We start from the raw sequence: 72,089 nt of genomic DNA on the forward strand, positions 1-72,089 counted from the left end.
AGGCCGGAGGCGCCCGAGCCCCAGTTCCCGGCCCGGCCCCTCCTCCACGGAGCTCCCCGCACCGCGGAGAACCGGCTGAGGGCGAAACCACCATTTTAGGTCCGGGCAAATATGGGACGCTGTAAAGCCGGCGCCAAGCCCTCGGCGGGCCACACCCCCTGCACCGGGCCTCGGCCACTCACCCGGGCCCTCGCTGTACTCCGGCCCTGTCCGGCTGGAGTCGCTGAACACGGTTCGGCTGAAGTTCCCCAGCCGCTGGCGAACCGGATCCGGCAGCTCCATGCCTGCCTCAGTGTCCCTTGGCCCTCAGACACAGGCGGGTCTGCGGGCGCAGCCGCGCTTTCTGGTTCCCACGGCAACCGGGCGGCGCGCGGCGCGGCGGGACACGGGCGCGCGCGGGGCCGCCTTGCCCGGCCGGGTCCGGTCGGGAGCCCGCGTGCCTGGAAGGGCCCGGCGTGCTGGGAGCCTCCTGCCAGCCCCGGGAGCCGAGCGCCTCAGCCATGTTCAAAACGGCGGATCCCTTAGTCCTGCTTTGAGCCCCACCGTCTTAAAAAGCAACAAACAATGATAAATGACTTCGGTTTGGGTTGCGATACAAGGAGCCTTCACACCCTGCCAGTGGGGCTGTAAATCCGTACAACCTTTCTGGAGGGAACTGCAGAACGAATGCAGAGACTAAAGGATGTTGATGATCCAGTAGCTCCTCTCATAGGGGTGTGTGTGTAATATTGTGACCGATTCGGTTTTTTAATTAAAAAGTATATACAATGGGCAACTTGTTAAATGTAGTAGAGCACATACATACAGTGGAATACATTGCAGCAGCTTATAAAATGCCTGCAAAAATATTTGATATGAGTTTAAGTAAAATACAAAAGCAGATATAAAATTAATTTGAGCCTAATATAGCAAAATGTGTGTGTGTAAATGCGGGGGTAGGGAGGAGTGAGCATATGCACATTGGCTTAAAAAACAAGACTGGAAGGAAAAAATACAAAATGTTGACGGTAGTTATCTCTAAATAGTGGGATTGTGGGTAATTTAAACATTTTTAAAACATCTATATTTGTCAGCTTTCTGTCAAATAAGATATAATATTTTAAAAACAAAAACCTAAGCATAACATACATACAGAAAAAGGCACACTGAATACACACGTGTAACCAGCACCCGGATCAAGAAACAGAACCTTACCAGCGTCCCCAGAAGCTCCCTCTTCCCATTCCCTTTCAGGCCCTAACCCTCCCAACTGACCTTTCCTGACGTGTAATAGCATAGGATAGTTTTGTCTTTTTAAAAAAAAAACCAGAACATTTATTGTGTGATTAATCGTTGAAATTTTTAAGATGAACTGGACACTTGCATTTAGGTGTTGTTCCTTCACGGAACCATGCTTGAATCTGCAGTATACAATTTTTAGGTGCCTCATTCGACCAGTCCGGGTGGTATTTTGTCTTTTAGCCTTGGCATTCCAGTTATACTTGGGCTTGGCAGGGTAGCCATACTTGCCACAGGTGAACTTCTGCAGGTGGTAGGCCTTGGAGCCACTAGGACAACACTGTGTGTGTATTTTATTTCCACACTTTTCAAATAATGATGTTCTTTCTCTTGGCCATCTTGCTTCTCAGAATTGCCTATTTTTATGCTTTATAGAAAAGTATTCATGCAGTAAGTACTTTTTAAAATAGAAAATCTGGACTTTGTCCTCAACATTATTTTCATGAAATTCCTTCATATTGTTGAATGTAGATTCTTTTTCCTCACTATGATCATACCACAATAAGTCTATTCATTCTACTGTTGATGAGTGCGTATTTTCTAGCATGGAGCTGTTGTGAATAGTGCTGATTTGGTGAAAAGATCCCTCTTGATGAACATATGCATGCATTTGTGTTGAGTGTATACCTAGGAGTGGAACTTCTGTGTCATCGGGTACTTAAGACCCAGCTTTAGTAGAGGCTGCCAACAGTTTTCCAAAGTGGTTATACCAATTCCTACTGCCTCCAGAGATGTATGAATATTTCTGTTACCTCATATACTTCACCAGCACTTATTATGTTTCATCCTTTCCTTTTAGCCTTTCTGATGGATGTGTGGGGAACAGTATTATTTCTAAAATAAAAAGAGAAATCACTTGTATAAATGTTAAGAAGAAGATATGGGAGGAAATAGCTTCATGACTAGAATTTCAAAATAATTTAATAAATTTTTATTGCATCCCTACTACTTTCTTTGGTCATTGTACGAGGCTAATTAGGGATATGGTCCCTCTCGGGCAAGAAGCTCAGCCCAGTGACAAAGTGAGAGACATGGTAGCAAGTAAACACAAACCCTGTGATAAGTGCTCTAATAAGGGAACACTGATGAAGAAACAATTAATTCTGGTTGTGAGTGTCAGGGGAAAGCTGGCTAACTTTTGCTTCATTTCAAGGTGGAACCCAGGCTCCAGCATCTCCAAAAATGCTTCCAGGACCTTCCTGAAGTGGTTTGGGTGCCCTGCTCTGTGTTTCCCAAAGCATTTTCCTCTTGTTACTTTGGCCACAGTGCTGGTCACTTTATAATAAAATTCACAGTTTCTGTGTCCATCTCTCTTGCTAGTCCACAAGCTGTTTGACATCAGGGATGGACTTTCTTTATATCCCCAAAACTAGCAATATGCCTGGCCTAGAGTAGGAACCAGATGACTCTTGAGTGAACAAAGGGAAGAAAAGGCCTAATGACCACTCCTGCGTCTTCTTCCCATTTCTAGTTCAAGGACCTAGCCAGCCCTTGTATAAGGTTCACTCTGTACCAGTGGAGAATTGGCATATTAAAACATAGTGAATTATAACAAAACCCAAAACACTTAGCAACAAAGAATCATTTTTCATCTATTAAATGAATCAAAGTTAGTTGCAGTAAAGCAGGAGGCTTCATGCTTTGCTGATTGAATTATAATTTGGACAAACCCATTGAGACAAGTAATTGACAATATATACAGATAGCCTTAAAAATATTCCTGCCTTTAACACAATAATCCAAATTTTAAGGCTCTGTTTGGGGAAAATAATCATAGAAACAAAGTTTTATACATCAAAATGTTACTTCCAACGTTACTGATATTAGTTAAAAAAAAAAAGGGGGGGGGGGAGAGTGGGAGTGGGTATTGGAAGTGCCCAACCACAGGTTAAGCAGATTATGATATTCATGGTGAGGTGTTGGGCTGTAGAGGAAAGAATGCCCTTGGAAGCAGAGAGTGCAGGGTTCAAATCTCCTAAAATTCTCAATTTGCCACTTAGGAGCTATGTGATTGATTTCAGACCCTTGTTTTGTAAAGTCAGAATAATGATATCTTACTGTAGCCGTGAAGTAAGATGTAAAGATTATATCATTAAATAAGGCTCTCCATACATCATAGTCATCATTTATATGTCTATTAAAATGAAGTTTGTGAAGAAGAAACTCCTGCAGTGGAGTCAAATAATGCTCATGTTTAATTTTCTAAATTCAACTGTTCCTACTAGGTAATATCTCTACTGCTTTCCTAGTAAAGACAGTATAGGCAATTAACCATTAATTTTAACAACTATGCATGTTAACCAAATTTATCAAAAGCCTAAGTTAATTCTTTTAAAGATTTTTTTTTCCTAGCATTGAAAAAAGAAGTGAAACACCTTGTTCAGATTGTAATTATTTAATCAAAATCCTGGAGGAAAAAATTGGTAGAATTATGGGTATTTTTCCTTTTAATTTTATTTATTATTTAAATTTCCTGTAATGAGCATTCACTTCATAGTTAGAAAAAAATTTTATTAAAAAATAAATTGAGAAAAAGAGGCAATGAAGATGCAAGAATATATTAGAGAATTTGAGAGGAAAGAAACGTGTTTTGGAAAGAATTCTGCCATTATTGATGTCACAAATGGGCCAAAGGATCCATAAAAACTTTCCTAATATTATTTTGTTAGTTTGTGCTCACAATATTTATAGTCAATCACATTGGTGAAATACTGAAGTACAATAGGAGGGGAACTACTTTCATGAAAAATTAAGAGATTGGTATAATTGGGGTTTCCCGTATGCTAGACCTACTACTCAGGATCTAAAGAGAGAAGAATGGAGTCTCCATACTTTATGGGACTCGTCCCCAGCAAGATTAATAAATAGCCCTATCAAGTTAAACTGTTTAATTCTTATACCAGTGTTGACACTCAGAGTAATAGTTGCTTCTTCAGTAATTGTTTAATGTATTTCTTGAGGTTTAATTACATTTATGGTTTACTTTCACAAAAATTTTGAGACTATTGCAATGGTTTGTTTCTCTTTGACAAGGGACAATGTTTGGTAATAATGTATTATGTGACAAGAAACTGATTTAGGGAGTTATTTAAATTATTCCTTGGCATAACAAAAATATGAACTCTTTCCACTTGATACTAATAGGTTAGAAATAATATTTTTAAGTGAATATGTCATTCAGTTTATTGCTTTAAAAGAAACTGTGAGACATTTCCAAGAATCTAGATAAATTTAAAAGATAAATTTTATATTTGGGTATGATATCTTCAGATATGATACCCCATCAGCATCCACATTTTTAAAAATCTTACTCTAAATTACCTGAAATGTAATCTTATAATCATCAAATGGTTAATGGAAAATCAAACCTTTTGAATCCCTAGTACAATATATTCTACTCACAGCACTTTTCAAAGGTTTAAGAAAGACTCAGGCTGTGAATTACATAGAAAGTAAAATCTCATGAAAGAAATTTTTCATACTATATTAAGAGATATTTCAAGGCTGACTTTAATATTTTGTCTTCAAAGATATCCCCATTGAGAATTTTTACTAGAAAAATTTTTCCTTTTTAAAGTATTTATTTAATGGTTTTTTGGTGCTGTAGCATTTCTTTGTGTTGGTCCACCACACTGTTTAGCTGCCATAGCAAGCAGCTGCTCCATGCGTCACCTATGCGGGAGATGGGAACGTCAAGCTGAGGGAAGAAGATCAGTAAGGCAAAAACCTGCTTAAGGAAACCTCAGATCTGTCAAGTGAATTGTGATACCGATTGAAAGCAAGTGGTGGTTTGATTGAATAAGTAATATGTTCCACTTTTAGTAGGGATAGTCTTACTGTACCAAAAACATTTTATTATTATACTCTGTAAAGTATAAATTATGTTCCCTTTTCTGGAAGAAAATTAATCTTGACCTGCTATTGACTAGATTAAAATGTTGCTTTCCTATACTATATATTGATACATTGTTCCCTGTTCCTTCTAGCTTGTTTTAAATTGTGTTTCTGTGCTTTTAAGAAATAGCATACTGTGTCATCAACAGCATACTTTGCATTGCTTAGCCATGTTCAATTTTGATCTTCAATCACATCAAGGTTGTAAGATTAGAAATGTTATAGACAGACAAGTTAGTATTAAAATGAAAGGTATACACACACATACAGAGTTCAAATAAATTTGAATTATTTATTATATTTATGTAGATGAATACCAAAACTCTCCAAATTTTCCTGGAGATGTTTGCTTTGCAAAATAGAAAATTGTTGCAATTATTCCTGTATCCTATTTCCTTTCCCACTATATTTTTAGTTTATATAGAATTGTTATTTTTTTTTTTTAACATATACTGTGAAGATTAAGAGAAGTTCAAGGTGATTGGAGACAAGTATAATAGGATGTCAACAGGGATGTTCACTGGGCCCTGGCTAAGGTTCAAAGCTGTGCACATAAGGTGGTAAATACACATATTCTAAGCTGAGGGACCATCTATAGTTAGGCCTACTGAGAAATGTTGATACAGGGAAACAGTCCTACCACAACCATTCCCCAAACCACCCATCCCTACTCTCTGGAGTATAAGGAAAGGGTGGGTAGAGAGGAATTTAGCCTTTTGTGAAGTATAATGTCCATAAGGATATTCTATTCCTTCCCTTCACCCTATTCTTACTGTAAAGGAGAAGATGGAGGCTCTTCCTCCCCTCCAAGTCTAGAGAGGAGCCCTCAGTAGAATTACTCAAGAAGTTTAGAGATGCCCAACCTTCCCACTCTCCCCTCAAAGTTAGAGACTGGTGACCATTTCACCTCTGACCTCTCCTGGACCAGCAGTGTGCTCCATGCTTCCAGGACAAGGACAGGGGGCAGCAGAGAGATGGCCTAGCTGAGGAAAGAGGCACTGCCCATGTTCCTCCCTCCAGGAGAGGCTGTTAGCTGGATCCTTCAAGAGGTCAAGATGTGCCTGAAGGAGTTGGGCAGTGGGGGAGGCACCGCAAGGACTCTTGCCAATGAGAGGGCCAGTACTTGGATTCTCTCCAGTGTAGAGAACATCAGAAGTCTGACAGAGCTAACTAGAGAAGCTACAGCATGCTACAAGAAGGAAATTGCAACCTTCCTGGGGAAGCCATATAAAATATCTACTTCCCGATTACTCTTCCCTTTCAGGAGGGAAGCACCGGAAAGGAGAGGGAAGGGTGTGAAGAACAGAGCACACTGCCACTGCACCCTCACACGTGTATATTCCACACTGCTGCCAATACACTTGTCTACTTTTGGACAAGTCTAGAGGTAAAGGAGGACAGGCAAGGGAGGAAAAACATATTACTAGTTTAAATTCAGTTTGAGGCTTAATTTGAAAATGAACAGAACTGAGCCTTACATGCTAGAATGTGATGGTTGTAATAACTTGAAGAGGCTAATAAGTAAATGGAATCAAGCCAAGTTGTGACTAAAAGAGTTGACACCTAGAAAAAAAAAGAGGGTGGCATAGCATAATTGGGGAGAATTATTGGAAAATAAAAGCCACTTCATATTTATACCCCATTGAATTGGGAATCCTCAAGGAAGTAGTTACACAATCAATCAGAGTTCTGATTTTTAGAGCAGGATGGGGCGATCAATTCTGAATCACAGACTGGTGAGATTGATATAAATTCAAGCAAGAAACTAGAATGATTTTATTTTTTAAGAAAACATTCTTTCTTTTAATTGAAGTGTAACATATACACAAAAAAGTATACAAATCATAAGTGTAGAGCTCCATGGATTTGACCAAGTGAATCCACCTGTGTAACCAGTGACCAGATCAGGAAATAGAACACTACCAACACCCTAGAAGCACCTCCTGAGGTCCTTTTGGTCCTCATCCCCCTCTCCCTCCCAAAGTCACCACTATCTGGATTTCTATGTTGACGGATTAATTTTGCCTGATTTTATTTTTTTTATTTTATTTTTTTTATGGTGTCACTCTGTTGCCCAGGCTAGAGTGCTGTGGCGTCAGCCTAGCTCACAGCAACCTCAAACTCCTGGGTTCAAGTAATCCTACTGTCTTAGTCTCCCGAGTAGCTGGGACTACAGGCATGCACCACCATGCCCGGCTAATTTTTTCTATATATTTTTAGTTGTCCAGCTAATTTCTTTCTATTTTTTTAGTAGAGATGGGGTCTCACTCTTGCTCAGGCTGGTCTCGAACTCATGACCTCGAGCGATCCTCCCGCCTCAGCCTCCCAGAGTGCTAGGATTACAGGCGTGAGCCTGATTTTATTTTTATATAAATGAAGTCTTACACTATGTACCTTTTGTGTTTGCTTCTTTCACTCAACATTACCATTTGGAGATTGATCCATGTTGTTGTGTGTAGCAGTAGCCTGTTCATTACTTAGTGCTGCATAATATTCTGCTGTTTGAATATACCATGAATGTTATTCATACAAACGGTGAAGGAAAAAATTTTTTTTTCCAGATTGGGCTTTTACAAAGAGAACTGCTGGACTTGCTTGCTGATATTTTATGTAGGACTTGCACAGTTAGGTTCATGAGAGAGATGGACCTGTAAATTTGCTTTCTTGTGACATCCTTGCCAGCTCTTAATATCAGGGTTGTGCTGGTCTCATAAAAATGTTGGCAATGTTCTCTCTTTTTCTGTTCTCTGGAAGAGTTTGTGTAATACTGATGTTTTTCCTGTTGTAAAGTGTTTGGAAGAATTCACCAGAGAAGCCATCTGTGCCTGAAGCTTTCTTTGTGGAAAGGTCATGGATTCGATTTTTCTTTATAGATATAGAATTATTCAGATTTTCTATTTCCTTTTTTTTCTGTTCTGTTAAGTTGTATATTTCTAGGAGTTTGTATATTTCCTTAGCATGTATTATAATTGTTTATAATTTCCTTTTACTATTCTTAATGCTGATGGAATCTATATTGATGTCTCCCTTTCCTTCTCTTTTGTTTTTTTTTTAAAGAATATATCTGTCAGCCCCCACTTTCCTTCTTGATATTGGTTATTTGCACCTTCTTTGTTTTTTTTTTTTCCCCTTGATCAGTGTTGACAGAAGTTTATTAATTGTGTTAGTCTTTTCAAAAAACCAATATTTGGCTTATTGGTTTTCTCTATTTTATGTTTGTTTTCCATTTCATTAATTTCTTTTCTAATCTTTATTATTTCCTTATTTCTACTTTCTGTGGGTTTAATTTTTTGTTTATTTTTTGATATGACTTTTTAGATAGATAAATGGAGTCATTGGTTTTCAGACTTTCTTTTTTAAAAAATATATGTATTAAGGGTTATAAATTTTCCTTTAGGTTTGACTTTTCTATATGCTATACATTTTAAATCTATCATTTTACTACTAATTTTCTGTGTTCCACTTTTTCTAAATTCCCATTGTTCTTTTCCTGCTTTTGGATTTATTTTTAATTATTTTATACCCCCTTCTATTAGCTTAATTGTGCGTTATTTTATTTTTTTATTATTCTTTATTATTCTTTTACTCTAGAGATAAAATGCATCCTTGAATATGATACAAATTAGTATTATACCACTTCCAAGACATTGTAAGGACTTTAGGATACTCTACTTGCCTTTGTCCTGCCTTTGGTGTTAATGCTGTCACATTTTAATTCTATATACAAATGAAACTCCACAATATGTAATGATTATTGTTTTATACAGTTAATATTCATTTAGATTTACCTAGATTTTTATTCTTTCTGTTGCTCTTTATTTCTTCCTGCCCTTCTATGCTTCTGTTTGGGATTATATCCCTCTTTGTTTAAGTATCAGTTGACTAACAACAGAATCTCTCAGGGTTTTTGGTTTTTGTATTGTTTTGTTTCTTTGAATTTTTTTGGTCTGGAATATCTTTATTTTGCTTTCATTTTTGGAGGATATTTCACTGGGTATAGAATTCTAGAAGGACAATTGTTTTCTTTCACTTCTTTAAAGGGGCCATGCCGCTCCCTCTGCTTTTATTATTTCTGATGAAAAATCAGCTGTCAGTCTTATTCCTTTGAAGGTAATGTGTCTTTTTCTCTGGCTGCTTTGAAGATTTTAGGCCAGGCGTGGTGGCTCACGCCTGTAATCCTAGCACTCTGGGAGGCTGAGACGGGTGGATCGCTTGAGGTCAGGAGTTCGAGACCAGCCTGAGCAAGAGTAAGACCTCGTCTCTACTAAAAATAGAAAGAAATTATCTGGCCAACTAAAATATATACATAGAAAAAAAAATTAGGCGGGAATGGTGGCGCACGCCTGTAGTCCCAGCTACTCAGGAGGCTGAGGCAGTAGGATCGCTTAAACCCAGGAGTTTGAGGTTGCTGTGAGCTAAGCTGATGCCACGGCACTCACTCTAGCCAGGGCAACACCATGAGACTCTGTCTCAAAAAAAAAAAAAAAAGATTTTACTTTGTCTTTGGTTTTAAGTGTTTGACTATGATATGTCTAGATGTGTGTTTTTAATTTTTTTAATGCAAATTTCTTGAAGTACATAGCACTTCTTGTGGCTTGATATTGGATTTTTGAAAAAATCTTGGCCATTATCTATTCAAATATTGCTTCTTACCCCATATTCTCTCTTTTTCTTTCTCTTCAATTCTGGAACTCCAGGTAATCTAAAATTAGGCCTTTTTTTTTTTTTACATTTTATATTCTTTACATTTGCATTACGATGTTTCTTATGCTTTTAAAATGCATTTTCTATCTTTTTTTTCTTCCTATGCTTTGGTCTATAATTATATTTAGAATCAAAGTTAGTGATTATTCGGCAGAGTGTGTTTATTATGAACAAATTATGTCATTCTAACCTCACTTTCTTGTTTGCCAAAATTAGCAGCTTAGTGGGACCTGTCACATCAGCCACAGTGCCTATCATTCCCAGTGTTTCTTTCTAGTTGAAAATGTCTCACCCACAGCCCTCCGCTCAGGGAAGCAGAGTTGAGCTAACCTTTGCACAACAGTGGCCAATCAGATTAGCTCTCTCTGTGATTTGGAGTAGGACAATGTAGAAGGGACTGGTCTGTCAGTAACAAAAGGAGAGCAAAGTAAATCCTGAAACAAAAGCAGGTACCTGAGGGAGCCACCATGCAGGCAATAAGACAGAGATAAAAAGTAGACTTTCTCCAGAACTGCCTTGGCTCCTGGAAGCTATTTAGTTCTAGGTACAGTATGTGTAATCTTACCAAAGAAACCCGTTTGTTAAGGTAACCTGAATGAGTTTCCCTTCCTTGTGATCCAAAGGGACTAATCTTTTAGGGAAATGTAACTGAATGTGTATTTGAGCTTAAGCAAAGTATTTCATTAAGACATGTAATACCTTATGGACAAGATTGAGAAATTTTCACTCAATGTTAATGTAAATCAGTGAATTAGAAACTTACTAAGTGAGCATACTCAAAGAATACTAGTTAATGAATTGCTTCATCCTGGAGGGAGGGTTTTTATTGTTGTTGTTGTTCCTTTTATTTTTTTAAATGTAAGGTTTTCCCCTTGACCCTATTCTACTTAACACTTTTAAGATCACTTTTGTTGATGGCATGCTTATCAAATTCATTGATGAAAAAAATATTTTTTAACAGGAGCCTACAAGCTGAAACAATGGCTAAGTCTAACAAGATAACATGTAAAAAACAATTTTGATTACAAAAATAATATATTCTTATTGCCAAATATTTAGAAAATTCTTTTTTACAGTCTATTTTTTGTGAAAAATATAATTATGATCATTATTTAATGCTATTTTCTAAATCATTAAATATTATTTCACAATATTGTTTTAATAGACCATAATTTATTTAACCAATCTCAGGATCATACTGTAATGCTATTTTCTAAATTTTTTTTTGCTTAAAAATCATAAACATTTTTCCAAATCATTAAATATTATTCTCTCAATTGTATGACTGTACCATTATTTATCGAAACAATATGCTATGCATAGGTAATTAGAATGCTACCCTCTACTTTATTTTTTCTTCTTTTAAGATTACCATTAACATTCTTATGGAAAAATTTTATAGTTATTTCTTTCTGATAAACTCCTGGCATGTATGAGAATCATGGCCCATTTCCCTGTCACTTGACCATTGGATATTATGATTTTCAAAATCCGGCCAATTTTATAGACATAAATTAGAATCTTGCTTTATCTTGCTTTTCTTTAAATACTAGTGGAGCTGAACATTTTTTCATATGCATATTGACTATTTGCATTTCTCATTTTGGAGCATCTCTGTTCATGTCTTTTGTTTATTTTTCAAGAAGGGTGTGTATCTGAATGTTTCTTAAGAGCTTTTATGTGTCAAGCACATTAACATTTTCTGAAATACATATTACAAATATTTCTTTCAAGTTTGTCATTTGCCTTTTGGTTTTGGACTTTATTTTTTTGATACATAGGAGATTTTCATTTTTAAGAAGTTAAATATATCAATCACTTTATTATTTTTGCCTTTAATGTCATACTCAGAAAGATATCTTCAAATTATATATTAAATGTCTACTTATACATTTTATCTTATAATATTTAATATAAATAGACTAAAAACCAGCTCTTAGATTCAGAATACCAATTAGATAACCTCTACGTGGGGGAAGCTTTGAAGTTGCCAGCATCGGTGTGCTTTGGTTGCCAAAAAACTACTTGGATCTTGGGCTTTGCTAATAAAGGTTAGGATCCAGAACCAGGGAAGCTACAGTCCTATACCACTGTCAAAGAGATCAAGCTTCACAGTGTATTCGATTTAGATATGCTTGAGATTGTTTATTTTATTGGCTACTATTTGAACAGTTTTTGGGCAGACAGCCTGTACAATAAAATTACCCTCTCATCCTGAAGATAAGGCAGAAAAATTTTCATAGTGAAGCGAAGTACATAAAAAGTACAGCTTCAACAGTTTGTTTTTATTTAGACTCCTAAGTTAGCTTGAGGTTGTCTGATACAAATATCACAGATATTAAAGTTAAACATTTCTCAGAAAACCTCTATGCTTCTTATAACTGTTAATACATCTCCATTTCCAGTGGTCACAGCACAAGTTTAGCTGAAATTTGCTTGACATGGAATAGGGCTTGCTGATACACAATTCAATGTTAGAAGCTTTACTTTTAAAATCAAGAAGACAAGGATATCCACTACTGCTCCTCCTCAGCACTGAACTAGGCCAGGAAAGAAAAAGAAATAAAAGGCATAAAGATTGGAAATGAAGAAATAAAACTGCCATTATCCAGAATTGGAATTTCATATGCTTTTAACTTCTTAGTCCCCACCTGGGCTATTTTATTAGCTTTGTGTATCACATTTACTCCATGTTGTGTGGAAATAAACTAAAAGAGATTTGTAGGGGAATAATGATGGTGGTGACAAGAGGAGTTGGAAAACATGGCATATGAAAGGAAGATTTGGGAATATGTCACCCACGGAAAAAATACTCACAGGAGGGGAAAAAGAGCCAAATTAGTTTGTTTTAAACTATTTAAAAGAACATTTGTTATTTGAAACAGGGATTATTTCCCTCCCCTCTTCCCCAAGGCCCAAGGAAGTATAACCAGGGCAAGAGGAAGAGAAGGATAAACTCTGGCAGAAATTTTAAGCAGCAGAGTGATTCAAAATTGTGATAGGGATTCCTTAAGAGGTAGAAATTCTTTGTCATCAGAGGTTTCCAACCAAAGGCTGAGTGACTGTGTGGTGGGAATGCTGTAAGATTCTCTAAGGCTGGAGGAACTAAAGAGCTCATATTTCTTGAGCACCCACTATGAGCATGCACTGAGCCATGCACTATCTCATTTAATCATAGCAACCCAATGAGGGACATTCTGTTTCATCCCCATTGATCAAATGCAACAGAAGGTTAGAGAGACTAAAAGGCTTGCCTTGTATCACATAGGTGGTAAGTATGAAAACGAGTTCAGGACCATGGAGTCTGTTTCTAGAGCTCTGACTCTTAACGAATGCAATAAATTATTTGTAATGAATGGCTGGTTTCAATAACCTTTAAGATTTCTTTAAACTCTGAGATTGGATTAATATAATTGTATGAAGAAAAAAGACATGCCTAAAGGGGCAAATATTAAAGATAAATTTTGTTGGCAGTGATGTGAGTTGGTTCTTGTTTCAGTATCTAATCTTTAAATTATGAATAAAATAAAAGTTACTGAAAATCCACCCATTGTTTCTAAATTAGAAAACTATCAGATATTAGCACATCTACCAAGGTAAAACTAAGTTGGTAGACAATGGTTGGGATCCCAAGTAGGTGCTCTTGGGGCTCTGGCAATAAGACTAAAACTATAAATACCAGATGTAGTATGTCTTACGAAACCAAATATCAGCAGTTTTGAGGCATCATGGATTTGGTTTTTTTCTTCTAAGCAGAATCAGCAATTGATCTTGGGCTATTTTTACATCATCTCTAAATTAAATTGTTTTATTTGGTGATTTTGAATGTTATATCATGGAGTTATAGGTTATATCATACCAGTCACACAATGCTGTTTAAAATTTGCAGCTGGGTCCATTCTTCAATATATATATCTCTCCTTCAAATATAAAAACTAGATCAAATATCCATAGAAGTAATGTGTGTGCAAGAGATAAGTATAGAGATTAGCCATTTGCCATTGTTATTAGGAAGAAAGGCACGCACACTGAGAGTTTTAACAAATTACAAATGCCAGGAAGAAAATAATATGGCTATGTTTGAAAAGATCATGCTATTTACTTGACAGACTCTGCCAGGGCAAAGTTACAGCTGTGGCCCTGCTTTGCAGATCATTTAAACAGGCTTTTCTTTATGTCACTGGCACTTTGGTCACATCCACAGAGCTTTGCCATCAGTAAATAATAATTATTATGTGTGAGAAAGATAGCCGACAAGCAGCTCCAGTGTTAACACCACCATAAATGAATCAACAGAAACACACATTAGTTTAAATGGTTTTGTTTAGTTTTCAATTTGACACCATCAGAGTTGTTAGAGGAAAAATAGAAGAAAAGACTATAGATTATAAGTCTGAAAAATTATAAAGAATGGCGTATATATATGTGTGTGTGTATGTATATGTGTGTATATAATCTAAAAATCAGGACAGTCTTTTATATGAGTTTTATCTGATTCTCTTTTTAATCTTTCTATATTATTTATATTTGAGTATTTCTTACATTAACATTCCTTATGTCCTATTATCTTTGCATTCATCTACCTAGGGAAAGGTGGGGTGGTGAGGAGTTAGACGGTCTGGTTTTAAGCATCACTACTTCCTAGTTGGGTCACTTCAATTTTCTGAGACTCAAGTCTTCATCTACAATAAAATCTACTCAACAAATGAAAGGAAATCATGAACACAAAGATATTCTGTAAACTCTCAAGCATCACACCAAAGTCAGGTCCAAAGGTCCAATTTTCTAATTTGGTCTTTGATGGAGACTCAAAAAATCTATAAACCATCTTTCAAGTAACCAATGATGGAAATAAGCATGGGTCTGAATCATGGTAGGGCTCAAGGGAGACATATTTTATTGAACTCTTTTCTATTTTTTCTTATTTTAGCTCTTATGGTGAATTGTGAAGGCTACTGATCATGTTTATTCTAGTGAAAATTCCTGTGGTTGTTATTGTAGTTGTTGTTCTAGTAACATGAGAAACACTAGAAGCAAATTATGGTCAACTAAAAGCAGGGGGCCGGGCGTGGTGACTCATGCCTGTAATCCTAGCACTCTGGGAGGCCAAGGCGGGCTGATCATTTGAGCTCAGGAGTTCGAGACCAGCCTGAGCAAGAGAGAGACCCGGTCTCTACTAAAAATAGAATGAAATTATATGGACAACTAAAAATATATATAGAAAAAATTAGCCGGGCATGGCGGCGCATGCCTGTAGTTCCTGCTACTCGGGAGGCTGAGGCAGAAGGATTGCTTGAGCCCAGGAGTTAGAGGTTGCTGTGAGCTAGCCTGATGCCACGGCGCTCTAGCCTGGGCAACAGAGTGAGACTCTGTCTCAAAAAAAATAAAATAAAAAATAAAAAAAAGAAGGGGACAACCTATGTAAGTGTGATTTGGATTAAATATTAATTAACATGTGAATGTACCCAACATCCCCATCTTATGGTAATCTTTAGAAATTTAAGGGAGTGAGAAATAGCTTGGCAATTGTTTTGAGGCTCCATTTCTCAGAGCTTATTTGGCCCTATAGGAATAGGCAGGGAAGCAAAACCCAGATTGAATTTCTGAAGCATTCTACTGCCTGAAGCCTTCCAGAAAGTCACACAAGGCATTATTAGGGGGGTCCTGCGGAAAAATGATCCTTTGACTTTTTTCAGGATGTGACTAGAATTTCAAATTGCTTTGTTTATAACAAGATAAGTTGGGTTTTCCCTTCTTTCTTTTGTACTAAACAAAAGGAATGCTGATCCTTTAAAAGCTTTTGGGAGGCACAAACTTTTTTATTTAACAGTCTGTCACTGAGATGGAAGGCTGGTTCAGATTCAAATGGTACAATGCTGTTTTGTGCTCTCATAGGTGTCTGTCAGAATTTTTCAAGCCTGAAAACTCCAAGGCAAGAGATGTCATTCCCAAGTGGCAGACAGTGATAGCTATAAAATGCCAGGGAGGCAGACAGTGAGTAATGGATAGAGAGGAGGGGTCAAGGGAGGAGGCTGGAGGAAGAACGGCTCGTTTCCCAGTCATGGGATGGATTGTTCTCTTGTGTTACTCTCCTGTGATGACCAAAATGCTTTAACTCAGCAAGAAGGCTGTGATTTTTAAGGAAAAGAAATGCTTCCAATTCTAACCACACGGACTTGTATGAGGAAAGCATTAGTACCGTTTGGTTTGTTTGTCTTTGTGTATATTATTCAGGTTTGGATTACGATAATTCCTCCCATTTGTATAAGATTTTGCAGTTTTTAAAGCACTTTATGCTCTAAATCTTCACAACAAACACTAGTAAGAGGATACAGATGGCTCCTCACTCACACCGGCTTCCATTTAGACCCCTGCTTTCATGACCTTTATGATTGCAAATATGACCCTCCTAGTATTGGCTACATTGACTACATGGTGACTGCCTATGACTCTCATCATAGGTGACAGGAAAAATGAACCTGCTCTTATGTTGATTGGTGATAAGAGTAAAGTAGAAAAACTTTTGCTTTTTATGGATGCAGGTAGCAATGAATTAAATCCATTCCTACTTAGTTAGGCAACACTCTTGCAAAGGCCTTGTCCATCTGTATTGAAAAAGAGCTGCCCCAAGACATCAAAGGAAGAAGATTTATCACAAGCAAAATCTGGTTGGATCACTTTTAGGAGATAGCTGGCAAAACATTAGCTGCTCAGGGAAGAAACCACAAGAACTAATAGAGTAGCACCAAACAATTTGCCCACAAAGTCTGCTAAAGATGAAAGCTACTGTCTGCTATGGGTATTTAACGATAATAAAATCAGGAGCAGAGATAGGAAGAAGACGAGTAGTGGGAAAAGGAGAAAAGGAAGACAACATAGCAATATGGAAAACTTTGACATTCAGAGAAATTTCTACCCACTGAAGCTATAATGATAGTTTTTAGACAGATGGCCCTAATTTTGATCACAGTTTGAAAGTCCTTAGAGCAGTGAAGCATTTACTTGCTCCAGGGAGATTTATCAGAAAAATAAAATATCTTTAGTTAGAGCTTCTTTGGATTAGTATTTTTAAAAGCCTCAGACAGTTGATAAAGAAGAATCCTCCAAGAGGATCCTTTCAACATTGACCTTTTCTTTACAAACTTAGAAAATCATTGTAAAAGCATGTATTTGGTTTTTTCATGATTGATTTTGGTATTTTATAATATGAAATGGGTCTCCAGGAAAATAAAGGTTTAATTTATGGAAACTTAGCTTGTGACCAATATCCAGGAATAAACTAGATCCTAAGTACCTATTATATCAGTCCCAGTTTATAAATGAGAAACAGATCACAAAGAAGTAAAATGACTTGTGACTTCCCTTTAAAAAGGCAGGTGAGGTCACATAGTTACTACTCTGCTAGACTGAAATCTAATGATGTTTTCCTTTCTTTCCCTTACTTGAGGAACATGTTTTTCACAGCCCATCAAGCAAATACCCCTGTTACACCTGAAGGACTCTAACATTAATACTATGGCAGTATTGAGTACATTAGTTGATGTATGTATTATATTTGTTATCAAGTATTATCAATGTTTAAATGCATTTAAAGTCTAACAGATAAAGGCAATTTAGTACAATTTAGCAGTTATGCTTTGGAATTATCCACCTATCTCATCTTTGATGATAGGCAAGTAACCACTTTATTGTTTCAATGGAAGACAAGTCCCTTCTTCAGACCCAATCTAATCTATCTACCTGGAATCCATTCCTTCCTGTCCTTTTCAGGAACTCATTATCTTTATTATTCCTCACTCTTTTCTACCTTCAACCTCTTTCTCTGCCTAGCTGATTATGAGCCTAAACAGTTAGAACAGGCTCAAGCCATTCCCATTTTCTCTCTCTCTCTCTCTCTCTCTCTCTCTCTCACACACACACACACACACACACACACACACACACACACACGCTCTGTCTCTCTCTAACTTTATTCAAACAACTATCTCATCTTTCTTTTACCCCTTAAAACCAACTTCCTGAAAGAGTTCCCCACATTCACTCTTCATGTTCTCTCTTCCCACTAAACACTCAACTCACAGTAAGCTAGCTTTTGCTACATCATTCTTTCAGAGTCCTTTTCTCACCAAGTCACAATTGACCTCTAAGTGCTACATTTGATGGCTGCTTCTACTTTTTTTTTTTAACTTCTCAGTAACATTTGACCTTACCAACCATTCTCTTCCTTCCTTCTTTTCTTCCTTTCTCTCTCAATTTCCCTCTCCCTCTCTTTTTCATTTTAAGTATCTTTTACTGGCTGAAAAACAATTTCTTTCTTCTTTTTTTTTTTTGAGACAGAGTCTCACTCTGTTGCCTGGGCTAGAGTGCTGTGGCGTAAGCCTAGCTCACAGCAACCTCAAACTCCTGGACTCAAGCGATCCTCCTGCCTCAGCCTCCTCAGTAGCTGGGACTACAGGCATGCACCACTATGCCTGGCTAATTTTTTTTTTCTATATATGTTTTTAAATGTCCAGTTAATTTCTTTCTATTTTTTGTTAGTAGAGACGGGGTCTCACTCTTTCTTAGGCTGGTCTCAAACTCCTGAGCTCAAACGATCCACCCGCCTTGGCCTCCCAGAGTGCTAGGATTACAGGCCTGAGCCACCACGCCTGGCCCAATTTATTTCTTTTCAAGAAGAAAAGCCTAAACAGAAATATTTACTGGGATACTGTAAAGGGTCAATAACAGTAAAATTACTTGCCTCCCACACATCAGAGAAACGTCAATCATCCTTCCACACTCCTCCAGAACTTTCCTGTGGAAATCACCCGCCCCCCTCTGAGTGTCTTCAACCTTCTAACAATTTCCTGCTGAACTAGCTGCCACTCCTGTTTCTCTTTCCTGATCTCTGGAAAAGGACCCAGGCCACCCAGGTTTCAGGGAGAGCTTGCGCTTGACTGAGGAGAAAGAATGCATTGCCATCAACTTGTAAGTCCTCTTTTTGAAAGGTCGGTGACACCAATCCGCTTTGCATTGGAGTTTTTAGCTGGGCTGAGACTAAAGGGGCTGGAGGTGACATAGGAAGAAATCTGGGCATTAAAGGCCGGTGGGAGCAGTCTTGGGGGAAAGGGAGCCCACTTGACAGCAGGGAGAGGATTTGAATAGGAGACTCGGTGGCCAAACTTGGGGCTGGGGAATTGGAGCAAGGGATGGCTGGCGGGAAGAGGAAGGCTGCCAGGGTAGGGCATGGGCAGCGTACTCAGGGTGATGCCCCTCCACTCTCAGGAAAGGGGGTGTCCCAGGTCTGGGAGACACTAAGACCAAAACCAGGATGGAGCTGTAAGGGATGAAGGACCCTTGTGGCCCCAAAGACTGGTGGAGAGGGGAGGAGGCATAGCTGCCTCAGCTATTCCAAGCCCTTGGAGTCTCTGCCTGAGATGCTGTGGATGTCATCACTGCTGCTGCCGCCTCCAGTCACATCCCCTGGGCTCCACCAGGATCTAGCCTCCCTGCACCGGTGGAGGCCGTGGACCACCAAGGGACTCCTCAGCTGCAGGATCTGGGAACCAGCTGTTTCCAGTGCTGCTCAGAGACAGACACTCACCACTAGGATGGATCCGCTCTCTCTTTCTTGAAACTTCCTCTTCCCCGGGCTTCCATGTCTGCAGTCTCTCTTTGCTTTTCTCCTACCTCTCTGGTTGTTTCTTTCTCAGTCTCCTTGTCCATTCTTCCATGTGAAATGCTCCCTTCCTCAAGGTCCCTCATAGCCCCTTTCTCCTCTCACTGGATGATTTCATCTATTTCTGTGTTTTCAGCCCCTGTTAGGAAGAAGATGCAAATTTGTGTTTCTACCCCAAATCTCTTTTCCTGAAGGTCTCACTTGGATCTTCACTTTGAAGTTCTGCAGACACTTATTTTAATTTGGATTATGCTCATTCTCAAATAGAGCCTAAGACAAGAGCTCAGATGAATGAAGTTTATTTGGGAAGGTAATTCCAGGAAGCAGGAGTAAAGGAACAGGATTAGGAAGACAGAGAAGGAGGAAAAGCTAATAAATGCTGAGCTGATAATCACTACCTGTGGAACTTACAATGGTCTTTCTGAAGGACAGGAGGCTGGGGCATATCCGCCAAGCCCAGTACCCATTGGTTGAGCATTTCCACCAAGAAATGGTAACTCGAGGCACTTCTGGGCTGTACCTTTGTCAGGTTGCATGGATTTCCCAACTCCAGAGAAAGCCATGAGGCAGAAAAGCAGAAGTGAGATATGTCAGAGTGCAGGACCTGTCTCCCACAGCTGCACTGAAAGCAGAGCAGAGGGGAGCCGACAGGGTGGAAGGCAGGGCACAGAAAGCACTGCTGCACAACATTCCAAACTGAGCTCCCTCCCCAGTGTCTGGTTCTCTTTTTGCGTCCCTATCTCAGGGGCTGGCACCAACACTGGAAACTCTCCAATGGCTGTCCTTTCCACTAGAACACCCAGCTTCTGAATGTGGCCTTCTGACCCCTGCTCACTACCCTGTCCTCATCTTTCGACATTCCCCACTCTGTTGTCTCTGTTCCAGCCTTGTTGATCTTTCAGTTCTGTGGGTACACTGTGCTTTCTTTTATATCTAGGTTTTTACACATGTTATCCATCCTGGAACACTTTCTCTCTCCAGCTCCCTTTCCACTGTTAATTCTTACTCATTGCTTGGTGTCTGATGAGCTATCCCTGCTTGGGGATCCTCTGTATCAGGATTAGGTGCCCTCCCTGTCTGTTCTTATATCATCTTATGCTTTTCCTATCGGAGCACTTACATGACATTATATCAGCCTGTTTACTCATCTGGATCCTCCTCTGCACTACAAGCCCTGTAAGGGAAAGATCTATTTACGCTTTGTTCACCATTTTATACCCAATGCTTACCATAGAGTCCTTGACATAGTTGGCCTTCAATAAATATTGCTAAATGATTGAATCAATATCTAAGGTATGTTAACAGAGCATTACCTCTAAGTGTATGGCAGAGTCTTATGATACTTCTCAGAAAAATTAATTCAACTGCTTCTTAAAGGGTTGAAAAGACTTTTATAGAATAAGGAAAGATTTTCCAGGTGGATGGAATAGAAGGTGTAAAGGCCCTGAGGCAGGAGGAGCATGGCTTGTTCAGGAAACTGGGTGTAGTCTGGGTGTCTAGAACACATGGTGCTTGCGAGAGCCTGGCAGAGATAAGGCTGGTCTCTCACATTATGGCCAGATTGCACAGGGCCTTGAATGAGTTTGGATTTTATGGAGTAGACAAAGGTGGAATCATTGAGGAGGTTTTAACAGGAGAGTATCTAGTCACTTTCTAAATCATAGTTTGGGTTTTAGAAATATAACTCAAGGCAACAGGATAATTTTAGGTTACAAAAAAACAGAAGTAAGAAATTCAGTTAGGTCATAGTTACAGTAGGCAAGATCTGGAAATGAGTGACAGTTGAAATAAAGAGGAGGACTGGATTTGAGACCCTTTAGAGGTAGATTAGACAGGAACTCAGTGACCATGTGGATATAAAGGGTGAAAGGAGAAGCAAGAGAGACTGACTTTGAAGTTGGATGTTTGGGAGGATGGTGATGTCACTAACTGAGAGGGTAAATATAAGTCAGTTTTAGATAAAAATGAGTTTGAAGTACCTGGGAGATATCTAATGGGAGATGTTGAGAAATAAAATTTGAAAATTTTTGAAAACTCTGAAAATTTGAGTCTGGAGATCAAGATTGGAGGTTGTCATAGGATGAATAATGGTCTCCAGAGATATCTAGATTCTAATCCCTGACACTTATGAATGTTACCTTATATGGCAAAATAAACCTTGCAGGTTAGGGATCTTGAGATAGGGAGATTATCCTGGAGTATCCAGGTAGGCCCTAAATATAATCACAAGTGTGCTTGTAAAGGCACAGAGGGAGATTTGACTACAGAGGAGTGAGCAGTAGATGTAACAGTGGAAGCAAGAGGTTGGAGTGATGTGCCGAAAGGATCACAATCCAAGGAATGCTAGAATCCTCCAGAAGCTGGAAGAGGCAAGGAAGGTTATTCTCTCCCACGGCCTCCAGGAGAAACCATCCTGCTGATACTTTGACTGTAGCTCAGTGGAACTGATTTCAGACTTCTCGCCTTCCGAACTATAAGAAAATAAAAGTGTATTTTTTTTTTTAACCACTAGATTTGTGGTAAAGTGGTTTCAGCAGCCATGGGAAATTACAACAAAGGCATAGTTCAGGGTATAATTGGTAAAGAGCACCAAAGTAGTGGGAACAGATAAAATTGTCTAGGGGAAGAGGGCTTGGAGAATAATACGGAGAGGGGAAGACCCAGTAAGGAACCCTTGAGATCAACTTTTGGCCCTCAGGAAGAAGCAGAGGGACTTCCATTTCTGGCAATATCATAAATGAGATATTCTGAATGATATCACACTGAAAAGGACAAATAATTGAATTATATTTTTATGCTGGCAGAAGTAAGGAATACTTAGAGGAAGTGGTAATCTGGGAGATGAGCAGAAACCTGAAGAGGCTTTTGCTTTGAGAGCATTTGCCACGTGAGTGAATATGATGGTCAAGGTGTGCACAAAGTGTGGAGTCTAATTGTAGACCCCTCCACCTGGGTCCACAAAAGACTACACCCTTTGTGTAAGGATGAGCTACAAGTTTGCCTTTCTCCCACCTCCAGAGAATTGCAAGGAAAATTGCCTGCCTTGAGACTTGATTCTAAATGGCAGGAGGAAAAAAAATCTCCCCTGAGAATTCATAACACAGCCAGCACTCACGCAGTCTCGCAGCCCAAATTCACACTTTACTTTGGAGTCCAGAAAACTCAAGTCAAGAATTAAGTTTAAAGTAAACCTTAACATGTAGTTTCTAGGCAACTGGCAGAAACAAATGCAAATCTATTCTGGAGGTACCTATCTTCAATACAGACCTCAATGACTTCCCAGTGATAAAGTCTAAAGAAATACGATTTCATGGTCAAAGTCACAAAGCAAAAGCAAAACCATCTTAGCTGGTTTTGTGGTGCTGTAACAGAATACCTGAGACTAGGTAATTTATAAAGAAAAGAGGTTTATTTGGCTCATAATTCTGGTGGCTGGAAAGTCTGAGATTGAACAGCTGCATATGATGAGGGCCTCAGGCTGCTTTCACTCTCGGTGGACAGCAGAAGAGGAACAGTAGTGCGCAAGGAGATCACATGGATGGGAGGAGAGGAAGCCAGACTCTGTAACAACCTGCTGTCTCTGAAACTAATCCACTCCAGCTAGAGCAAGAACCCACTCTTCCCAGGAAGGCATTAATCTATTAACGAGCGACCCACCCCCATGACCCAAACACTCCCTACTAGGCCCCACGTCCCAACACTGCCACACTGGGGAGCAATAATGTAGCATGAACAAGGGCCAGCATAAACAAAAACAGGATCAGGCTGCAAAGCTTTAGCTATCAGAATTATCAGGCACAGAATATAAAATAAGTATTTTAAATATATTTAAAGAAATAAGAAAAAAAGATTGAAAATATACATAAAACACATCCAGAAGATCTGAAGAAGACTCAAAAGAACTACTAGAAGTTTATGATATAACACTTGGAATTGAAAACACAATGGATGGGTTAAACAGTGAAATAACCACAACTGGAGAAGAGATTACGAAGGATAGATCCAAGGAATTTCATAGAACGTAGCCCAAAGAGACGGAAAATCTGAGAGAGAGTTTATAAAACATGAAGATAGTATTGTGAGAAATGTAACAATCATCTAATTGGAGCTCCAGACAGGCAGGAGAGAAAGGAAGGTGGAAAAACAATAATTGAAGAGATAATGACTGAAAATTTTCCAGAAATGACAAACTATAGATTTTAAAAGCCCAACAACAGTCCCAATAAGGGTAAATAAAAAGAAATTTGTACTTACACACTTCATAATTGAATACATAATACCATAAACTCAACGAAAAAAATGAAAAGTGGCCAGAGAAAGAAAACAGATTCCTTACTGTACTTTCAACAGGACAATGATTACACTTCTTAACAACAACAGAAGCCAGAAAGATTTTAAATCTTCAATGTGTTGAAAGACAATTAGTTGGGTGCAGTGGCACACACCTATAGTCCCAGCTACCCAGGAGGCTGAGGCGTGAGGATTGCTTGAGCCAGGAGTTCAAGGTCAGCCTGGACAACATAAGTAAGACCTTTATCCCTAAAAAATAAAAATAAAAAAAGAAAATTACTGTCAACTAAAATTTGTATATTATCTTTCAAGAACAATGGAAAAATCAGACATCTTCAAAAAACAGAGAATTTGCCATCAATAGATCCTGACTAAAGGAAATTCTAAAGACTGCCTTTTAGTTAGGAAGAAAGGGAACAAGGGAGATCAGAGATGAATAAAATAATTAGGAGCAAAGAGAATGCTAAATATGCAGTTAATTGTAAATAAATATTGGCTATAAAGAGCAACAATAATCTCTTAAGGGGATAAAAATATAAGACAGAAATGAAATACACAACTGTCAATAGCATGTAAGTTGGGAGGGAAGAATCAGAATTAAAGTGTTTATTGTTTGGAAGGATGATAAAGATAAAATTCCTAGCATGACCACCAAAAGAGTATATAACTTCTTAACTAAAAAGGAAAAAAATAGAAGGAGAAAAATAACCAATACAAAAGTAGATGAGAATGGAAGAAAAACCAAAATACTGAAAGTTCAAGACGTAAAAAACACAAAATAAGATGGTGGAAATAAATTCAAATATATCAAGAATTAAAATAAGTAAGAGTAGATGAAATGCTTACCTTATAAGCAAAGATTTACAGGTGGTACATATTCTGTTTTAAAGAGTTCAGGTATATTCTCTTTACTTAAGTCACATTTAAAACATAAGGATTTGGAAAAATTGAGAATAAGAGCATGAAAAAAAATTACACAATGCAGACACTAGCCAAAAGAAAACTGGTATTGCTATTAGTATCAGACAAAATAATCCTTAAGGCAAAAAGCTTCGCAAGCGATAAAGAAAACATTTCATAAAGATAAAAGATTCAGTTCTCCAGGAAGATGTAAGAGTTCTCTAAACTTCTAAGTACCTAGGTCAAGTTGACAAAATCAGTAAGGAGATATAGAGGATTAGAACAACACAATTAACAGGCTGGCTCTAATTGAGTAAGTGCAGTACATAGAACACTGTACCTAACAACTACGGCATACCCATTCTTTTCAACCAACATGGAATATTTTTGAAAATTGACCACATTCTGGGTTGCAGGCAAATCTCAACAGTTTAAAAAAGGTTGAAATCATACAGACCACAGTTTTTTTGACCATAATGCAATTAAATTAGAAATCAGTAACAAAAGGATAATTAGAAAAGTCCATATGTGAGAAATTAATATATCATCTTCTAAATAACTTGTGGTTCAAAGAAGAATTTATGATGGATGTTAGAAATACTTACAATGTGTGACAACAAAGATTCTATAAATAAAAATATATTTAATGTAGATAAAGTAAGATCTAGTGGGAATTACAGCCTTAAATGCTGAAAAGATGAAAGGCTAACAATTAATGAGCTAAGAATTTTAAAAAACAATGATGAAATAAAAATAAATAAAAGAGTGGAAATGAAAAAGCAGAAATCAATAAAATAGAAAACAAAAATACAACAGAGAGGATTAACAAGGCCAAAAATTCTTTCTGTGAAAAGCCTTTATAGGTAAATATTAGAACAAAAGACAGGTCATAATACAGTTGATGTAGACATTAAATGGCTAATAAGGAGGATTATGTACTTTAGGGCTATGAATTGGAAAATTTAGAAAAATAAATTCCTAGAAAAATAGAACTTAACCAAAACTTTCTCAAGAGGAAATAGAAAATAATAATCCAAAACACATTACAAAACTCAATCTATTTAAAGTTGTCCCACAAAGTAAATACCAAGACCAGATAGATTTTTTGTTATGGTGGTTTTCCTTTTAAAAATTTTGTATTGTGAAAATGTTCAATCATACACAAAAATAGAGAAAATTATAAAATGAACTTCTATGTACCTACCATTCAGCTCCAATGATTATCAGCACTTGCCTTTCCTTTCCTTTTCATTCATCCTCCCCTACCACCTTAAAAAAAACTTTTCACTTTGAAATAATTTTAGTCTTACAGAAAAGTTCCAAAAATAGTATCAAGAGTTCACATACACCTTTCATCCAGCTTCCCTTATTGTTAACATTTTATATGCCCATAGTACAACTAATCAAAACTAAGAAATCAACTTTAGTACAATAGGATTATCTAATCTTCATACTGTATTAGGATTTCCCTAGTTTTCCCACAAATGCCCTTTTCCTCGTTTGGGATCCAGCCAGGAGACTTCAGATTTCCTTGGTCTCTTCCAATCTATGAAGTTCATCAAGACTATATAGTTTTACTGGAGAGCTAAAATGAACTTTCAGGGGACAGATAATCCTAATCCTTCAGAAGCTATTCCAAAAAAAAGACAAAAAAGAGGGAACACTCCCTAGCTCATTTTATGAAGTTAGCATGTAACTGATAATTGAGGCCAACTTATGAACATGGATGCAGAAGGTCTAAACAAAATATTAGCAAACCAAATGCTGAGGTGCATGGAAAAGTTAATAAATCATGACCAGGGTGGATTTATTTCAGGAATGCAAAATTGATTAAAATTAGAAAATCAATTAATGAAATAAATTAAGATAATTTAATAATATATTAAAGGGGAAAAATAATATCTCAGAAGTACAAAAAATGATCAAATTCAGTGTACTTTATTGATAACAATTCTTAAACTTGAAGGGATTTTTCTTAATCTGTTAAAGGATGCCTACTATAACATACAGCAAACATCATACTCGATGGTGAAATATTAAAAATGTTCCCTATAAAATTAGGAAAAAGACAAGGGTGTCTATTATTACCCTTCTATTCCATATTGTACTGGAGAACCTACCTAGCTTAATAAAGCAGAAATAAGAGAAATGAAAGTCTACGCCTGGATAGAAAGGTACAAAACTCTCATCATTCACAGGTTACATATGACCATCTATACAAAATCCCAGAAATGTATAAATTATGAAAATTAATGAGAAATTTTAGCCAGATTGCTCCTTAAAAAAATCAAGATACAAAAATAAAATTGCCGTTTATCCACTAGCAACAACTTAGTTTGAAAATATAAAATTGAAAATATGCCATTTAAACCTAACCAACAATATCAAGCACCCAGAATGAATCTAGAAAAACAAGAACAAAACCTTTATGGAAAAGAGTAGAAAATTTTGTTAAAAGACATTAAAGAAGACTTATGTGAAGAGATAAACCATTTTTCAAGGATTGGAAGACAATACCATAAAGATTTTTGTTTTCTCCTAATTGATCCATTGATTCAATGAAGAAGTAAGAATATACACAATTTTATTTTATTTTTATGAAGTTAGCATGAAAAACCAAAGTCTTTTTTTTTTTTTTTTTTTTTTAAAGAACATGAGTATATGTGGGCAAAAAGGAAATCTTTAGGATCTGTGTATCTCTGAGTGTGGAGGGAGAAATGTGGGGTCAGGGAGGGGCTTACAGGAAGGAAATGTTTATTTTCTTAGACTGGGTAGTAGGTACTTGCTGTACCTCCCCCAGCCTGTAGGTTCTGGGCCTTGTCCTGGGCCCCACGCTTTGGAATGACTTCCTTGGAATTTTCTAAGTCATTCTCAGGTGCATGAGACCAGCTGAGGTGTGCAGTGAGGTCCTGCACTTGAGCACACACCTGGTCCTGTGTGGGTCCCAGTTGTCAGAAGTGCTCTCCTCAAAAGTTTTCAAGTCCTTTTCCAGTGAGTAGGACTATCGCGCGACTGGGAGTGCTGTTCAGGTGATGTACCCAAGACCCAGAACCCAGCCTGGGACTCACTGGGGCACATTTCTCCTTGGGCGCACTCTCCACCAACTGTACCTGCCCCGCCCCAGGGTTGACCGGAAGCCCAGAGGAGCTCTGAGTCTCGCCTTGTTAAGGTGGGTCCTGGGTCCCTGGGCCGGAGGCTACAGGTGCAGGAGAGTGGCCTGGTGAGCAGATGGCTCCCATGGACCAGTGAGATATTTCCTTTGTGGGATCGCTGAGGCACTGGAAAGGTGCAGATGTGTTGATTTGGAGCAATCCTCGTTTGCACTGAACTAAGGATAGGTTGGGCCTTTGGGTTACCCATGGTCCCTCGTTGACTTGGGCTGGAGCCTCGTGCACGTTAGGCGTCCGCTCACGTGTCTGCTGCATTCCTATCAGGGTGCCACTTCCAGCAAACAGTACGTGAGGGCGGAGGGGTGGCGGGAAACTTGCTAAGGGAACAGAAGAGTGCTGTGTCTCTTCTTATTTTATTTGGGAACGGACGGACACTGAGAGGAATGGTGTGAAAAATCATCGTATCATTTTCATTATTGATTTTCTCCCTCCCATTGGTTTTTTTCTTTGTTTTGCCAAAAACAAAGATGTGTAGTTGAATTTGCATAAGTTAAATGTTCATGTACACTATAGCACCGCATGCAAATAACCCTTCTATCTCTGTCTGCAGCCTGGTCTCGCTTCTGAGATCAGGCCCACATCCTGGAGATCCTTTTATAGGCTCATCATGCCTGCATATTGACACTCAGACTGAATTCATCATTTTCCCCTTCCTTCACCCCCGAAACTATTCCCCTTCTCCAGTCCTGCCTGGAAGAATAATATCTTTGTTCCATCACCCAAGCCAAATATCTGAGAATCATCTCTGGATCTTCTTTCTGTCAGCATTCACATTCCATCAATAGCCAAGTCATGTTCATTCTGCTGTCTTAAAAATGCTCAAATCCATCTCTTTCTCTACTTCTCCATCCCACTTCTAGTGCCTTACTTCACACTCTTGCCATCTTTCCCTAGAATTATTACAATGGCTTTCAACTGGTTTTCCTGCTTTTTGTCTTATTCTCACTACATTTCACAGTTAAGAAAAAGTATATAATACTTGGAAATGAGACCAAGACCATGCAGTTGGTCCTTTCAATGTGATGGTGAAGCATGGTTTATTAAGTCTACTCAATAATTATTTAATTGGTGAACGTACCACCAGTAGACTTTATTATTGCTGTTATTATTGGCATTTATAGATTAAGGGCTCACATTCTGTGCAGTTACAATGTAACTTGTAGATTTTTGCCTGGTAGAGATGCAGTTTTGTCAGATAGAAGAGGTGATCTCAATGTTTCAGTGCTCTAACAATAACCAGATCATCACTAACTTAAAAAAATAGAAAGCTCATTTGGACACCTCTCTTGATGGTCTATATAAACACCCATTCCTTAAAGTCTCTTGGAACAAGTTTAATAAAATTACTTGTTTCTGCATTATTTAATGAATTAAATAAAATCTTTGACCATTGTCTATTCTTTTTTTAAGTTTTTATTCTTAATTGATTAATAAGATTGTATATATTTATGGGACACAATGTGATGTTTCAATAGGTGTATACGTTGTGGAATAATGAAATCAGGCCAATTAACATATCCGTCACCTCAAATACTTAACATTTCTTTGTCATGAGTACATTTAAAATCCACTCTTTTAGCTATTTTGAAATATACAATAAATTACTTTTAACTACAGTCACCAGGTCGTGCAATAGATCACTAGAACCTATTCTTCTGTCTAACCAAACCTGATATCCTTTGAACAAAGTCTCCCCTTTCCCCATCAACCCTTGCTCACCCCCACCTCCAGCCTCTGCTCTCTGCTTCTGAGTTCAGCTGTTTTAGCTTTCACATATAAGTGAAATCAAACTGTATTTTTCTCTATGTGCCTGGTTTATTTCACTTAGCATAATGTCCTCTAGATTCATGAATGTTGTCACAAATGACAGAATTGCCTGCTTTTTAAAGGCTGAATAGTATCCCATTGTGTATACATACCACATTTTCATCTGTTCATCTGTCACTTTCCTTTTTTTGAAGATACTTTGAAACTTTAATGTTCTTCACATATTCAACATAAAATATTGACAATAGATAAACAATAGGAAAAGACTCTTAAGCAAAGATCTCCTGGAACTCACAATATCACCCAAGTCAAACACTATAAAGAAAACAGTCAAGTGAACAAAGGATAAGGGAGTTTAACAGTGATTTTTAGTTTGACAGCATAATTAAAAAACAAAGAACAAAACAACCAACCTTCTCTTAACCTACTGAAAGGAGAGTAAAAGTGAATCATGGAAATACATCTTTTGTGTGAAGCAGCTTAAAAAGGGGGAGGGCGGACAGACAAGGGAGGAACAACTGTTGTGAATGTAATGCTATAATACACAAGGTCAAGGATTCTAATAAATTCTAAAAGTCTCCAGCTATATGACTGAGAATCGTATTATTAGAAATATAAATGCATAGCAATATAAACTATATGGCATTAAAAACATACCTTGCTATATAAATGTACAGTAGGTCATTTTTATCTCTTTATGAGAATAAGAGTATAAAGAAAGATTTACAGTTTGCCCTTTTGCCTGAAACTCCTATACTCTCATAAGTGATCAGTGTTGACCTTAATCACCCAGGAGACTCCACTGCTGTCTTGAATCTAGGATCTAGCCTCAGCAACTAGAGGGCCCTACCCATCCTCCATGCTGTGTGTTCCTGTGTCTCCAGACATTATTAACTGCAAATTGCATAATTAAAGTCCACAGGCAAGTTTGAATACTGACATCTAGCTAGAAAAAGTAGCAGCAAAGATAAACTAAGCTGAAATTCGTTAGGCAAGCAACAGGAAGATTTAGAAAATGCTTCCAGCTCAAGTCAGAATTAAGGTGGCTGTTAAGTCCCACCAGCTTTGCAGAACTGCAGATGTTTTGCTGTTCTTTGAAAAAAGAAGAATCTATAATAAGCATGTTCATTCAAGAAAAATACCATGTTTAAGTTTTTGTAGCCATTCCCAAGTTACTTTAAGTTTTGTACCTTGTTCAAGGGCAGAGTATATATTGATTGGGATGTGTTCATAGATGATGCATCTCCAAAAAATTTTGTACAAGGGCTTCCAGCTTCTGAACATCTTCAATCCTGATGCCATTATATAGAGAGGCCTAGATGCCTATCACAGACCTGTGCCTTTCCAAGGCAGTCATTCTGAGTTGAAGAACTTTATCAAGAAACCCTTTTTTTTTTTTTTGAGACAGAGTGTCACTTTGTTGCCCGGGCTAGAGTGAGTGCCGTGGCATCAGCCTTGCTCACAGCAACCTCAAACTCCTGGGCTTAAGCGATCCTACTGCCTCAGCCTCCCGAGTAGCTGGGACTACAGGCATGCGCCACCATGCCCGGCTAATTTTTTCTATATATATATTTTAGTTGGCCAGATAAATTTTCTATTTCTATTTTTTAGTAGAGACGGGGTCTCGCTCAGGCTGGTCTCGAACTCCCGACCTTGAGCAATCCACCCACCTCGGCCTCCCAGACTGCTAGGACTACAGGCGTGAGCCACTGCGCCCAGCCGAAACCTTTTTTTCTAAAGCATAATCTCCTTTGGCGTTGCCAATGCGAAATGGAATATGTGTCTTGCTTCTATTATAAGGCTCCACTGGACATTTGTAGAATCCTTGAGCATTATCAATAATATCGTAAATCATTTTTTGAGATTTGATGGAGCTAAGCCTCACCAGCAAAAATCACATCAAATTTGGGCATATCCACTGGCTTGGATGGAAGTTTGAGGACATGTGGGAAACCAGCACTGCTGCCTGAGATCAGGTATAAAGTCAAATGCCACTCTGTGCCTGTCATTTATGCAGTATTACACACAGGAGGCATAGAGTTGAGGTTCCAGATGCTTGGATCTGGAATTTTCATGTAACTCCAAAATTCAAGTTGATTGATATTCACAGTCTCAAAATTTTGGGTGTCTTCTGCAGCTTTAGCTGACCAAGCTCCTGTCACCATGTAACTGTCACACCTCCCTGCTTTCAGGCCAGTTGGGTTTAAGGAGACAGCACTGAACTGGCCAGACCCACTTCCTTGTGCAAAAATCACCTTGTACAGTAGTTTTTTGGAATGCCTAGCAATTCCTGTACAAGATTCTCTGAGTTGTTAATAATCTTAGCAAAATCTGATAACCTGTGGCTCATTTCAAGAACACTAATGTCAATACCTTTTGAAAAGTGGCCTTACTAATAACCTATTAAATAGAGAAAAATAAACTATCAAACAAAAAGGAAGAGAAACTCACAGCACATAATTGTACCCTTGAAAAGGAAACTCACAACTACTCCATTTTGTTTAATTAAAACACCTGTGGCCTAACTCATTATCTCTAATAGTTTCGTTTTCTCAGCCTTGAAGAGCCCTAAGTGGACAGTAGGGTTGTGAACTCCCCACTCCAGTACTCTGCCTCAGTTTCTGCCAGAACACATTTCAAGGACTCAGATAACCTGGCCTCACAGAAAAAAGAGAAAAATAAAGAGTACCTGCTACAGTTTCACAGCTGCTTCTGTTATCAGTCTGCAGACCATTTTTACCTTTTAAAAGCCAGAGCAGCTTTTCCTCAATGGCTGGCACCTTTCCACCTTCCTTCTTGCTGCGCTGCTTTCCTTCTTTCTCTTTCTTGAGAAAGTAAATACGCTTTTTACTGTTATATATCCTAAACTCTGTGTGAGAAATCTTTCTCCACCTGTGGTATGAGCACCTAGTGAGCTTTCCACCCTTTCACCTTTGTAGTCTAATAACTCTTTTTATATCTACAGCAACACCCAGCGCAGCACTATGGCGGGCCCAGGCCCAAAGTTGACCAAATGCCTTGGGGCATCCATGGTGCTGGGGAGGATTGCAAGTCAGCCAGAGATGACCGATTGTGTGGGCAGCACATGTCTCCCACCAGCTGCAGCACAAGCCTGCCAACCAGTGTCCATTCTATATTAATATGAGACTCACATTTTTCTCTCTTTGCAAATTATACTTTGACATCATACTGCTACTAATGAATTATTTCTAGCTTGCTTATCTGATCATGTTATTATTTCTCTGCTGAAATCCTGTAATGGCTCCCTGTAATCTGGGGGAATGATGTTCACACTCCTTAGCTTGACACTTTCACGTCTTTCATGGCCTTGGGCCTGCCTACTTTGCTAGCCAAATCTCCTCCCATTCCCCCACAAACACTGTATTCCAATCATGTGGCACTATTAAATAAACAATGCTTCTTTCCCTTTGTACGTGTTCCTTTCTTCATCTAGAACTCCTCCCATTCTATCCTCAAGCCCGTTTCCCCTTTTCCTGTCTTTCTATCTTACTTATCTTTCAAAACTCAGCCCAGGTGTCACTTCCTCTGGAAGCCCCCTAAGAACCCTTGCTGGATTAAGGTTTTGCTCTCCTGTGCTCTCCTTGTGCTTACTGCTATCACAACACGCATCATACTCCCCACAATTCTTCACTTACTTGCCTGTTTCTGAGACTAAAAGCTAGATTGTAACTTCTTGAGCTAGGAACTGAATTGGGTGTTTCTGAAGCAGTTATGCCCTGAATTTACTATTGAGAAAATGACCTATTTGCTTTATCTGCCTCTGCAAAGAATCAATTTTTATAGTAAAATTACATTGAGGTTATAGGCTGCCAACAACATGATAAGCATAAGCAAAGTTAGATGTAGCCTCTTTCCAATGGCCCTAGCCATTATTAGATAAGTTCTTTTTCTTGATTCCTTCTTAATGTTACAGTCAAAGAAAGAAAATAAATTTTTAATCATGCTGTTCTCTAAAGGAGATTATTCCATGCTTCCTCATCAGATAGTCATTAATATTCTCAGAATTTTATTCATACTTAGAGCTTGGCCTATGGTCAAAATAAACAGTATTTATGAACATGAAAGTGTTCCCATTTTCCCTAAGAAATCTAGAGGAAATTATGACTTTCTGAATTTAAGGCCGCATCCTGCACTGGTATATTAAGTGTTCATGATCCTCTGATAATACTGCATGCCACAGCGTCACCTAGGATATTCTGTGAGCCCGGGACTGTACTCTCCTCTCAGCCACTTCCAACTGTGGCTCATCTTCCCAAGAGACATTTCATTGTACAATTTCTTATTGACAAATGTCTTTCTTGTGCTTTTCTTAATACAGTTCTGTCTGGGGCAAGTTGGTTCCCTTTGGCAGAAAATGCTATTCATGAGAAAAATTTCCTGATGAAAGGGATTCTAGACTTCAGTGCTAAGTATCAGCAGCATAAGGAAAAGCACAACTGCATGAGGATTAGAACTTTCTGTGTGATTGACTTCCGGCGCTAACCAAAGCAAAGATGGCATCAGGGTAAATCCTCTTATGCTTTAACTTGCTCTGAACCACCTTCCAGATGTCCAGGTTCATGGTAAAATGTGTTCAGTCTATGCCCCGAAGTATTCTGAGCCTCTAAATCTTTGAAAGAGTATTTTATTCTCTCATTCCATGTTAGAAAAATCGTCAGGAAAGCTAACATACAGTTACTTAATGGTCTCATGTTAGGCTCCTCCTTTCTTTCGACAAGCACCTCCTTCTATTAGTGGACTCTTCTCAAAAGATTTTAAAAGCAAAAGTCTCAATGAAGTGAATATTTCGCCTGTTGTAGTGGGATTGGGTGGATCAATGGTTTTCACAATAAGCCTTGAGTGTTCTAATAGGTTCCTTGGAAATCTCTCAGGAAGAGAGATGGGATTGTGGAAGGCCCTCCCTCCCTGACTCCCTTACAATGTGAGCAGCTCTATTTTTGCCCATCTTATATAAATTGGTTTCTAACACAGATTTTATTGCAAAAAAATGTTTCCACTGATTAAAGATAAGTTTTAAAAGAAGAAAACAGAACTAGAACACTTTTTTTTTTTATTCAGTAGTTAGCTTCCTCTGCATACAAATAAAGTAGGCTTAGGATACTGATATTGCTGTTAGTTCAAAGCAGTAACACATTTTTTAAAAATTCATTTATTCTACAAATATCTATTGAACTTCTATATGCTAGGCATTGTGCTAGGTGCTGGGATATGAATGTAAAAATAAACATGGTACCTGCCCTCATGGCCTATGTAGTCTAGTGGAAAGACAGGTGGTTAAATAATTATCTCGCACTGTGACACCCGGGTGCTAGTCCTGGTGTGTGTGTGTGTTGGGGGCAGAGAGTCAAGATAGGCTCCTAGGTGTGAATTAAGCAAAAGTGGGGAAGTAGAGGTGTTCAGGGAACAAAAATTGTATTTGTAAATCCTGTTGGCGAGAGACAGTAGCTCTCTTGAAGAACAACAACAACAAAATGCATTAAATGTAAAGTGTAGAGTGCAAGTTAGAGAAGCCTTGTAAGCAATCTTAAGGAGTATGGATTTTATCTTAAGAGCCAAGGGAAGCAGCAGGGAAAATGATGAGGTTTCTGTTTGAAAACTCTCACTGTGGTTGTAGGATGGGGAATGGAATGGAGAGCAGCAGAGGAGAAGGCTACTTGAGTGTCCTAAGTGAGAGATGGGGGTGCCCTGGGCTAAGACAGCAGAAGTGTACTTGGAGAGATGGGGTCATATTCCAGAGATTATGCAGGGTTCTATTCAGCCGAGTCTCATGACTGATGGGATGAGATTTGGGTATGTAAAAGGGGATGTCAAGGATGCTGTTCAGTTTTCTGGCTTGGGCAACTGAGTGGATGGTTGGGTCATATCCAACTGAGTGGATAGTGGAGAGGGGCTACGGAGAGAGTTGATTTTAGAAGGAAAGTATTTTGGGCATGTTGAGTTGGAGATCCTTGTGGGACACCCATGTATAGATGTTAAGCAGGCAGTTGAATGTGTGAGAATGTAGGTTATAAGGCAGCCTGGGCTAGAGATATAGATGTAGGACCCATCAAGGTAGAGATGGTCAAATCTGGGGGGTGCAGTGAATGACAACTCCTAGAGAGAGTGAGAAGGCTTTGAGAAGAAGGGTGGCTGAGAAAGGTCGCTGAGAAGTAGAGGACACAGTAGGGAAATAAGAGAATGTGGTATCATAGAAGCCAAAAGAAGGGAGCCATTCAAGGATGGGTGAGTGAGAAATAATGTTAAATGTTGCAAAGGTGACAGTCTGAAAGATGTCTTGAGAATACAGGCCTACCCTTTGTCAGTGACAGTATTCACAAGCTCTGTAATTGTCTTTGGTCTAGTTGAAAGTTTTCTGTACTAGTCCAGGAATAAACCTCATGTGTAGCCATACAAAAATAACCAAGATACAAGGTACCTTTTATTCTCAGTGGACTACTACAACAATGTATAGTTTCTATAAATATCAGAGAAGGTTTAAAAGCCAAACAGCTAATGATTGAAATATCCCTTCTCACATACACGTGGGCAAGTTGCTGAAGCTCTCTCTGATATGATTTCCCTGAAAACTCAAAAACTAAAAGCAGGAGTTCCACATGGTCTACATTTTAATTTAATGTAGTATTAGTATTATGTAAAATATAAAAATATAACTTGGAAATAAATAATTAGAATAAGCGGAATGCACACAGATCCCCCAAAAGTTCATAAAGTCATGTTAACCCACAATAACATTTCCCCCAGACTGACATTCACCTGCCACCCAGCTCCCTTCCCTTCTGTCCTTTATTTTCCTTTCCACCTGAACTTTTTGGGTTTATCTTAAGGGAGCTATGATTACTGGCAAATATGTCCACTTTGAGATTCTTCCCAGAATGATGGGATAGTGTTTCCCACAAGGTTCTTTGCAGATGTTTACCACTCTATAAACCACATGGCTGGAAGGGAACCTGGCGATTATCTAGCCTACCCTCTTCCTTTTATAGTCAAAGAAACTAGGGTGGGAAGAAATTAAGTAACTTGAACAACAACACTTCAGGCACTGAGTGGGTAGCTAAAGTAGGTCCACATGCAGCCTGCCCTGTATGTTAAAAATAATGCAAAGTGGAAATGACAGAGCGAACTAAAATATGTTCTATCTTACATTGCAAGACTAAATCTGTTCATGTCAAGTTGCTAAACCATTCATACAAAAAATGTTTTTAATTTACTTTTGTATGTTTGGGAGACATTGTGAGAACCAGTCCACAAATATGAATTTTTGAAATTTGCTGTTTCACTGTACTTTGTGCAAAAATTTGTTTTCAAAGATAATAAAGATAGAGAGATACATACTGATTGATTCTATGATAGTTATTAAATTCTCTCTAGCCTGAATCTTGGTCCAGGATCCTTTCTACTACAGCACTCAAGCTTATCTGCCATCCCTTTCCCCCTAGTGTCACACCTTGACCTTCCCATGAGATGCCAGGAATTCACGTGGCTGCTTGGATAGAACAAGCAATGGAACAGGGCAAGACTGAGCCAGGTAAGGCTGGTAAATCCAGCCATCCCTGGACCAGGTTGGTGTAAAAGAAAAAATGGCTTTCTTTGGACAGACGCAACTCTGAGCTGCCAAGAAGTTTGATGGGATGGTAGAGGAGTTTGCTCTCTGAATGTTGAAAATCCCAAACCCATGGTAGGTGATGGAGCATAAGGAAAGACCTCAGACTTTGGAGTCCATGGATTTGGCTTAGAATCCCAGCTACACCTCTTACTAGCAATGAGATTTTGCAAACTTATTTTAACCTCTCTAAGCCCTCAGTTTCCTCATCTGTGATATGTGGTTGTGAAGATGCACAGGGCTTAATAAATTTTAGTTTCTCTTTTCTTCACCTTAAATTCCTTAGCTTCCTTCCATCTCAAACCCTCTCTCTTTTCATCCCCACGAAACAGCTCTGCTAAAGAAAGATTCCAGCTTTTGCTGAACTACCCTTAAAGAAAAGCTTCTTGAAATTTGGACCTACAGTTTCAAAAGGAGTTGGCATGATAAAAACTAACATGACTGTGACAAGGGAAAAGATTATTTTTGACAGAGAAAAATTTCTTGCAGTTTACAATGCCCAGCTGATTCCAAACGAAGTTCTGTGTTTGCTGAACACAGTGATGCATGCGAGGAGGCATGGTTAAGAGAGTTTACTAAATTGTTCTGCATTAGACAAATCCCAATTATTTATTTATTTATTTATTTATTTATTGGGGGAGGGGGAGGCAGGGACAATTAATTGGCACCTTCTCTGCTGGCTGAAGATATGCATTATTTTTAAAAAGGAGAAAGAAGAAACAAACACCTAAAAACCATCATCATTGGGCCCAGGACAACACAGCTCAGCTCTGAAGGATGAAGGTAGAGTTTTCTCTGGCAAAGATACACAAAGTTCAAAAGATTTGGCTTAACCCACAACTTCCTTATGTGCCTCACAAAATGGTTATGAAGCCTTCACTGCAAATCTTTCTATTCTGAACAATGTTTATTATTCAGAATATTTACCTGATGCTGCAAAATTTGTGTGAAAAGTCAAAGAATAAAAGCGTTCAGTAAATCGCAAGGCAGAGACTTTCAGTTGACTGAGAACTCTCTCCATGGCGAGAAAATCAACAGAAGCAGCTTTCTAAGCTCATCTGTGAAGTGATGGGGTAATGGATTAAATTTTCAGAGCTTCCAGCAGAGCTTGTGGCCACATTTAGCTCCATAGCTCTGCTTCCCCCATGATTCTCTTTGCTTTTTCACAGTGGAACAGGGCTTATTAGCAAGCAAGAAGCAGCTGTTAAGAAAAAGGTCACAGAAAAACCCATGCCTTGAAAAACTGATAGGAGTGGAAATTGAATACAAAGAAAGATGACAGAGTCCAGGAGAGAATCCAGGAAGCTTTTAAGGTCTGAGAGCAGTTTGTAATATACTACTTGGAAATAATGGCTACTCCAGTCACTAAAGCTACAGGAATTTGTCGTGGGAGCTTAATTGCATCGAGTCTTTGGTGCCACTTCCAGAACAGCTATCATCTTAATTGGAAAATCGGTTTCTACAGAATGACTAATAGGTACAAGTCAGTGGATGATGCTCTACTGCAAGGATAACATAAAGATGGCCCTCAGTGTGCTACAACGAGCTGTCACATGAGCCAGCTCTAAGAACTGAGCATCATAATGCAGAGGAAAGAACTAAGATTTAGAATCAGATGGCCTAGATGAAAACCCCAGCTCTAACACTTGCTATTTGTCAAACAGTAGGTAACTCAGTTCTTCTGAACCTCAATATCATCTCCTATAACTCTACCTGATAGGGTTGTTATGAGGCTCAATGAAGAAAGAATGCTGATGGAAGCACTTAAATTTTTTTTTCTAATTACAAAAGTAATACATGCTCAATGCAATAAACTTGGAAAACAGAAAAAGACTAAGGAAAACACCAAACAAGTACCCATAATCTTAACAATCAAGGAGAACAGATAGTATTCCACTGTCTTTTCAATCTTTTTTATATGTATGCACACACACACACAAACACACTTCCTTTTAAACAAAAATAGCATCTTAACTATTTAACTAGCATACTATTTTTGTAGCCTGCATTTCCACTTAGCAATAATAACACTGCAAAATATTTCCCATGCCAATAGTCTTCTAATGTGTGTAGGAAAATACTTTTAAAACTGTAAAGGGCCATTCAAATATCAGTAGTTATTATCAAAACATGAATGAATGAATGAATGAATGAATATACTCATCTGTCCCTCAATACACACAAAACCCTAAGCACTCAAAAAGTCCTGCATTTATTTTATTGGCAATTTTCTAAGTCAAATGTAAAGTGAACAGAATCATTTTTGACTATCTTTTATGTCTTTCCTGGTCATTTCTTTGTGATAACTAGGAAGAAGAAAGTTACAAAATGATATTGTGTGCCAGCAGCATATTTTACCTTAAATGCCTTGGGTTTATTCTCTTCAAGTTTGCTTGGGCAATTATGCATGGATTCTGTTGAGATATGTTACATTTGTGCCATGGTGCTTTCCATTAACATAATTTAAAAACAATTACCCAGAAGTCTGGACCCATTGCCCCTTTGGTTTCCATGTTCAAGGTCTTTTGCTCCCATGAAGAATATATGTGGTTTTTCAATGCACACAGCTAGAAACTAAATTGCAACTCTGATTTGGAAATGGTACAAAAATGAGGAGTGGGCAAGTTAATTTGGTGTGAGGATGTTTTGTCCATTTTTCTCTACATCATCTGACCTGGACTGAGAATTTGGGGATGTGGGTCTTCGTTCTGACTCTGTCACTACTCATGCATCTTGAGTAAGCCACTCACCTTTCCTCAAGCTTGGTTTCTTCATCTGTAAAATGTCAGGAGTAGAATAGATAATCTCTAAGCTTCTCAGATTTTAAGGCCCCATCTGGAAAGCCAGGTGTGTGATCTGATGGGACACCAGAGAAACAGTGGACAGATATGCCCCGAATAGCTCTAATCAGTTGCTAAAATATTGAAAACCCCTGTACCACATATTTAACCACCTGCCGCCGCTGCTAGAGCTCCTCAAGTACTCCCATTCCCTAATCCCTCCCACTTCAACCTCCCTGGCCCTTCCCACTGTACCCCCAGACTCCTCCAAATTCCAGCAACTAAGGGGCCTCCCAGCTGTCATCCATTCTGATTGGTCAGAGCCCAGCTATATAACAGTTTTGAAATATTGTGAATATCACCTCTACAGATATAAGGAACTCCTTTGTGTCCCTACTACACAATATATACCTGTTCACCACAGGGGCTAAATCCTTATGACTAAACTCTCTGGTGTCCATAAAAGTGTAAACTATGTTTAAAATTGGCCATTTTTACATGTAATGGGCAAAAATAAAGTGAAAACCTTAACCAAACTTTATCAATTTAAGTATAAAGTAAATTAGATATATTTATTTTTCTAAGTGGGTACAGTTTTGTTGTTTTTTTAATTACAAGGAGAAATAGACAATAGTTTTATTTTTTAAAATGAATTTTTAAAAAGTTTAGCTCTAGATTTCAAAATAACAAAACATATGAATGTATTGCTTTTTTAAAGCATCTTTATTGAGGTATAAATCACATACCATAAAATTCATCCATTGAAAATGTGCAATTCAGTGATTTCTAGCACATTCACAGAGTTTTGCAACCATCATTACAATCTAATTTTAGAACATTTTTATCACCCCCCAAAGCCCATACCCTTTAGCAGCCCCATTCGCCCCGCCCCTTCCCTCAGTCTCTGGGAATCTCTGATCTGTTTTCTATGGATTTGCCCATTTTGCACATTTCATGTAAATGGAATATACAATATGTGGAATTCTACAATTGGCTTCTTTCACTTACCATATTATCTCAAGGTTATGAGTGCATTTAAAAAATTTTTTCTATTTTAGTAATTTTAGGTTCAGTTTCCTTTTCTTTTCTTTTCTTTTCTTTCTTTCTTTCTTTTTTTTTTTTTGAGACAGAGTCTCACTCTGTATTCTGTCACCCTGGGTAGAGTACAGTGGGATCATCCTAGCAATCCTCCTGCCTCAGCCTCCCAAGTAGCTGAGACTACAGGTGCCCACCATGACAACCAGCTAATTTTTCTACTTTTAGTAGAGATGGAGTCTCCAACTCCTGAGCTCAAGCGATCCTCCTGCCTTGGCCTCCCAGAGTGCTAGAATTATAGGTGTGAGCCACTGCACCTGGCCATGAGTGCATTTTTGATGTTTGAATCAAGTTGAAACCAGAAGCAATCTTGGGCAAAAGCTTGAAGCACACAGTATCATTTGGTTTTGGTATTCTCTGACCTCCTTTTCTAGATCCAGCTCTGCCCTAACCCCCAGGCCTTCTTTCCCCAAGCAGTTTCCCAATTCTGGTATTATCTCCTCTCCTACCAACAAATCTCTTGTTCAATACCTCAATCTATGGAGATATGTTTTATTTAAAATCTCACAAACTCCTGGAGGTAAGAAAGCATGAACAGTGAAGACTCAATACTCTCCTGAATGGGAATGGGTTTTATAGGATAATTCCTTAATAGCAATAGTCGTTTTCATTTTGGAACCCTAACTACAGGCTGGCCTCTGTACTCAACAATTTATGATACCTCATTTTAGGTCATTCATGCTAACCAGGGAAGTGTGCATTTACACTTAAATTTCACGAGGAGAAGGTAGGGATTAAGAGAAGTTAAGTAACTTCCCCAAGGTGATCCATCTATCAAATGGCGGAAGCAACATGCCCATCAGGTGTGTTTGATTTCAAGGGCCATGTTCTTCATTGTTCATTCATAGAGTCCAAGACACGTTTTGCACATTTTAGTATCTCTGAAGTTGGGATGCCTCTTACAATTGATGGCGTCTTATTATCCTAGGCATTGGCTTTTCTTTCTTTGTGGCACATAAAATAGTGGTGCATCTCACAATTGATTATATCTCTGTTTTTTATAAAAGCTGGTACTAAACAATACTGCCTTTTTTCTAAAGGAATGAACCTTTAATGATGGAGTTTAAGGCAGTAATGACAGAGGTAGGAAGAGAGAAGAAGATGGGTTTTAAGGGGAAATTCTCCCCTCAATGTAGTAGTGTATCATACGTACAGATGTCTATCTGCTGCTTCTGTGGATAAAAGTGACATGGTAAATGCATCCTCATAGTGCCTTAATCACAAACACTGTTACTTTGAAACCTCTAAGTTTTTACATTTTGGTATGGAGCAGTGATAGTCTTGCAACATCAGTTTACGAGGTATCAGTTATTAGAACAAATTGATTTTAATTGAACTTAATTTTAAAAACATCGTGAAAGTTTTGAGTAATATTCCAACTCCGAACAAGTTGAGGAATCACTGACCTACAGAAAAGTGATATTAGATTATCAGATGTGTGTTTGCGATGCATATTTGCAATTCCTCATGTATTTCTGTATATTCTTCTCACTTCCTGCCCACATTTTTGAGGAAATGATTATAAATGAATATAAATATTTGTACCCAAATAATTCCCCTCCCTACGTTTTGCTTTTTGTTTTCTAGCAGAGGCATTCTAAGTGGTGGGCCCTTTGTCCTTGTCAGAACAGAATGAAAGTTAAGCAAAGGAAGGAAGGTGGCAGGAGGAAGCTGAAAGTACTCACTTGTAGTTTAGCCAGGTTGCGCCCACTGGCTGTTTCCTTTTTTCTGGCCTTTTTTGAGACCAAGGTCACAAGACTATAGACTTTCCTGTCCTATACGGACATCACCCAGCTGAACTGGCTTTAGGACTTTCTTTTTCTGGATGAATCCCAAATAGAAACTTAAATGGAAGGATTGAGAGAGATGGAGGAAAAGAGGGAAGGAAGAGAGGGGGGAGAGAGAGAGAAAAGGACTATTATTCACTTGCAATTGTTTTTCTCATCTTTTTTTCCCACCATCTGTAACAGCACCTATAATTCATTCAACAGGTATATTTTCAGTGCTTACTAAGTGTCAGGCATTATGCAGAAAGCAGGTGATTCAAAGGAGACTGGGCAGATCCAGTTCCTTCTGTCTTGATACTTTCAGTTTAGCGGAGATGACATACACTAAAAAAAACCCCAAAAACTGTTGCACAAATATATTATTACAAAATGTGACAAGTTCTATGAAGAAAAGGACAGAATACATGAGCACAAATAACAAGGAGGCCGAACTAGCCTGGGTAGTCAGGAAAACCTTCCCTGAGGAAGTGATTTGTCGACTTGAAACCGAAGGGTGCAGATTGGCCACGGGGAGGGAGGAGTCAACAAGGGCCTCCGAATGGGAGAGACAAACGGGTCGTGTTCAAGGAACCAGAGCCCAGCAGGGTCTTGGGAGGGTGAGGATGTTCTGAGAGGAGCTGGAGAAGTGGGTCAGACCTGCAGGGCCTCCTAGGCCGCAGTCAGGATTTGTGTCTTTATCCTGTGAGCGCTGGAAAGACATTGAGGGATTCTAAATGGAGATGGGGTCAAAAGGGTAACATGATCAGACAGTACTTTTAAGAGCTCCTTCTGGTTGCTGTGTGAGAACAGACTGGAGGATTGTTCCTGAAGGTAAGGACCAGACATGGATTCTTGCCCCACTTTCCCTGATGCTGTTTGTCTGAGATAATACACTGACGTTACCTAGTTCTTGGTTTTCTAATGAAGTTAATTATATCTGTGAGAGTCGTTGTTGTGAGAGTCAAATAAAATTATGGCTAGAGAAATGTTTTGAAGAAGCTCAAAGGAAGACACCAATACAAAAATTAATTTAGGATGTCAAAGTGCTTACATAGCAAAGCTTCTGTGGTAGTCATTACAACAAAACAGCTACCACTTATTAAAGACATTTTGCATTTAGTCCTCACAGTAACAATAAGAGAAAGGTATTATTGGCCCTAATTTAGAGCTGAGCAAACAGATTTAGGGGGTTAAGTAATTTTCCCAAGGTCACAGTTGCTTAGTGTTAGAGCTAGGATTCAAACCCAGGTGTGGTTGACTCTTAAACCACATCTTAAATCACTCCTCTTACATCTTCAATCTTTTTCTCATCATTTATCACATTTATTGTAAGAACCACAGAACACATAAGTGCTTAAAATGAAATGGTAGCTCATTTTGCCCACATATCCTGTTTATGAACATGCCTTAGCTAGATAACTGGAATGATAGCAGATAAGAGCCACATGTCAACAAGTAACCGGGTCAAACTTTTTCATTAGACTTGGGAGAGACTGCATAATATTTTAGCAGTGAAACATCTGGTTATGATTATTCTCTGTATTATTTATATGGCACCAAATAAGTTTAATTAAATAATTTTTTTTCACTTAAATATTTTGGCCAAAATGCTCTCATGCAGACAAGGCAGAATGGGGCAGGCAGTATATATATGGATATATACATTCACAATGGAATTGGGCCTGGTATATATATCCACAGTGGAATCTGAGCTTTGGACTATTCATGGGCTTAAGTTTATAGCAAAGGGTCAAATATCAGAAACTCCAAGTTGTCATATGTTTCTGCTTCCTTACACCAAACTAAGCCAGTTTTGATGAAAAAAAAATTGTATAATGTGGAGTGTAGATAAAAGAGCAAACAGACTTCTTTTAATAACATGAGACTTAGGAATTAAACATAGAAGGCAGAAGATCCTGTAGGAATTTCAAGTGATATTTTACAATGGTTCACTAAAGGATGTTTTAAGCCTTGGTTTACATAGCATGCTACTTTATATAGTATTCTTTATTCTTGGGATCCCTGCAAGAGGAGATATTGTATTGATATAGATAATCATCTCTACTTCCTATCTGGCCAGGCAGGAAGGGAATAAACAAAAATAATATCTAGCTCATAGGAGAAGTAGGAAAGAAGTTTTAGAAGAAAAAGTCCAACATAAAAAAGAAATTCAAAGTATTAATAGTAAATATTTTGAGTAGGACAATCCTATATAATAGATCAACTAAAAGATAAATACAAATTGAAAATATCTGCATGTTTTAACAGAACTTTCTCTGCAAATTGCTAATGGTTCAATAAGAAACAAGGTCCTAGATCAGTGATTTTCAAACTTGTTTTTTGACAACAGATTTTTATCTTCAAACAAAATCTTATCCTAAAGTGCAACATGTAAAACAGATAAAAACTCAGTTGCTCTGGTTAAGAGGGTCAAGGTCTTGTCCTTTTGCGTTTCCTCACACCCATCCTGGGGCTACAGGGAGCACAGCCTGAAAACCACTGCTCTAGAACAGAGAAATGACACTGTCTCATTGGTCTCTTTTCTTAATTAAAATATGTTGACCTTGCCAGGAGAAATTCCATTTAGAAGTTTGTGTCAGAAAATGATAATATCTAGTGTTGGCAAGAGAATGGGAAAATGGGCACACTCAGACACTATTAGTGAGAGTATAAATTAGTGCAGCCTTTTGGAAGACAATTCATGAAAAATTTAAATGTATGAGCCATGTGATCTTGCAGTTCCACTTCCAGAAATCTATTATATAGAAATACTCATATAACTGCACAAAGTGTTGTTTATTATTAATTATAATTATTATTAAAGTATGCTTACTATTTATAAGACAGCAAAATCAGAAACAAAAAGGGGAATAGTTAAGTAAGTTATGCTACCTCCATATAATGGAATATTGTAGTCATTAAAATAAAAGAGGTATATCTAAATATATTGAAATAGAAGGATGTCCTTGATATAGTATAAAGTGAAAATGCAAGTTACAAAAGAACGTAGTTAATATGACATATTTTTAAAGCAAACAAACAAAACCCCAATTCTGTGGAAGCTGTGTGAGTACTTCTAATTGCACAGGAAAAAAAAAACACCCTCTAGAAGTATATGGTTAGTCTCAGGGGTTAGGATTTACTTCTGGAGAAGGGGAATAGAGATATAGGTAAAGGAGAAATAAACTTTTTATTCTATAGATGTCTGCATTACTTGAATTTTTTACAAAGAACATGCGGTGACTTTATAATTAAAAACCTATGAAGAGAAAGATAAAAGTAGCACCATAAAATATTTTGCCTGTTTTCAAGAACTGGTAGGCTTCCTCTTTTCTATCAATAAAATCCAAATAATTTGCCCTGGCTGCCAGGAAATCCAGAGTCCACTTTGAAGCATGAAGCTAGCACTGACATTGACCTTTAGATCTAGAATATTTACATTTTCCTTTTCTTTTGGTCTTGCTTTTCTAGTCCCCATTAGTTAACTTGTTTTCAGAGTTTCCAAGGCTCATTTTTCAAAAGAGATAAAGAAAAAGCAAACTCTGAACACCTTACTCTACATTTCTCTGTGAGTACCAAACTCTCCAGGGTCAAGTGCAGCTGAGGAGAGAAGCATTTCCTATTTATACTTTATGCTCTGGTTATTCTCACATAGGATTTGAGGAATTAGAGGGCAAGAATCCATACTCTTGCAGCTATGTCAAACACTTAGCTCTACTTTGGGGTTTTACTTTGCCTCTACTCGAGATTTAAGAGCTGCTAGGACAGGCAGGGGCCTCGTGCGACAAGTCTTGTCTTCATTCTGTAGATGGTGGGAAACCACTGAGAGTTTTTAATAAAGGAGTGACTGGATCTGAATCATTTATGCAAAAAGATAACTGGTAGAGGAGAAAGTAGATTGGTGTGAGGAAAGGCAGAGATGCTCGTTAAATACCTGTAGCGTGGTTGGATAATTGATGGTTAAATGATCAAGGTAATTTAATAGTCTGCATTTATTGGAAGGGTGTGTGTACTGTTTGCCAGCAATGCCTGGTTAGATCTCTTGGTCTGAATATGGGCTACTTAGGCCTATATCATAGGTCTGGTTAGATTCAAAAAAGAAAAAAAAATCTAGTTTTACAGATTGCAATCTTAAATCTAGCAAGCCATTTCATAAGGGAGAGAATGTAAACAGCTCCGAGTAAAGACATCATTGTGGTTAGAAAAGAAGTGAAGGCAACAGTTTCCCCAGGTACCTTGGCAGGTTGCATCTTTATTTACATAGAGAGGAGCTGTTCTCTTTGCTCAGGGTGATGGGGACACATCTGCCTCACCTCTGAGAAGAAAATGAGGCACCAACCAAGGACACCAGCTCAGGGTCAGACCTGGTTCAGGCTTTGATTCTGTCACTTATTAACTGCGTAACCTTGAGCAACCCCTCAGAGAAAGTTTCTTCATTTGTAAATGAGGAGGCAAAACACCCACTCCCGAGGCTGGGAGGATAAAATAAGCAAGGCATATTAATCCTAAGGCCCAAGTGTGACTTATTTTTTCATCTAATTTTTTAATATTTCACTTCATACCAAAAGGATTTAAGGATGCGGGCTTTGTTATTTATTAACGCTCGTAGGCTGGGGTGTCTGTTAAGGTCTTTTGTACACCGAACAGCTTGCAGAATTAATAGCTGGTCTGTGCTCTCCCTTTGGATCTGGGGGTGGGGGTCGCACAAAGGGATGACAAACACCTGTCCCTTGACCCTCACCTCAGGGGGAGTGGGCCATGTCTGTCTTTCCCCGCAGCCCAGCCAGTCCCTGTCCCTGACTCCCGCCAGGGTCCAGACCTCCAAACCTACCCACAAAGGCTTCGGAGTAGCGGGCCTGGGCCCCCATCCCCCCTTTGCCCCACCCTGTGCCCCTGCACGTGCTTGGTTGGAGGCCCCCGGCTGCCTTTGGGGTTAATTGCCCTGTGCCCAGCGGACATGGGCCCCCATTAGCTGCTGGCTCTGTGGGTCCTGCCTGTTGCGGAGCAAATGTCGCAGGAATCAGTGACTCAAAAAATGTTACCAGATTAATATTGGTATTATGTGTGGGTTGTATTTCAAATGCATTGGGAGCAGGGACTTCATGGTCAAAACTAAGTCCATGTTAACCCTCCTTTCACCATGCCTGACAAATACGGGGGTTCTCAGCTACTTTTCTGCCCTGCCCAGCTCTAGACGCCCCTTTGGCTGGGCCTGGCGAGATGAAGGAGGGAGAAAATAATCCAAGTTCTAGTAAAAAAATCTTGTCCCCATGACTGGGAGGTACAGTCGCTGTCAACCGGCAGTTCCTGTAAAGGGCTGGGTGCTTCCTTCGGCTGGACCTGCTCCCTCTCTCCTCTCTTCCCCATCGCTAGAACTAGGACGGTGGGAGATGGGAGCCGCCTTGCTCAGGGGTGCTGCCCATAGCGTGTCAGGCTGTCCCCAAGCGCTCACAGGTGCTGCCACTCGCTGAGGGACAGCAGGAGGGCACAGGCGAGCACGAGCGCCTGCTGCAGAGACACCTCCACCCCATCCCCACAGCCACATGTCCTGCTAAAATCCTGCCTTCCCAGAGCCTGGTGGTGCTTGCCAGTCTCTTTACTTGGCAGGTGGTGTGGGGGTGTGGAGGAAGGGGAGCACTGCAGTGAAATCAAAGTACTTTTTGTAGGTCAGTTTATTAACGAGGTGTCCTTGTCTGCAAGGGATGGGACAACTGCAAAGTGTAGTTGTGTGAGTACAAATACACACATGCGTTTTTCTGAGGAGTATGTCAAAAGGATCGTGACTCAAAAAATGTTACCAAATTAATATCAATATTATGTGGGGGTTGTATTTTAAATGCATTGGGATTGTTGGTTAAAATAAACATGAAAAGAAAAGCTCATGTTAAACCTCTTTTCATCATGCCTGACAAATACGGGAGTTCTCAACTATTTTCCCTTCTCAACTATAAATCTATAAGGAGTACCGTTTTCAAAGATCCTCCCCCCACCCTGGGTCATTTTTGCCTTTGCTGATGTGTCCTCCTTTAACACTCTTGGGAATATGTATTTGCTATACAGAACAGGCTCTATTATCTTAATGTTTCTGCTAGCAGATAAGAAAAATGGGGAAGAGTGTATATTTATAGAGTTCAACCACGCACCAGGTACCTTTCAAAGTATCTTTTTTCATCTCTGTATCTTCAATCCCCATTTCCCCTATGAAGAAACAGAGGCAAAAGAGATCAAATAACATGCCAACACTCACAGCATTCGAATCTAGACCTCAAAACCCTTTGGATTCAAAGTCAATACCTTTCCTACAGTGCCAAGGGTTCCCTGAGGGATAAATTTTAATTATGGTGAAATTTGCATTTAAATACTAAAACACTTTTAAGCCCCTCCCCTTTAAAAAGGGTAGGTGCTATTCCCTAAACCATCAGGATGTAGAAGATGGGAGCTCTGTACTCCCATTTGCCCTCTCTGGTCTTGCCTCTTCTGTAGCTCCCCCACTTTGGTGGATCCTGTTCCATGCGGGAGACAAAGGACTTGAGGAAGGGCTTTGGGCTGCAATGGTGGACAGCAAAGCAGTCTGACTTTTCACAGTACCCAGATTAACCTTCATTAATATACCTGCTGCGTGTATGCTTGAGTGGCACTATCAACAGAGGTAACTTCTGTTACTTAGCCTTGACGTATACCAGGGCTCTGGAAGGGGCCGAGGGTAAAGAAAAAGTTGTTGGGGTATTTTTTGAAGGAGTGTGTGGATATCAGGAGATGGATATAGTGGGAGGGGATGTTCTAGCCTTAACCTAAACTCAAAAGCTGGAATTTAGATGTGTCTGATGAACTGGTTGGGTTGAGTATGTATTCTCATGTGGGAAAAAGGGATTCCAGAGGAATCTTCTAAGGCAGGGGTTCCCAACCTATGTTGAGTTATATAATTATTTCATATATTACAATATAATAATAATAGAAATAAAGTGCACAATAAATATAATGTGCTTGAATCATCCTGAAACCATCCCCTCCCTCCCTGGTTCATGGAAAAATTGTCTTCCATGAAAACAGTCCCTGGTGCCAAAAGGTTGGGGACGGCTGCTCTAAAAGGTAACACATCTTGAGTGTGATGCAGGCAAACTCAACCCAGTAACAAAATTTGAGCAGCAGAAGGGGAGGGACTTACATCTTAGAGTTTGGTATCAGGGAGGAACTCCCTTGATGGGCTCTCTGGCCGGTATCCAAGAACCTCATAGAGGAAAGCCATTGGTCCAGCTTGGGTAACAGGTATCCCTTAACCAATCAACTCTGGCCAGGATGTAGGATCACGTAACAACATGTCAGCCATGAGGTGGGCCATGCTGGGGGGCTGCAGGAAAAGAGGAGGAAGTGCTGAGCCAACAATTTATAGATGTTTCCCTCACCAATCCAATAGCAGAAGCCATGTTCAGATTTGAAGGTAGCAATCTCTGCTATGACAATGCACCAACTTCATCATCAGTACATTTGAGTAAGTCTAAAAGAGGTACAGTGAGTTCTAAAAGGGCTTATCCAGTGGGGTTCTGAGTTAAGATGATGGATTGAATGTATGTACATTAGTCCATCCTTATCCACAGTTTCACTTTCTGTGATTTCAGTTACCCTGATTAACTGTGGTCTGAAAATATTAAATGAAACATTCCAGAAATAAACAATCATCAATTTTAAATTGCATGCCACTTTGAGTACCATGATGAAATCTTGTGCCATTCTATTCCATCCAGCCTGGGATGTAAACCATCCATTTGTCTAGCATATCCATGCTGTATATGGTATCTTCCTGTTAGTCATAGACATTGTCTGCTTCTGACACCCAGCCATCAACATTGGCATGGCTCAAAGATCCAGACTCACCTAAAGCAGATGATGTTCCTTTTGACTATTGTTAGAAGATCAATAGTAGCCTAACACTACATCACAATGCCTGCATCATTCGCCTCACTTCGTCTCATCATGTAGGCATTTTATCATTGCACATCATCACAAGAAGGGTGAGTATGGTACAAGAAGATATTTTGAGAGGGAGCAAGGGACCACATTCATATAACTTTCCTAACACTATATTGTTTATAATTGTTCTATTTTATTACTAGCTATTGTGAATCTCTTACTGTGCCTAATTTATAAATAAAACTTTATCATGGGTATGTATATATAGGAAAAAACATAGTATATACGGAGTTCGGTACTATCCATGGTTTCAGGCAACCACGGGGGTCTTGGAATGTATCCCCACACATAAGGGGGGACTCCTGTATCTAATTTCACTTCCTCCTGAAGCACCCTCAAAATGCATTAATGGAATATTTATAAAAGACATAAACACACAAATATAGGAAAAATAGGTGAGATAATGAGAGCAATCAAATTTTAGAAGCTGGAAAGCAGATGGACAAGCCAAAAAAGCTAAATCCCAAGTTGGCTTCAAACCATAGAATCTTCAGAAAGCTCAGGAATTGGCAGTATCAGGTACACCTGGGCCTGGAGTAAAGGCAGGCCTTAAATAAGGAAGAAAAAACTACTTGATTTGGAAACAACTGGATTCTTGGCTGCCTATTCCCTCTTCATGGCACCAGGTAGCTGCTCCTCTCCTGTGCCTACAGAAGCCTGGAGTTGTTGCGTTTATAGGGACAGTTGCGAGCTGGGCTTCCTACTATGCAGGGAAATGAGTTCATATATTCTGACTCCTCAGCCCTCTTCCCTCACTTGTTTCTCCATCAGGCCCTCATCTATCAGGCAGGAGATCAGAAAATTCTCCTCTGGGAAATCTGACCAGAACAAGAATAAAAATGTAAAGATACTGATTTCAAGCATACCCCTAAGAAACAGTGCATTTGGATTACCCTTAAATTCAAAGTCTAACAAGCCTCACCCACTTGTCCAATGCTTTTAATCAGTTTTTTAGTTCTCCTCTATAAATCAAAAGCAGAAAACCAATGACTACCAGGTATCAGAAGACAGTTCCCAGTGAAAAAGATAGAGACCTAAACAAATACAAGAAAAAGGCAACATGAAGCCATAAAGACTACACAGGGAGTAGAAAATACATAAATGAACAAGATTTCCTGTATCTTCAGATGATAGACAATACTGTGTACATGAAGCAAGAATAGGATGTTATAACAAAGAATCACTTAGAGAACAAAAAAGAGCTCTTACAAATTAAAAACATGATCATGAAATAAAAACAATTAAGAAAGGCTAGAACATAAGAGTAAGGATTTTCTCAGAAAGTGGAACAAAGAGTAGACAGAGGAGAGAAAGGGTGAGGAAATGAGAGATCTGTTCTAGAAGGTTCACCATCCAAATTATAAGAGCTCCAGAACAAGGTAAATGGAGCAGAGAAAATCATAAATGAAATAATCTGAGGAGATTTCTCAGAACTGATCAACATAAATTGCCAGATCAAAACAGCCTGTAGGGTTCCAAGCACAATGGATGAAAATTGACCCTCACAAAAGCACATTGTAAAGTTTCAGAATTCTGGGGCAAAGACAAAATTATGTAAGCTTTCAGAAAGGTGTAAATAAGTCACATACAGAAAATTAAGGATCCAAATAACTTCATACTCTCCACGGTATACTATAAACAAGACAAGGGAGCAATACTTTTAAAATTCTGAGGAGCTGGGCGTGGTAATTCATGTGTAATCCCACGACTCAGGAGGTTGAGGCAGGAGGATCACTTGAGCCCAGGAGTTGGAGACTGCAGCAAGCTATTATTGTACCACTGCACTACAGCCTGGGCAACAGAGTAAGACCCCATGTTTAAAAAATAAATAAAATTCTGAAGGAAATTATTTCTAACCTAGAACTTTATACCCAGCCAAATCATGAATCAAACAGGGCTACCTTGTTATACAATTCCAGGGAACAATATTCAGAATGCAGTGCTGTACAATAAAGTGGCTTACGTTCAAGTATGAGTATAGAGCAAAGACATTTTTAGAAGTTCCAGTCTCAAAAAACTCATTTTCTATGCACCCTTTCTTAAAAAACTATTAGGGAATGTGCTCCACTAAAACAAGGGAGTAAACTAAGAGGAAGAAATGAAATACAGGCAGGGCTGGCTTTATGGACATCAACCCATACAGTCACATAGGATTCTGCACATAAAAGGACCCCATTCTTGGTTTAATGCTCTGCTGTTGTCATCTTGAAATTCTTATAATTTTTTACACAAGGGACCCTGTGTTTTCATTTTGCACAGGGTCCCACAAGTCTGGTCCTAGATATAAGAAACACATGATCCCACACAGGGGAAAGGTGAAGGGAATCCCCATGAGGACAGTGAAGAGAGATTCCAGGACAGCTGTCAACAATCACAGAGGGCAACTCTCCCAGAGAGCAGCATGAGACTCAAGAGACAGACATGGTGGATGTCATAGCCAAGTTTCCACCGCTATTTTATTCTCTTTTTAGGACAGAATGCTTGAGTGAGCTTGCCCAGATTCTTATCTGTGTCAAACCATTTGCTTAAAAATTTCATGCTCTTTATTTCATGCTCCTCTGTTTTCATCAGTTGAGGACACTCATTCATCTCACCAAAGTTTCTGTGTAAACCTATTAATACATCTGAAAGCTAGAGGTAAGTTAGAAAATAGCATCCCACACGTTCTGACCATATTTCCTCCTGACTTCAATACCAGACTCACCTAGCAGCACTGCCCAGTGCCTGAGGGAGCAGAGCCCCTTATGACCTTGCCCACTGACTTTCTCCTAAAAGAGCTCTCGGAAACTCTCGAAGAAGCTGATGCCAAGAGATTCTGTTGTGTTCATTCTGGAGGTTTCAACTAATGGTACAATTTTGATCTTTAACAGCTACTACATTTTCAAAACTGTTTAATTTAGGTATACAAGCATAGTTAGTAAAAACCATCAAGAAAAGCAGAGGCTGATTAACACAAAAGTGCAAATTAGCATTAACCTCTGGGTGGCCATTGAAGGGAAGTGAGCAGAGGAGGCGGCAATTGGCACAGGTGCATGGGGCTTATACTATTTTATTCTTAGACCAGGCTAGGTAGTGAGTGTGTGGGTAGCAGGTTTTTATTCTTCTTTAAACTGTACCTGTATTTTAATAAGCTCTTATGGATAAAATGAGTGCTAATGCTATTATCACAGGATAAATTTAGTCAATGGCCACTTTGGCCTTGAACCACATAGTCTTTTCACCATGGAATTTCGAATAAAAGACCTTACCATCCATTCCAACCTCCATTTATTTATAACCATTATTATTTTAACTGTTTTTTGGTATATCCTTTTATCATTTAAGTTGTGATATAAATTTATAAATTCACATTGTTTTAGATGCTTGGTGAATTATTGGACCCTCCTTGTTTCCTGCTGGTGTCTTTACATTTTTCCTTCATCTAGGTCCTTTATCTTTTTGAAAGGTATGCTCAAGATTTTCTCCATTGGCCTTGATTATTTCATCCTGCTCAGATATATGGAGTGGGGTGGTAGATGGATAGACTAAAGTAGTAAAGCCTTTTACCACCAAGGCCCTCCTGCTTTTAGTTCTCCCCTAAAATGTATTCACTAGGGATTTACTCAGTTGCAAAGAGCTTGGGCCCAGGATCCTTTTGCCTAATTGGATATGAGCTGACTCACTGACATATTTCTCAAGTGATCCATTGGCTCAATGAATAACATCCTGGAAGAAATATGAGTTATTGGTAGTCATAATTATTCCTTCACCTTTCCTGGAATGCCTTTGCAGGCACCAGGCATCAGCAATATTTGTCATCAAAAGCTCTTTTGTCTGCAGTTTCTGTGATTACATTCAGCTTGTTCACAGCAGAGAGAAGGTTTTTCCCCAAGATGATGGCTTCTCTCCTATAAAAAGGTATCCACTATTTAGCCTGCCTGCAGAAAGGAAGTTGGCACAGGTTCTGAAGAACCAATCAATTCCTTAGCTGTTGTTCTTGAACAAGAGACCCTTTCTTGGTAGTTGTAGAATTTTGCCATAATTGCAGAAGTTGAATAACTTGTCAGCTGGTGATTTGTAATCAATAAACTGAAAAGATTATCCACCTTTACTTTAATTGTGGATAGACAAAATCTGAAATGCTCACGCCTGTAATCCTAGCACTCTGGGAGGCTGAGGTGAGAGGATCTCTTGAGGTCAGGAGTTCGAGACCAGCCTGAGCAAGAGCAAGACCCCATCTCTACTAAAAATAGAAAAAATTAACCCATCAACTAAAAACAGAAACAAAAAATTAGGCAGCCGTGGTGGCTCAAGTCTGTAGTCCCAGCCGCTTGGGAGACAGGAGAATCGCTTGAACCCAGGAGTTTGAGGTTGCTGTGAGCTAGGCTGATATCCCGGCACTCACTGTAGCCTGGGCAACAAAGTGAGACTTTGTCTCAATAAATAAACAAACAAGCCAACGAACAAACTGAAATGCTAGAATTGTGTCTTCAGGGATGACTGTATGATGGAATTACATCAGGACAAGATTTTGCTGTAGTTCTTGGAATTTCTGAACAGAATAAAAAGCATGAAGGAATTAGAAACCAAGCCAGCCCATACTTACTAACTTGTTGGTTGTCTTCATGGTATAATGAGTAAAGCATAAGCTAAAGCAGTGAGATAAGAAGGCTACTAGCTATAACTTTTTTTGGTTGCAAGGGACAGAAACTCTTTGGTAAAAGCTTAATAAAAACAGAAAATTTACTATAAGAAGGATCCAAGAGAGTCATAGAAGCCAAGCACAGAAATGTGGTTTCCCCTCAAGAAAGGTTTGGGACCAGGAATTAGAAGGACCCCGGGACTCTCTTTCTCAACTCTGCTCCTCTCTGTGCATGTACATCATCTTTATCCCTCTTTGCAAATCAGCTTGTCTTTGCTTCTTCGGAAAAAAGCAGCCACCCCTGTGTTTGTTTTATGTTAGGGTATTCTAGGCTATGCTTAAGTAAGAAACAAATCCTAAGCCATAAAGATTTTTTTCCTAACTGATGTCACAATTTTCTATGGGCTGGGCAGCCCTTCTCCCTCCGGTAACTATGCCATGTGGAACATGTGGCTTTTAAGGTCACTGTGATAGGGAAACAGAAGGTGGAAAGACAAGAGGAGTATATTCAACAGCAAAGCCTAAAAATGGTTTACATCATTTCTATTTCCCATTAGCAAGAACTTAGTCACGTGGCCCCAATCTAACTGCGAGGGAAACTGGGGTATGTGGATGAGCATTTGGAAGTTAGTGAGCATTAACAATCTCAGTTAAACCTCCAGTCAGTGGAAAATCCAGACCAATTAGTCCAAACTCCTTGTTTCCTGGTGTTGTTTCTATTAGTCCAAACTCCAAATTCCTAGGGAAGAGACTTTTGCCCAGCTTTGGTCAGAGATGTCCACCCTATTCTAATCTGCTCTGTCTTGGAGAAAGGATCATGTTGAATGACTGCCAGGTTCCCATCACTTTTAACATACAACTCAAATGTGGATGAGAAGGACACTACACAGAAAGAATAGGCTCTTCAGACGATCAGTGACCCCTACCTAGAGGTATATTTTATTTTTGAAGCCTCTGAGAATCAATCTCATGCTATTTATGCTATTTCTCAATAATGGTTTCTGTGTTTTAGGAACTACCTTACTTTAAAGATGAAAATACAGTGAATCTGCTTGGAAGAGTTAGGACTTATTGCTTTTCTCTCTAGATAGTTGTCCACAAGAACTACCTCTGGAAATAAGGCACCTGAGTTGTGAGGATGCTTACCAGACAGAAAAATGTTGATGTTGTTTTTCCTGATCTAAGTTGAGAGCTACTAGAACACAAAGATGGTACTGGAGTCCTTCCAAATGGATTCCCCAGTGGTAGTCATTAGGGTTGTTCCAAATATTCTCATTCTGTCCTCCTTCTGGATATGTTGTAAGATTGTATTTCTTTGTCTCCTTTATAATTAGGTGTGGGTATATGACTTGTTTTGGCCAGCGAAATGGAAAGAGAAGTGACACATGTCACTTGTAGGCAGAGGCTTTATGAGCCAGTTCATGATTCACCATATTTTATTTTCCCTGCTGAGATAATTGTAGAAGCACATGTTGAGCTAGAATAGCTCAGCCTGGACCCCCATGCCTACTCATGCTGGACATTTAACATTAGCAGACAATGAACTTCTGTTGCATTGAGCCACTGAGAATGGGGTTATTTGTTACTATAGATAACCTAATCCATTCTGAGTCCTGCACCCTCATATGCAGCCATCCATAGCTCAAGAGACCCCTACCAATATGCACAATCATATGTGGCAATCCTGTTCAAAGCAGAGTGCCCTTCCTTCTCTATGCTATCCCTTGGCGGACCAGTTCTATGGTTTACACCAGCTTGGCAGTAATTGTGACATTTGAGTTCATTTGCATTTGTCTCTTATTGCAAAAGCCATGGGAATTATAGGGCCATAGATATTTCAAACTGAAAAATCTTGGGATTTGGAGGACTATAGGATAGATTATATTTGAAATAAATATTTAGACACTCCTCATTGCTGTCACCTTCCAGAAGGATAGGCTGATTCACTATGCTTACCACAGACTTCCTGCCACAGACTGTGCTCTGTTAAAGATTAGATAAAGATGAAGTGCTAAATAGAGAGCAAGGAAGAGCATGAGACGCTGCTGTGGTTCAGTACAAACAAAGCCTGCTTGTCTAGCTGCAGCAGCTGTAACATCCTTCACAAGCTCCAGACTAGTGAGCCACGCTTTAACTCACTTTCTAACAAGCTTTGCTTTAAGGTGTTCTCAGGTTAAATCAAGAATCAGGTAAATCTCATTACTTACTAAAGCTGAATTTTACCTTCATAGCTAAAGAGAATTGAAGAGATATGTAGAGATAAAAAGGAAATTCTAAGAGTTCCTTCAATACAGGTAGGACCTAGCATATGGCCAAACTAAATTTCTAAATATCTTAGGTAAAGTATTAATGGCAAAAGCCAAGTCAAGGAGTGCATTGAAGACATCAGAAGTGAAGGTATGCAACGAAAACTGCCTGAGAGCTCCACAAAGGAGCCCCTTGGCGAAAGTCCTAACATTCCCCAAAATGCTTATTCCCCAACTTGGCTTTAACACTCGCAAATTATGGTTTAGGAACTCCTCCAAAAAGGCTTAGTATCTCTTTGTGCATGCTGTTCCTGACTCTGGTCAACAGCCTCAGGAATCAGCAGTAGGCTTGTCTTAGGCTCAGGGCCTCGGCCAACCCATAGCCTGTGTACAAGTGAGAACAGATGTCCCATCTTTGCAGATGCAGCCATAAGCCAAGATGTTCATCCTGGTAAGTGGAACACATACCATATTTCAGACTCCACTTACCCTCTTGGCCTGATCCTGATGTACAGGACCCAACCCAACTGCACACGTTTACCCAGAAGCCATGCCCATTTGCCCACTACTCTTGAATTCTTTCATTGTCCAGCCTAGGAGCTACAGTGTATAACAGTTTGGAACTTGGCATACAATTTCCCAATGAAGCTTTGATGAGGAGGAAAATGATAATTAAAAAGTATTGCAGTTACTAATTGTTAATCATTAGGAATATTGTGATTATTAATATGGCAATTAGGTTTCTAGCATATTCCTTGAAATGCCAATTTAATGAGTAATGTTGCAAAATTCTCATACTAATAATATAGGTTTAAATTCTTGTTCCTGGGAGCAAGGGCTATAGATCAAAATGAAAATGGGAGAAGGAGATGAGGAGAAGGAAGAGAGGACAGTGTTAATGCTTTCTTTCTTAGGCTACGTGTTAATTAAAAGTAGTGATGTTTGCTTTGGGCATTTTTCTACATCCTTTCTACATCTCCCCTAGGGTGTCCTGTGCCCTCACTGTGTTCATACACACACACACACACACACACACACACAGACACTTTCAGAAGTGCACCATGCTCGAGAATTATCTGCTTTTCTTTTCCCAGCAAACAAAATTCCATTTTATCGGTGCAGCTGGTTTGTAAGAAGGAAAGCAATCTGGCCGAACCAAACCATATTAAGATGAGGATAACAACTGATGATCACATTGCTTTCCTAGAGGTTTTTCCCCTTCTTTTGTTTTTTCTTTCTGTTTTGTTATTTGTTTGATTTCAAGGAGATACTTACCAGAAAGAAGGCCCATCCTAGCTGGATGTTTGCTCCTGAAAACAGCTCCCCAGAGCTGTTCCTGCTTCCTATAATTCTCCCTTTTCTTCCCTTAATGAACCTCTGATTTTCTAGAGGCTCAATTTTTTTTTCTACAACCATTCCCTTGCAGGAGAAGCAGGGACCCTGGTCAGGGGCAGGGGAGAGGTGATCTTAGGAAAAGGAGAATGGAATAGAGGTTGTGCCCATTTTTTAGTTGGGGACTGCACATACTGGGTACAAGGCAGGTTCTGAGGCCAGCTAGGATGTCACATGTGGATATGGTACATGCACACCTGACAGCAGTACACACTGTGGGTGCTAAAAATCTTTGCACAAAAAGGGTTTTTCTGTGGTGAGACATGCCTGATTAGATTCAAGTCAAACATGAATCAATGGAGAAAATGAGAGTAACACAACGCGCATAATATTACTGTCAGTGTATTGCTCAACTGACGTTGAATTGCCTGAAATTTTATATTACGGGAAATTAGCTTTCTAATTAAATTATTTCATGGTGAATAGCATTGTTCTATAGTGAACAGTAAGTGAGCTAATGATGCCCTACTTTAAAACAAAGCACGATGTGGGAAGAGAAAGTTGTATTTTAATGGATCCCTAATTATGCCTGAGTCACTATTACTGGAGGTTGATAAAGACAGACTCATTCTTAGAATATTGATCCCATAGTCTATAGAAAGCACCAAAAATACGCTCTTGAAATCTGAGACAAAAGTGAATATATTATTTTAATTCATATTTCAGGACTTCAATAGGAAATCGTTCAAGCTATATATTAATAGACTTTTACTAGAGTTTCCCCAGCTTCTTGCCTCTACTTCATTTGCACAAACATAAAGGAATGTGCTGGTCTTTTAATTTTTATTTTAAAAACAGAAACTGTAAGAACTTGTTGAGAATATATGATACTGCAAAGCTCAAGTAAAACAGTCAAAGGAATTGTCTCTTTGGGATCAAGTTTGGGTTGGGGAAGGGCTTACTCAGCAGCGTCCTGCCACCCTGGGTACTCAGCGCTCCCGAGAGACCAATATCTGCAGGCTGCTCAGTGGGAGGGGTGAGCAATGTCATTGGTCCCCGAGTCTAAACAAAGGGGGCCTACAATGGCTATTTTGTTTTCTGCTTTGCCAAAGAACAAGGCTAAAGAATATGCTACTCATGATTAATTCGGGAGAAAAAAATTCCATGCAACTAGAACTTTTTCCAAGATTTAAAACAAAACAAATAATATTTTCAACCCACATTCAAAGCCTTCTTAGGACAACTGATACTGTGCAATTTGGAGAGTGCTTAGGAGAATGTGCTGTTTGTTCTCATCTTTCATCTTCCAGGTCTAGTCATCATGGCAAATTTCAAGGCCAATAAAAGACAAAGGCAGAAAGGCAAGGCTGCCCCTGGACAAAAGGTGAGTGGGCAGCCTGGGAGGGCAGGGAGAGCAGAGGGTTGAAGGGGGCAGCTCACCACTTGTAAGCAGTGGGACCCTGGACCTTTAGCTTAACCTCTTGGAGCTCAGCGTCTTCATCTGTAAAGAGGAACTGGACTAGAGCACGGGTCCCAGCCTTCCTCCCTGTGAGGCCTTCCCTGTTTACCCTGGTCATATTTTTATTTCCTTTTTCAACATACCATTTTAAACTCCCTAACTATGACATTCTCTTGGGTATAATTCTTATTTAATACATATAGGTTTACATTTTATTAGCAAGTCTAGAATATCAGTCCTGGTATGTATAAATTGCAGGTCACTCCTTCCAACAGATGGCTAGGGAAGAAAAGAAATGGAGGTCGAGAATAGACAAAGCCAGGCACGGTGGCTCACGCCTATGATCATAGCACTTTGGGAGGCTGAGGCAGGAGGATTGCTTGAGGCCAGAGTTTGAGACTGGCCTGAGAGTGAGACCTCATCTCTACAAAAAATAGAAAAATTAGCCTGGTGTGATGGCGTGCACCTGTAGTCACAGCTACTAGGGAGACTGAGGCAGGAGGATCGCTTGAGCCCAGGAGTTTGAGGTTGCTGTGAGCTGTGATGATGCCACTGTGCTCTAGCCTAGATGACAGAGAGACCCTGTCTGAAAAAAAAGGAAGGAAGGAAGGAAGGAAGGAAGGAAGGAGGGAGGGAGGGAGGGAGGGAGGAAGGAAGGAAGGAAGGAAGGAAGGAAGGAAGGAAGGAAGGAAGGAAGGAAACTAAAACAGAAACAATGTAGAGATTTTTGAAATGAAGACTTGAGTAGGACCAAGGAAGACATGCAGTAATAATCCTGGGCTGTGGAAGTACTTCCTGTGGTATCTGTGGGGAGGAAAGTGGAGAGATACATGTGGAGTTGCCAAGGGCAGGTCCAAGTGGCAAAACTCTGGGTATTGGGAGGGATCAGTTCTCTAAGGCTTTTCCATCTCAAGCCTCCAACATGTCTCTTGGACCTAGATACTTACAAAGCAGGACCCAAGAGGTAGGAGTCAAATTTTATCTTAGGTAGGTTCCTCCCACATGCAGATCCTAAAATAAGGATTTTAACACAAGCAATTTAGACTTGATCCAAAGAAATCAATGCATAGTGTTAATGAATACATTATTGCTGTGGTCAACTGGAGCTTAATCCCTCTAGAAACCTCTGGGACACTGTGTATCACTCCCCTCTGAGTTGTTCCACCTGAGGGGTGAGAGCTGGTGCATCTCTCCACCAACTCTCTTTTGCTCCTGGAGGCATTAAGTCCCCAGTACTTCTAGTCTGTTTCCGACCAAGTTTGCAGCTGCAGCTAGGAAAAACCTTTGGGCAGAGTCACAGATACCTGCTGTAAGAAGCCCTTGATGTGTGAGGGATTTGGGCAGGACAATGGTGTGTGTCTCATAGAAACCACCAAGTCACAAAAAAAGACAGACCTTGAATGTTCAAAGGAAGACCAACCCCAGAAAGAATTTTTCTCACTCTGGATACTTTTAGCAATCCTACAAAGTCATTTATAAACATCTTATTGAAACTACAGAAAAGAAAGTCCTGAAAAGTATCTTGCTAATGAGTATGAAATGGTGAAGGGTTGAATATCCATGTAGTAGTCATGATTGTTAATTTAAGATTATAAAATTCATATTTATTTTAGTATAAGAAAATATAATTCTAATGGCTTTCAAAGGTTAATCCTAACATTATTTCCCCTAAGCAGATTTTTACCATATGGGTTTAAGTTCTTGAACTACAAGTACCCTGCCTTAGAGTTCTTAAGAACATGGTGTCCATAGTTGAGGAGCCACTATTGTATATCCTTTTGTTATTTTGTTTTTTATTTATATTGTTCAACCTCATTGGAGACTGAATTCTCTACGGTGCTGCAGCTCTCTGACCCCCTCATGGTGCTCAGAGCAATGCCTATACGTAGTAGTTCTTCAATGTTTGTTTGATGACATGCTAATTTTTTCAATAGTTGCACAGTTGTATTGATAAAACTATTAAGGAAATGATATAAATTTATAAGGGAAAATATATCTTGAATACAAATAGTCAAAGAAATGAACAGTTAACACAAGAGCCCTTCCCTCTGGCATTCTCTGTTTGGGGTAAGGCTTTCCTTCCATTGCAAACAAATGGCTCTGACAGGAGCCACCAGTCATAGTACCCAACTCCATAGCCACAGTTGATTGGTTTAGGGGCAAGAAAGTGATCTGAGCCAGGCCAATAAGATTCCTTCTCTGGGAATGTAGATTTGGTAAAGACATGCAGTCATTATCAATATGGGCACAGCAGCTCCTGGTGGCCAGGTCCCCTCCTATGTGGAGGAACCCAGGCTAAGAAAACAAAACAAATGCACAGGGAAAAACAGAGGCCAGAGAGACAGAGCGAGGAAAGAAACAGTGCATCATGCTTTGGATCCCTCTGGCTTTCAGGCCCAGCTGTACCCACACTCCTCCTTCACATAAAACATTGAGGTTTGTTACTTGAAATCAAGGCTTTAGCTATTAAAATGGAAAAATACAAATGTAGATCAATGTAAGGTAGGATCTTTGCACCAATAAAATAAGAATAGCAATACATGAAGATGAAAGTTTGGGAGCATCTGATGATTCTACAACCTGATACTCTTTTTTTTTTTGGAAAGCATCTTGTACACTGTGGCATAAATCAGAGACTAAACCTATAAAATTACAAACCTGAGTTTATAATCCCATAATTAATAGAAATGATCATTTTGTCAAGTTGTAATTTGGGTGGCTGAAAAGAAAGAAATTAGCATTAATTGAATTTTAGAATGCAATAAATGGTACACTAAGGACTTTATATAATAATAGCTAACATTATTGAGGGCTAGCTGCATTAAGCACAGTTCTAAGTGTTTATATGTATATATTATCTCATTTAATTCTCACATCACTCATATGAGGTAGGTACTATTATTATTCCTATTTTTCAAGATGAGGAAACCATGCTTTAGAGATATTAATTAAGTAGTTTGCCCAACTTCACACAGATAGCAAGTGGTAGAACCAGGATTCAAACACAGCCAGTCTGCCAGAGCTTACACCCTTAGCCACACATTATACATTACCTCCTTTAACCTTGGGAAATGTATCATAAACCGAGGAGATAATTTAAAGGGAAAAAAAGGCACATGGATGTGTGTAGAAACACTCAGTATTACTAAAAACTAGAAAAAGCCCACATTCACCCCTATAGGGAAGTAGGTAGACAGCAAATGTGATGCATTGATACAATAAAATATTATATTGCTTATAGGAATGATAAATATGAGAAACACATGGATAAAGCACTATAGTAAATGATAGCAGATGAGAAAAAGTTTACAATTTAGAATGATAAAATAGTAGTTCCTAACAACTATGTATAATTGTCTCTATACAAGCAGTAGAATGGAGAAAGTCTTCAGAGTTTATGAAAACATGGAAATCTGAGGACATATTTTTTGGTAAGTTCATGTTGCTTTTGCTACTTAGATACTCCTATTTAACTTTCATTATAAAGTTGACTATCCAATTAAAATGAAATTTAAAGATTTAAAGAAATATTCATTGAAGAAAATAAGAGAGGTTTGTGAAGTTAAAAAATATTTTTGATTAGAAAAGCTTCATTCAAAGACTGTAAATAAAATTGGGAAGGACTATGTAAAGTATGGTGATAGTTAATTTAAGGTGTCAACTTGACTGGGTTAAAAAGGATACACAGATACCTGGTAAAACATTATTTCTGGGTATGTCTAATTAGAGTGTTTCCAAAAAATATTAGCATTTGATTCAGTAGACTGAGTTAAGAAGATCTGCCTTCACCAATGTGGACGGGCATCATCCGATTCATTGAGGGCCCAGATAGAACAAAAAGGTAGAGAAAGGGTAAATTTGTTTTCTCTTCTTGAGCCAGGACATCCATCTTCTTCTGCCCTTGGACATCAGAGCTCCTAGATCTTAGGCCTTCGAACTCCAGGACTTACACCAGAACAACCCCCCGACCCTACCCAGTTCTCAGGCCTTTGGCCTCAGACTGAGAGTTACATCATTGGCTCCTCTAGTTCTCAGGTCTTTGGACTGAATTACACCACCAGCCTCCCTGGTTTTCCAGCATGCAGACAGTATACCATAGGCCTTCACAACCTTTATAATCTTGTGAGCCAATTTCTGTAATTAATCCCTTCTTATATATCTACGTCTATCCTACTGGCTCTGTTTCTCTGTAGAACTCCAATACAGGTACTAATAAGGGAAATATCATAAATGAAAAAGGTAAACTCAAATTTGCTCACGTGTCCTTGATCTGTTGTAATCCTACTTTTCCCTAAAGTCTTGTTCCAATGCTGCCATCCTGAAGCTCCCCATCAGAAGCTTTCTCTGAGCAAATGTGGCACTTCATTTATCTCTCTCATGGCACTTTCCCATTTCCACCTTGTTTTATAGCTATCTGTGTACTTGGCCCCCTTCTCAACCATATGCTTTATAAAGGTAGCAGCCACATAGCATCAACATCTTTGTAGGCCCAAGTTGCCCCACGTGATGCCTTATACACAGTGGATGTCCAACATGCGTGTTAGATGAATTAAGGCTTCTTACGAGAGTAAAGAGACAAAAGACTCGGAAGGTACAGCTTTGAACAATAAGTAACTGTGATCAGGGATATTAAAAGGGTTGTCCTTGAGAAAGTTATTTTTTCTGCCAGATTGAGGAGGTAAGTGATAGAGTTCTGATGGACTCCGGAAGGGTAGCAGAAGCATAAGGTGATTTTGATTTCATGAGCTCTGAGGCCAGCATTTCTGGAGATGATGAAAACAACAATCACCTCAATTGGTGATTGCCACTGGATAAGAGCATTGAAAAGAGGAAAGTTGAAGGAAAAGTTAGGTGGGAATAGAAATTACAGAATAAATTTCAGAGGTGTTTTCCCAAAGAAGCCTTACGATCTTTCCCTCACAAGGCCCAAGGACCTTCTTTTAATGGCTGTTTAAAATTTAAAAAAAGGCAGGTTTCTGTTTCCACCTCCTTTAACCCTAGTGAGTTCATTGAAAAGAGCAAAGTAGATTGGACATTCTTTGTAACTCAAAAAAAAAAAAGTTTCTCCATCACACCAATGACTACACTGGTACTTTACTAAATAGGAAAGGACACACAGCAACAAAGAATTGAATTTCTCAAGGTCTAAGGATTCTACACCTTCTTCACACTAATTGTAACCTTGAAGGCAATGTTGCTCTGATTCAGATGGTGTATGAAATGTGTAATTGTTATTCCCTCCCTCTCTGTCTGTGTGATGTGCAGGAACACCTTGAAAGTTGGAATTGCAAGCTCTTTGAGTTCAGGAACTAAGTAATAAATTATATATAATGTCTGGGCAATGCCAAGCTAAACTTTAACTGGTATGATTTTTATCTATTACCAATCACAAAGACATATACACTCCCAGACACTTACTCTTCTATAAGCACTAAATACATTGAGTCCTCTACCATGCCCATTAATTACATTGAGTCCTCTTTAAAGGAATTTTTCTTTAGGTGATTTTTGGTTTATTGTCTGCCTTTCCCTCACTGGAATGTAAGTTCCCTGATGGCAAAGTTACTGTGTGTTTTGTTCAATTATTGTATCCCTAAAGCCTACAACACTGCTTGGTGCTCCATAAACACTGTATGTTGAATAAGTGAATGAATGAATGACCAAATAGCCAAGCATTGTTCTGGTTGTGGCTTCAAAGTCTTTTGTAAGTATTACCCTGAGCGTCTTACATATCTTACATGCACACACACCAATATGACTCTTCAGTGACCACCTCTCCTCTTCTACCCTTCCCCACCAACTCATTGTATACACTGAGTAATCATTGGCTATGTATAAGGATCCATCTGGCTTTCACTGAATAGAAAACCATTTCACAAAAACTTATGTGGGGAACTTGCATCTCAAAAAAAAAAAGATGTTTGTAATACCAAAGTGTATTTTGTTTTATTAAATCCAGATTGTTGGGTGGAGTCCCTTAGCTAAAAGTCACTCTCAAGCAAAATGAATTGCTTGTTATTCTCACAAAGAATTTACAGGAAGCAATTTGTAAAGGTTGCCATGAGGCTGAAGTCATTGTTGGCACTAGGAGTCAGTGTGTCATCAACCTCAGCGCAATCATTTAACCTGGGTCTGCTCAGAGAAATCTCCATAATGCAAGGAAAATTGAATTCTACTGCCTCAGATTACAATCACTTTTTATATTATTCCAATTTGATCATGGATTTTAAAATATTTGACATATCATTTTCTCTCATCCTGCCACTATGTAGAAATATCTATGTTACATGTGTTTAACACTGGTCCTATAATTACCAGCTATTTCACAAATGGTTTTTAAAAATCTGCTCTCCTTTCATCTTTGTGCTCAGGAAGTTGCTGTAGGCATAGCTAGGAAATAAATGGGTTGCCAGTCTATTCTGGCCCATTTCATCCCATAGCCTGCCTGCTGGTCAAGTAATAATAGCAAAAATATTTCTACTCATCTTGAACGAACTATCCTCTAATCTAGCTGACAGATGGGAGAATTGTTCTAGGTAGACCTATGGAGGCATCATTATAGCAGGATCCAGGCATGGAATGAAGATGGACAGTTCTGTGCTCCCAATGTGTTTGTTTTCATCACCCTGGGAAAATAGGGCTAAAAAGATGGAAACACTTAGATTCATATCATTGGTAGCATTTCTAAAACCATTTTTCCAACATTAAATTGGAAAACAAGGTCTTAACAAAACCAAAATAATAATTTTTTAGGCTTATCCAAATAAATGATATGTAATTTATTTACTAATTCTGCAAAAATGTGTAGAATGCTGTGAGCAGTCAGCACAAAGTAGACTCTGAAAATAACATAGAAATACCTTATTGCACAGACTACCCAACTACTAAGTGATTTTGAAGGAATGCTTTCCTTACTATATACATTGACAACAATCATATACTGACTTTTAAATCCCTCTGACTGCCTCAGATGGAAGATGCAGCAGCCATCAATTCTAAGTGCTTCAGGATGCTGCAATTATCCTAGAAAAAGACTGATGAGAAGTATGTGGTCTTCTCTCTCCTCTCCAAACACAATCATGCCCTTTGTTTAGCAGCTGAGACTGCTGTTTATAGTCCTGTTGTCCAGCACTCTGGTCTTTGGACCTCCCAAGTTGAACAAGATTTCTTGATTGAGTCAAGCCACACATTTGCTGACTGTCCCAGGCCAGTGCAGCCTATTGGCTGCTGTCATCTTCCAACAGCTGATTCTTGTGGTGGGACTTGATGTGGCCTGACAACACTTCCATAGCCCACTCATTGTTCCCATCACTTCTCCATTCCACAGCTGATTAGACAGCTTCCTGTCCACGGTTCTTAGGTATCTGGGCCAAAGAAATTAATTTACACTCACCATTTACAGTTACAGCTGACTAATTTGACTCAAGGGTCACTTTTTTTGTCTCACCATATAATTAATCAAAGTCTACTTTGTTAATTATTGCAATATCTGGTTAGCAGATATCTATTACTATGTTCACAGATATAATTACTATGTGTCCAGCATTGTGCAAGGATACAACAGGCCATGCAAGTTCCAGTAGCCTAAAGTAATTAGTATACTTCTCTAATTTCTCCCTAGTTTTGCTACTTTTAAGTTGAATAAATGCTTTTGAAATTATGTTTGAAACCACAAGCCCTACTTTGTAATTTCTTCTATTGCTTCAAGCTTAAAAAATTATTCTCTCTAGAGATATGATTAACACTCACTTATTTATTTGTTTATTTTTTATTTTTTTATTTCAGCATATTACAGGGGTACAAGTGTTTAGGTTATATATATTGCCTTTGCCCCACCCAAGTCAGAGCTTCAAGCGTGTCCATCCCCCAGATGGTGTGCACTGCACCCATTAGATATGAATATACCCATCCCCTCTTCCCCACTCTCACCTGCCCAACGCCCGATGAATGTTATTCATTTATGAGTTTGAGAACCCTTATTATCTAAGACATCTGGGATATATTTTGGGGTGTGGTATGAAGTATTCAATCTAAAATAATTTAATTCAAATTTTTAATGAATGATTCCCACAAACATGTATTTTTAAATCTGTTTATATTGCACTTGGTTGTTTAATTTTTATATATATTTAACTGATTCTGAAGTTTCTCTTTTGTTTCACTGACATATTTCTATTTTGTTTGTTCATTTTCCTTGTTCTCTTGTTTAGAATATTTTTATATTTATCTTTTTATTTTCCTAAATGAATATTATAACATTCTTTATAAATCCTAAAAATAATCTAATTACAATATTGTTTGGGACTGAATTAAATTTTTTAAATAACATATTAAGAGTGAAATCTTTACAATATTTTATTCTTTTTTTTTTTTTTTTTTTTTTTTTTGAGACAGAGTGTCACTTTGTTGCCCGGGCTAGAGTGAGTGCCGTGGCATCAGCCTAGCTCACAGCAACCTCAAACTCCTGGGCTTAAGCGATCCTACTGCCTCAGCCTCCCTAGTAGCTGGGACTACAGGCATGAGCCACCATGCCCGGCTAATTTTTTTGTATATATATTTTTTAGTTGGCCAGATAATTTCTTTCTATTTTTAGTAGAGACGGGGTCTCACTCTTGCTCAGGCTGGTCTCGAACTCCTGACCTCGAGCGATCCACCCGCCTCGGCCTCCCAGAGCTAGGATTACAGGCGTGAGCCACTGCGCCCGGCCCAATATTTTATTCTTTCTGGAAATTATTGCCCAATAAATTTTGTGATTTTTTTATATAGCCGAACACTTAAGTCTACTTTTTTAATATATTTTATTGCTATTGTAGATTGATCTCTTTTTTTTAAATTAGGTTTTTCTAGACTGTAATTGTTGGTATTTAAGACTCTTAATGGTTTTTCTATATTTTATGTTTTATCTGGCATTTTCTATTCTATTTAGTCTAACAATTTTAGGTGATTCCTTGGGCATTTTGTTAGATAGGTAATCACATAATCAACCGTCTTCAAATAATGATGTTTTTGTTTCTTCCATCATTTATTTATCTTGGGTTTGTTCATTTCTCTTCTTACATTGGCGTAAACTTCCAAGACAGCATTAAATCACAATGATGATAGAAGGTGCATCTCTAGTAACATTATCTTAAGTATTTCCCCTCATGCCTTAAGCTAATCAACAACACAGTGAGGAAAGAAGAGTGGCACAAAGTTTAGGATCAAACATTGCTGCATTGAAAACTTGGCCTTTTATAAATGTAACAGCTACGACTAACTTTTGCTTCTTGGTCTTTTGGCTAAGATCTAGTTACTATTGATATTGTTGTGCTATTATTAAAATTGAATTAGGAACTGAAAATAGATTTGTTGTAAGTTAAAGCCTTATTCTAAGACCTCAGGTTGACATTGCTATATTTATCACAAAATTATAGTTTGAATGTCAGGTTTCCTCCAAAAATAGTATTTTATGCTGATTTAAAAGGCAATGTAGCTACTTAGGAACAAATTATGATTTTGAATAACAATATGAAGAAAGTCCATTCTTCCAGTATGGAAGCTCCTAGAAAAGCTACTGGAAGTCAAAATTATATAAAAGGAGCTCAGTTTTTCCACAAATATAATAGTATAATAAATTCAGAATTGAATTCATAACTATGGGTCAGATATCCAAATTTCCCTAGCAATGACTACAAACACCATATTAAATAAAATATAAATGTTATATGATACAAAACTTTTTTAAGCTTATCTATAAACTAAACTATTAATTTATTGACTAGGACAACCTAGTAACACATCACGTGACTTTATATTTCCCAGAGTATCAACATATTCTATAAACATTTCTCAAAGGCAAAGAAACACATTTATCAAGGGCATAAATTGTAGAAGGGCCTCTTTGGAGTTTTGCCTTGGAGTAGAGGTTTTGGAGTAAGACATACTTGGGTGCAAAGCCTGGTTCTGCCTATCATTCATTTAAAAATATTTAGTGAGTTCCAGATGCAGGGGATACAGCAGTACACAAAACAGACAATATTTCTGATCTCATGGAGTTTACATTTTAGTACCACTTATTAGTTATGATGTTTAGAAAGATTTTTGCATGTCTTTGGGCTTCAACTTCCTCATTTCATAAAGTGAGAATAATAGTACATACTTCATAGGGTCATTTTTGAAATTAAATGAGGTAATGTCCATAAAGCATATAGCACATGTAACAGCTCAATAACTGGTAGCTGGTTTTCATATTTTAAGCATTTGCTTTTGAGAAAAATTGTAAGAAATAAATATTCATTTAGAAAAGGATAAGATTTAAATCATAATATTATCTAAAGATAACTATTGTATTATTACTACTTTTATATACACATCTGATTTTTCTTCTCTGCATATATTTTAAAAAGAGAATCCCTATCATTATGTAAGAGGGCCTGTCTCTCTTTAGGGAGATTTAACATCAATTGAAAACTTTTTGAAAGTTTATTAGATTGTGTAAATTTTGATTTGACTATGACTTCCAAATAAAAAATTAGACCACCATGTTCATGTCTTAATTTAGAGGTTCTTTGGCTACACAGAACTCATTTAAGTTACTTCAGAAACAGAGGGTCTTCTAAGTCTACGTATGGACTGGGATCACAACCAGGGCCAGAAAGCCATCAGAGCCCCAAGCAGTTAGTGCCTCTGCCTCCCTCTGGGAACCTCATCAACCAACTCGTGGCATCTCTGCTTTCCTCAGCACATCTGCTGACCCTGCCCTCCAGAGGCTAGCTTCCAGCTTGCTCGAGGCCTATGGTGGCTACCTCATGACCTTAAAGTCCAGCTCTTATGGTTATTTAACCTCATTTCAGTTTTTCAATTCCAAATTCCTAAAAGAGGAATCTAATCGATCCAGCCTCTCTTCTCTTGAACTAGTACATCCAAGTCAGGGGTCACTGAACAGCCTATGGATAGCTGCCTTGGGTCAAGTGTCCATGTTTAGTCTGATCAGCTGTGGCCAGGGGACAGAGTCATGTGATACAGAGCATGAACATTAGAGTATCAGGAGGTGAGAGCAGGAAAGGGTATACAAGCAGGTAGGCATATCTGGAACATTCTAACCAAGGACCTTTGCCAGGTGTAAGGGGTAGTCTAATAGATGTAATTTTGATGGTCAAATATTCGGAGGCTATTTTGAAGGTTTACACAGGCAATGAATTTGAATATTTGAAATCTTTTCCCCCAAATTTAGAATGTGGAGTCATCATTTCTACAGTAAGCAAGGTACACTGGAAAAAAATCATAGAATCTGAAGCCAGATGAGTTTATAGTACTTTATAGCAAATATTCCACAAATATTACCTACAAATAATAGAAAGTTTAATGATCAGGTTACCTGTCATTCTGCTGCCTTGAAAATAGATTTTCTGCTTTCTTGAACTAGCCATTTCATCAGCAGTGGGAGCTTCTTGCAATCTGATGTTATGGAGAATACATTTGTCTGTAAGATGTAGGAACTAATCTTGACTGATGGTAAAAAACAAACAATTTGATTATAAAATAGGCAAAAGGCATGAAGA

At 38.7% G+C, this 72,089-nt stretch overlaps 1 protein-coding gene and 1 pseudogene across 1 annotated transcript in view; both read right to left on the reverse strand.

The window, feature by feature from the left end:
* TMEM17 (transmembrane protein 17) overlaps positions 1-487 on the reverse strand; it is a 5,916-nt gene extending 5,429 nt beyond the window's left edge. Inside the window, exon 1 of the mRNA XM_045548875.1 lies at positions 183-487. Coding sequence (XP_045404831.1) covers positions 183-282 — 100 coding nt within the window. The 5' untranslated portion in view covers positions 283-487. The remainder of the gene's footprint in view (positions 1-182) is intronic.
* Positions 488-19,261: 18,774 nt separating this feature from the next.
* LOC123637432 lies at positions 19,262-32,714 on the reverse strand (annotated as a pseudogene).
* Between the last annotated feature and the right edge of the window lie 39,375 nt (positions 32,715-72,089).

The sequence above is a fragment of the Lemur catta genome, chromosome 4, assembly GCF_020740605.2.
Source record: "Lemur catta isolate mLemCat1 chromosome 4, mLemCat1.pri, whole genome shotgun sequence".
Classification (NCBI taxonomy): Eukaryota; Metazoa; Chordata; class Mammalia; order Primates; family Lemuridae; genus Lemur; species Lemur catta.